This window comes from Lygodium microphyllum, chromosome 10 (assembly GCF_053477565.2).
Source record: "Lygodium microphyllum isolate KBCC chromosome 10, Lygodium_microphyllum_v1.1.10, whole genome shotgun sequence".
In the NCBI taxonomy this organism is placed as follows: Eukaryota; Viridiplantae; Streptophyta; class Polypodiopsida; order Schizaeales; family Lygodiaceae; genus Lygodium; species Lygodium microphyllum.
In genome coordinates, this window is record NC_141144.1 from 147,810,722 (window position 1) to 147,882,810 (window position 72,089).

General features: G+C 39.9%; 1 protein-coding gene across 2 annotated transcripts; it reads left to right on the forward strand.

The window, feature by feature from the left end:
• Positions 1 to 21,778: 21,778 nt before the first annotated feature.
• Positions 21,779 to 56,521, forward strand: LOC148030672 (ABC transporter B family member 20-like). 2 transcript variants are annotated; one of them, XM_087687023.1, is made up of 11 exons: positions 21,779 to 23,035; positions 23,925 to 23,979; positions 24,062 to 24,237; positions 24,389 to 24,589; positions 24,727 to 24,986; positions 25,141 to 25,451; positions 25,550 to 25,770; positions 25,860 to 26,200; positions 26,319 to 27,142; positions 27,241 to 27,482; positions 55,119 to 56,521. In XM_087687023.1, the coding sequence occupies exons 1-11, from the start codon at positions 22,664 to 22,666 to the stop codon at positions 56,346 to 56,348; spliced, it is 4,233 nt and encodes a 1,410-aa protein (XP_087543149.1). In that variant the 5' UTR covers positions 21,779 to 22,663; the 3' UTR covers positions 56,349 to 56,521. The 2 variants fall into 2 exon arrangements, with proteins under 2 accessions (XP_087543149.1, XP_087543150.1); XM_087687024.1 differs by having other exon boundaries at positions 22,933 to 23,035; positions 23,953 to 23,979.
• Positions 56,522 to 72,089: the final 15,568 nt, after the last annotated feature.

Consider the following 72,089-nt stretch of genomic DNA (forward strand, 5'->3'; position numbering starts at 1 on the left):
GGCTTCCTTTCATGTTACCCTACATAGAGATTGGTTTCAATCCTATTGTAATATGACAAGTTCTATAAGACTATAGAAAATGACTTTGCATGGGATATTATTGGCATTGGGGATGTATGGCTATAATTTCCTTTAAGCAACTCTTTTACTTTGCATAATGTATGACAGGTACTGGAATTGACCAAAAGCCTTCTATTTGTTGGATAGTTGGATCATGCAAGATATTATGTATCTTTTGGTGATTGTGCATGGAAAATTACTAGTGGGAATCTTGTTTTTGCTCGAGGTGCCAAGACTGGCAATCTTTATCCTTTATTTGCATCTAGATCCCTTGACCATGTTTTGGTTGTTGCTAATATACCACACATATCTTTATGGCATTTTCACTATGGGCACATGTCCTTAAAGGGAATGAAAATGTTTACCCGTTTGCAATATCTTTTGCCTCTCTTGATAACAAATGTTTTGATTCCTGTGACCCTTGTCCTTATGGTTGGTAAGTGTAGTTATTATAAGAAGTCTAGTATTACGCGCACGGGTGAGCTTTTGGCTCTTGTGTATTCTAATGTATGTGGTCCCATGCCCTGCCAATCATTGGGTGACACAAAGTACTTTGTGTATTCTAATGTATGTGGTCCCATGCCCTACCGATCATTGGGTGACACAAAGTACTTTGTTATGTTCATTGATGATTATTTGCATAAGGTCTAGGCATGTCCTATTAACCAAAAATCAATGTCTTATCTACATTTCAACACTGGCTTACTCTGTTGAGAATCAGTCTGGGCATAGGTTAAAATGTCTAAGGTCTAATAATGGGGGCGAGTATGTCTCTAAAGCATCTAAATGGATTTGTAATAAGAGAGATATTAAGCATTTGTTGACCATTCCATATGCCCCACCCTAGAATGGTGTTATCAAGCATATGAACAAGACCACTCAAGAAAGAGTCCAAAGTATACTTATTCAGGCAAGCTTACCATTGAATATTTGGGCTAAGGCTATTACTTATTACCATACATTTGATAAACATGTCCCCATGCATTAATATTGGTTGTCAAGTTGTAGAGGAGATATAGTCTAGAAAACTTCCCTCGTATGCATATCATAGAGTCTTTGAATGTGAGGCTTTCTGCCATGTATCTAAGGGCAAACACAATAAGTTGAATCCTAAGTCAGTGAAATGCATCTTTCTTGGTTATGGGGATGTAGATGAGATGGGTTATTGTCTATGGAATCTAAAGGCTTGAATGTCATATGTAACCATGATGTTATCTTGCATGAGGAGAAGATACATAAGTAGCCTGATAATGTACTTTGAGATACACTGGGTTATCTTTCAAGAGGAGCCTCCTATATTCATACAACCAACTAGATAGCCTACAACAGCTAATGCTCCAATGGCCCATGACCATGATGTTAGACAAGATATACATGCCCTACACTCTATTTTGGGATAGTTTACTAGAGATAAACGTCAACCTAATCAATTTGCATCCTCCATGGATTATGTTATAGTGATAGATTTTGGTGAGCCTCTTATTTATGAGGAGGCCATGCCTAGAGGTTATAGTCACTCTTGAGAGATGGGCCATGTAGTCAAGTTTCATTCACTGCAAAAAAACAATACATGGGATTTGGTTCATTTGCTTAGTGGGAAAAATGCATTGCTATGGAAGTGGGTATACAAGTTGAAGAGTACCTCTGGATGCCCCAAGCTAGCATACAAGGCTAGATTGGTTACTAAGGGTTTTAAGAGCAGCATGGACTTTGATGAAGCCTTTTCTTTTGTAGTCAAGATAACTACTCTACAATTAGTTTTGGTCTTGGTTGTGCAATTGGATCTGGACCTTTATCAAATGGGTGTGAAAACAACTTTTCTGCATGGGAACTTGCATGAGGATATCTACATGTAGTAACCTAAGGGTTTTATAGAAAAGGGTAGGGAACACCTAGTGTGCAAGTTGAGAAAGAACCTTTATGGCCTTAAGTACCTACCTAGGCAATGGTACCATAAGTTTGATGCTTTCATGCATTCATACAGGATATACTCACAATGGATCCATGTCTTTATATAAAAAATGCTTGCGATGGCAGCCTTATCATCTTGATACTTTATGTTGATGATATGTCGATTTCTAGGAGAGCTTGTGAGCTAGATTCTTTTAAGGCTCGACTCAATAAGAGCTCTAAGATGAAAGACATGGGGCAGGCCTTAAATATTCTTGGTATGCACATCCACATGATCACTCTAAGGGGCTCCTTTAGTTGTCACAACATGCGTACATATAGAAAGTGCTTGAGTGATTTTATATGGAGGATGCTAAGCCTATTAACTATCCTTTACCTTCCCATGTGAAGGTCAGTTAGGCTAATTGTCCCTAGTCAGATGAGTAGAAGTCTGAGATAGCCAAGCTCCCTTATGTATTTGCAGTGGGTAGTTTTATGTATGCCATGATAGCCACTCACCCTGACATAACATTTGTAGTGGAAGTTGTGACACACTATATGGCTACACCTAGTCGATGACATTGAGATGCCATGAAGGGTATCATAAGTTGCCTAAAAGGCACTGCAAATATGTGCATCTACTATGGTGGCTAAGATACTATAAACATGGGTTACATAGGCTCCAACTATGCGGGACATGCAAATAGTAATTGAAAGTCCACCTCTCTAGATATGTCTTCACTTTTACTTGACATACTATTTCTTGGATGTCCAAGGTACAGAAATTCATGGCCTTATCTATCACTGAGACAGAGTATATTACAACCATTGAGGCTTGCAAAGAGGCCCTATGGTTAGACCATCTACTGGCAAGCCTTGGTATTATTGTTACTCCTACACTACATTTGGATTCTATAAGTGCTATTTAATTGGTCAAGAATCTTGTCTTCCGTCAAAGACAAAGCACATTGAGGTACACTATCACTTCACGATGGAGGTGGTAGAGGATAAGTCTATTGAGCTCATTAAGATCTTGATTGATGAGAATCCTACAGATATGCTCACCAAAAGTCTCTTAACGGAACGTTTTGTCTCCCTGAGGAAGATTATGGACATGGGATGATTCCTTGTCCTATTGTATTTTATGTATATTTGTACTTTGTCACTTTTTTATTCTTCTCTCCTCACTAGAGGCACATTTGCCTTTAAGTAGGAGGTTGTTGGGGGGTAAAGGTGCTTGTGCATACACTGCCTTGTATTTACTGCATACACTGTGATTGCACACCTCTACATTGTAGGTGGTGAGTGCTCATCAATGTCACTTTATTCTTTATGCTTTTACTGACTATTGAATAAGGGAAGGCCAATCACATATTGTGTCTATTGGAGTCTTTGTCTCTTGCTCTCTTGCTCCATCCTCCATAGCTCACATCTCTCTTGCTTTTACTTACTCGTGCTTCTACTTGAGCTTCTCCCTTCAACATCAATCTTCCCCTTCCCCCAAACTAGAAGGAAACTGATGAAATTGTATCATACGTTTTCTATGGACTTCCCTTTATGCTCAGTTTATGCTTGGAGAAGAAGGCTGAAGGGGGTTTGGTTCGCTATGTTAGCTCATGGGATCAATGTTTCTATATGGAGGATCCTTTTTAACAAACTACCCACTAAGCAAAGGCCAATTACACTCAAGCCTCTTTTTCCACCAAATAAAGCAAGGTAACTTTTTTTTATGTTTCGGAAGGCAGTTGGGTTTGAACACTGCTAGTTATGTGCTCTTATTTCTTTTTAGGTTGTCACGATGAGCTGTAGAAATATCTAATCATCTACTTTGGGGCCTTTAAGACACTTTAGTAAAAGCTGAAATTCCTACTTGAGAAAGTTATCCTTCTTAATGCATTTGATACGAGATATCACTATGAGATAGAGATAAATTGAACGGAGAGACAATTAGAGCTTGGAATATTGCTAGATCTATCTTCTTGAACAAGATATGAACTCTTGGTAAGGCACCAAATAAGGTTCATTGATATCTCCCTCTTCTTCATATAACTTTCAAGGAAATCACACACACACACACACACACACACACACACACACACACACACACACACACACACACATATTTAAATGAAAGGGCATTAGTATTGAAAATGTCTAATTATGTCATGCCTCACTTGAAGATATCATGCATTTTTTAAATTAAAACACCTTTTTTAAAACTAGAAGACAATTGCTAGATATTAAGTAAAAAAATTGTTTAGTTTTTATGTGAGCTTGGTCTATCTTTATTTTCTTTCCTTTAATTTAGAAGTACATGTTTAATCATTGGGTCACCACTCAAGCAATAGTTCCCACATAATTTGTGGATTTACTAGCCTACTATATGAGAGACAACTATTAGTGCCATTGTACTAAAGAGAAGTGTGGATGTTGGATAAGGTGAAAACAAACTTCAATGTAGCGTACATGGCGCAAATCTGTTAGAAGTTTGGGTAATAGAGATGTCCACTATCTAGGTCAAGGTGTTGTAACATGCATCCAAGTTAAGATTTATGTGAAAAGTCATGGTCTTTAAAAGAGGAAGAGACAAACATATGATCATTGTACCATATGACACCTTCTATTCAAAAGGTGACCCAAATAGTAATAGGTGAACATGCACATATGACAAGAAAAGTGGCTTATGAGCTCTTCCATCAAATATGTATCGGTCCCAATAGATAGTTAAGGGCCATGCAAATTAATTCCTTCTAGACAAAGAAAAGGAAGTAATAGTTGGAAGTTTTGACCTAGCCAATCCAACTTTTCTAGGGAATGGTATTCTATTAGTTAGTTTATGTTTTCGAGTCAAAAGAAGAAACAACAATGATTAAGAGAAGAGGGTGCCTAGCATCATAATGGTGGGGTCATAAACAAAACATAAGCTATCCTCAATGTTCATAACATTGTCATGTTTGATGGGACAATTTGTAGTAGATGTAGAACATTGAGATATGTGCGACATATGAGAGAGAGAGAGAGAGAGAGAGAGAGAGAGAGAGAGAGAGAGAGAGAGAGAGAGAGATTCATGGTTGAGGTTAAATGCAAGTTCATGGATTGCTTCTTTGTAGTTGCTCCTTAGGTTTCCACAATGCCAACCATCCTAAGCACTTGAGTACTTGGAGTTAATTATGACACTTGTGATGAGGATGCTTCAATCTCCCTTTTGTGGTAGATTTTATCTAGAAATTTGAAAGATGGAAGTTTACATTATCATTCTTGACTCAAATAACATGGTTAAACATATTGTGCGCAAATGACAAAACATCACGATTTCTAAAATCCATGTATTAACTTCTTTTGCTCATTAAATCATAATTGCATCTTCATCATTTTTAGCAAAGCTCATTCCATCATACTCATATCATCCTCATTTCTAGCAAAGCTTTAAAAGCTCTATTACTTATTAACTCGTAGTGAAACAGCTCTCTTGAATGTGAATGTGGCTTTTGCTCAACATAATAAAAAGATGCTCTCTTTAAAGTACACAATCCATGTGGAATTTTTATGGGTGCACATGCATAGTTCCCATGTGTGGTCATCATGGAAATGCCACTTCGAGTTTCCCCTAAGCGATGAATAGAGATAAATATGTTTGCATTGTTTAGCCTTTTGGAAATGACTTCAAATTGGGAAAAGGTTGGTTATATTGTTGGTAGCAATCCTTGGTTGATAAAAGCAACAAAATGCATGGGCTCTCATATTGTATTGTTGGTAGTAATCCTCTACTTTATGAAAACAACAAAATCTATGGACTTTCATATTCTATGGCCCCTAAATGTGAAAGGGTATTCATTTCAAAGAAAAAGGTTGGTTTTATCATTGGGAGCAATCCTCTAGTAAAACTTATTTATTTAAGTGGAATATAAAACCTTCACATGCATAAACTACAAACAATTCTCTAGTTTTTACCCTTGAAGCAACAGCCTAATTGGTGGATACATTGCGGGCATTGGATATCTCTAAATTGATATGTGGTTGGGTGCTTGTTTGGGTGGGGGGGCGGGGGGACTTGTTTGTCAACGTGGAAAGAACTTGCCAGTGATGGGTGCAAAGATAGAATAAGGCCTATCAAATATCATAAGAAAATATCACATTTTAAAAAAAAAATTCTCTAGTTTTCAAAAACAAGAAGAGTATATGAAAGGGTACTAAACTCATCCTGATGCTCTTTGAAGCTTAAGAGGACTAACATACATGGGTAAGTGCATATGTACACATGTATTTTGTGTGAATCCACTTTCTAATCTTCAAAGAAGTGAGAGAAGGGATTTGAGGGGTCCTTGATGAACACTTGAGACTCAAAAATAGGTGACATAATCATTAGTGGTTGCATGTTAACTTTTTGGAGTTAGCATTTGCTCAATTTATCATGGGGGGAATAATTGTGCCAACCCATGCACATTTGCATTAACTATATTTGTTTAGTTAGATGAAACATTTTGCAAGGGTCCTAAAAGATACTTAGAAACTTGGAAGTCCTTCAATTATGCTTATGCACAAAAACATAGTGACCAAATACTACACTTTGCAAATGATAATGTATTTAGGATGATGTTGTCACTAAGGCACAAAATTACTTGTTATCACTATATTCAAGGGTGCATGTCATGTCTAAAGCCAGTGTTGTACCTTTAATACCATGTGAGAATGCCTATGGAAGAAGGGGAACATGTGAATAAAAGATAGAAATGCTGAAGAGCAATGATGAAGGTGAAGAACTTAGGTCGATGATGCAATAAGGTGCATATGAGGGAAGCCCTTGCATGCGCTACTATATGTAGTCATAGGCTTTGATGAGAGAGAGGAACAGACCCACCAATGGTAATAAAGATGTAATACCCCCCTGGTACGAACACCCCCCTTAAAATTAATCAAAAAAATCCACCTTGTCATCACCAACGACAGGTGGGTGTTGGGGCGGGGGGAGGGAAAGGATGAAGGCGAGATAGCATGTCAATGTGGAGGGGGAAGTCGCTGATGAAAACAAGGAAGGAGGGGAGGAAGCAGGCAACATCAACGAGGGGGAGACCGTGGGCCTACCACCCCTCCCTAGCCAGCACGCCCAATCCGCAGCCACTCGGGAGGTGCAAGAACTCCCTGCCATCATGCAAACAGCCGGGTGGTGGCACTCCTTCACCTCCTATCCACATTTTCTCTTCCCCCCCCCCCCCAATCATAAGGAGGCATAGAGATACCACCTCTTGCCCCTTTTTTTCTGTCATGAGAGAGAGAGAGAGAGAGAGAGTGAGAGAGAGAGAGAGAGAGAAGAGAGGTGAGAAGAAGAAGAGGGAGAGAGAGAGAGGAGGAGGAAGAAGAGACGTAAGAAGAGAGAAGAGGAGAGAGAGAGAGAGAGAGAGAGAGAGAGAGAGAGGAAGAAGAGAGTAAGAATAGAGAAGAAGAAGGAGAAGAAGAAGAAGAAAAAGAGGGAGAGAGAGAGGCAGAGAGAGAGGGAGTGACATAGAGAAAGATAGAGAACCCCCTAAAAAGGTTCTCCTTCTTTTTCCCTCCTTAAAGGGTGATCACACACGGTGTTCTTTTTCCCCTCTCCCTCATTCCGCTTGGTTATCTACAGCCAAACTTCCCCCCTCCAATTAGCCCCGTTATTCAAGAAAGAGGTAGTTGAAGTCTTGCGGGATCACGTTTAAAGCAAAGAAGACCGGGAAATGGCCCCCAAGCAAAGAACGTCGAATGCAAGCGAAAATCCCATAATCCACAACAAAACCTCAGGTGAGGACATCACCGCCAATCCAATTGTAGCGTTGGTTGGAAGTAACGTATTTTCTGGTTAATGAATGCTTGCTTTGATTCACGCATAAGATGCGATAGACCCGCGCGACAATGGTTTATTGAAAAGGACAAATTCATCACAAACATTCGAAAGGTGGAGTTTGCAAAGTGCTTGCATCAAGAGAAGCAAATCGCATCTAGTCGCTATGCAACAAATTCATACATAGCATAAATAGCATATAAGACTCCAAGGTATTGTCGTCTCTCCTTTTCTGGAAAATAATAGATAAGTATTTTACCACACTGAAAGTATATTGGGCTTGCACGCTTGACAGATCACATGGTAAGTAATCTATCAGGAAATTCAATCTCGAAACTCTAGTGTGTAGTTAACACAAATAATGATCATAAGGATGAAAATTAAGATGCCGTGAGATCTGTCCAATAGCTACTATGTTTATCAATCATATTCGAGGTTGGGCTAGATGCAACAACAACTCCAAGGCTAATGAAGAGCTCAAGGAATTAGGAAACCCTAAGTCAAAGGAAAGACCGATGCTTTTGTACTTGTTGGCAAGAAGAGGGCTAGGTTATTGATCAATGTAAGCGGCTACTAGGACTTATGCCTTAGTCGAAAGAAGGGTGTGTTAAGTAAAATTTCAATAAAACAGCTCCTGATCCCAAGGGGGAGAGGAAATGGAAAGGTTATCGTGACTATTCCTGCAATGTTTGGAAAATGATACCATTATTTTTGTTGATTGATCAAATAACATCCTCAATGCTTTTGCATTAAATTGATTGTTGGAATGTGATCTGGATGATTATTCCAAGTGCTTGTGCTTGATGGTAAATGCATGGCAGGGGTTTGTGATGACAAGTTGCCATGGGAATAAAGGAATGTTCTCTTGGAAGATGACATTAGGTTGATTGCCTTGATTGTGCTTGATTCTTAATTGGATTAATTAAGAAAGGATATTTTGCGCATGTGGATCATCTCCAAGGTCATGCCACATTTCAACTCGAGAGGACACTACTCGATTCACGGGCCGAAGGTCGAGTGGTGAAAAACCACAGAAGTTGTGTCTCACTCCTAGGTCGCTTGGGGTTAGCGGAGCTCTGGACACCCCTTGCCTAGTCCAAAATGGAGTTATAGACTGCTGTGAGCCCAACGTCTAGGGCATTGGAAGATCCTATTCTAGATAAAGGATAGAAATTATGGTGTCATCTAATTTGGACCAGGTATTTCTGTTGGACAGAAGGGATACATAATTCTCCTGTATGGGTAGGAGACAAAGATTAACTAGAAAATAAGTTAAGGAACTTGTTTATCAAAAGGATTGTGTGCTCTGTATTCGTGTTTGTGCTATAAATTACGCAAACGAACCCTGTTCCCTAAAAGGCTTAATTAAGGAAGCTGATTTTAAATGTCACACATAAATGTGAGAGGTCCTAATTAGGAAACTAAAGCTATCAAGGGAAGCAGGTGGGTGGAACCCGCAACGGGTCTGTCCTATGGTATGGTGGTCCCAAAGAACCTCAATTCATGCCATTTTAGGGGACTGGTGTGGGACTATGCTCTATGGGCAAAGAGGTTGAGCAACGCATCCCTCTCGTTTCCCATTCTTTTTTAACCAGGTGCGGCATGGGTTAGCTTCGGCTTGGGTATCTTCGCATAAAGTAGGATGTCTAGGTCCCAACGCTAGAACGTTGACAAGAGACCTTGGCTATTAGAAACCCATATTTTAGGTCAATCCTAGCAGGTTCGAATGCGAGCACTCCGTTGCAAGGTGGACTTGGGAAACCCTAGGCACGGCAAACCCCAGAATATTCCATGGGAGTGATGAGCAGCGACACTTAGATTCGTTTCTCGATGGGTTGCTAAAACGTGCCTGGATAGCCGATAGGCGGGCACGTTACAGTTGGTATCATACCGAAACTTCGTAATGATATAAGATTGATTAATGTATGGTTCATAGGCATATCCTAAACAGAATAACCTAAATGGTATGGCTCAATTGTCAGGCACCTTTTGCACCCACGAATACTGACGTGCAATATAAGAAATTCCTTCTCAAGCAAATTAAGACACTCGAGTTTGATGGAGAAGGGATAGATGTCACAACAGAGGCAAAGATATGGATTGAGTTGATGGATTAAGTTAGTTGGCCAGGCTCGAATATGGTGGAAGCAATGATGCAAAGATCAAGGTATTTCTAAAGCCGCTGTAACTTGGGCTCAATTGAAAGATGTTGTATGCGGACGATACCTTCCGCAGACCTACCAAACTTTGAGGATGAATGAATTTTTCAAGCTCAAGCAGTTGGAATTAACCTTGGAAGCCTGCTACTCGAAGTTTGTGACCCTGCTAAAATACACACCCCCTATGTATATTGCGCAACAAGTATCCAAGTTTTGCCATGGCTTGAACACTCCTCTGAATTACCGTCTTGAAGCAATGCATCCAACAGATTTGCAAGATGCATTACTTCCAGCAAAGCCAATTGTCCAAGAACTTGATTTGGACAATTATGACAAAGATCATTCCCGAGATCAGGACAAGAGATGCTACACATGCGAATAGATAGGACACAGCTGTAGGAGATGTCCCTACCATCAATGCTTCCATTGCAATGAGCTAGGGCATATCCAAGTAGACTATCATAATTTAAGTCCAAAAGACATTAAGCTTCTAAGGAAACGAAGCTACACAAGCACATCCTATGGATATATAGAGGAATCTGATAAAGACGAAGACTTAGAACCCATTACACCTTATCATGATGACTAGAAATCCTAGAAGTTCTATCGACATGTAACACAACTTATATTAGGAATAAATCCTACTCTCGTATCTACGGTTAATTGCAATAATATGAGTTGCACTACTTGAGTCATTAAGCGTAGTGCAGTGGATGCATGGTAGGTCCTAACCCACATGCCTTAAGCCCCATTAATGCTTGTGTTCCCTAGTTCTTCTGAGATGAGGACGTCTTAAGTTCTCTAAGGGGGAGAGAATGTAATACCCCCCTATACGAACACCCCCCTTAAAATTAATCGAAAAATTTCCCCCCATGTCACTGATGATAGGTGGCGAGGGAAAGGATGAAGACAAGACAAAGTGTCGACATGGAGGGGAAAGTCGCTGATGAAAACGAGGAAGGAGGGGAGGAAGTAGGCGACATCAACAAGGGGGAGGCCGCGGGCCTACCACCCCTTCCTAGCCAGCACGCCCAGTCTTGTGCACAGATCGGATGATGTATGCACATGTATTGAGCGTCAGAAGGTCCCCAAGAACAAAAGAACTCTACTTTTTGCACAAAAAACAAGAGAGAAGACTTGCACAACATGAAGCAATAGACTAATTGGGTACAATCTCCCCCCATGCCTTGTGTGAGCGCTCCACAAAGCATGTATTTGATATATTATTCATCTCCAAGCTCAAAAAATAGCCCAATTTACAATTAGCACGCTTTAGCTTTTGTGTTTGCTTTTGTCCCACTAAAGAATTAAAGCTATTGGGCACCCAAAGAGTCGAGCTGTGCCCAAATACAATGTCCAATAACAAATATTTAAATTGTGCATCTATGCACATACAAAATAATAAATAAATATCAAGCGCTTCAATAAATAAGCGCATCAAAATAAATATTGGCGCCACGCCTAAGATGCGCGCCCATAAAAAATGATAATTTCTTCTAAATAACTTGAATACACGCTATCACCCAGTGCTTCCCAACGCCACCACTGCCTGCTCTACACATCAACTAAAGCATTCACAATTGTTAGAAAATAATACAATTAAACCGACAAAAGTGAATACCTAGCAGTCTTCAGCTACAAAATAAATAAATTGGTTATAACTCAATCCTAACCTTAATTTATTACGAGTGCGCACTCTAAACTCATAAACGTCTATTAATTTAAATATGTATTTTGCGGAATCACCCGCTACAGAATCACCCATGTGCACATTAAATTAACAAGACGCCCAAAAAGGACAGGCATCCCCATCAACTTTTCACACAAGGAATCCACCTTGTGTATGAGCCCCGGCAATAAATATAATTTTATGGAATCCATCACAAAACCTCACAGAATCAAGCCTGGAAATCCACCTTGTGTATGAGCCCTGGCAATAAATATAATATTATAGAATCCACCGCAAAACCTCACGGAATCCACCGTGGAATATGCCTCCTGGCATCATACCCCCGGGGTGGGATAGCAATTGTTCTCAATTGCTATTAGCTCAATTTGGAGCCAGCAGTGAGGAGTAAGCACTTAGATCTCGAGCGTGCATCCATTGGGCCTCTTCAACAGGATGATTTTTAAACTTAATTAAATATCTAGAATATCTACGGCTAGTTCTAGTGGTCATAAAGTCAATATCTAGAATAGTTTCAGGCTGAAGGATTTCAGTTTTTTCTTCTAGTAAAGGAGGGTTTTCATAGGCAGGGTGTACATGTAATTGGCCTCTAAAAGGTCGTAATAAACTGATATGAAAAGTGTTGTGGATTTTCCAATGTTGTGGTAATTCTAGTTTAAATGCATTGTCATTGATTTTGTGAATGATCTTGAAAGGTCCATAAAATCTAAGAGCTAACCTTACAATAGGGTGTTTGTCAACACTTTGTAATCTTCGCTTTTCAATACGTAACCAAACATAATCATCAACTTTGAAACTCATAGCTTTTCTTTTCTCGTTGGCTTGTTTTATATATGATTATTGGGCTTTCGCAATCATATCTTTAACTTCATAAAAAATAGTAGCATGCATGTTAGCAATATCATCAGCAGCTAGAACTTTGTTTGACAATGATGTAACATGTGTAGGTAATCTATATCCATAAATAATTTCAAATGGTGCTTTCTCTGTAGTTGTATGTGGTATGTTATTGGATGCAAACTGAAGTAAATGTAAATGTGCATCCCATGTTTGTGGTTTTGAAATTATGTATGCACACAAAAGATCTAAAATGGTACTGTTAGTAGCTTCTGTTTGCCCATTTGTTTTAGGATGAAATACAGATGAAAAATCAATCTTTGTTCCTAAATTAGCAAACAAAGTAATCCAAAAATTATTGCAGAATCTAGAATCACGGTCAGAAATAATAACTTTTGGCAAACCATGATTAGTGAAAACAGTTTTCAAGAACAATTGAGCAGCTTGAGATGCAGCTAATGTTTTCTTGCATGGAATGAAATATGCTTGTTTGCTAAACCTATCGACAATAGTCCAAATCATGTCATGATTAGCTCTAGTGTTAGGCAAACCAATGATAAAATCCATTGAGGTCTATTCCCATGGTCATTCTGGAATTGGTAAAGGCATTAATAAACCATATTGTTTACCATGGTGTCATTTAACTCTTTGGCAAATTAAGCATTCAGATACAAAGTTAGATACATCAGATTCCATGTGTGGCCAATAAAAATCTTCAATCAGTGTACGCAAAGTAGAAATAATTCCTCTATGGCCTTGGTATGGGGGATAATGAATTTCATGCAAAACAAATGATCGAAATGGAACAGTTACACATAATCTTTTTTCATAGAACATAAATCCATCAGTGTAAGACAATGAATCAATGGGAATCCAATTATTTGCAACTAATTTATTCCAATCAGCTTGAAAACTAGGGTCTTGGTCGTAGGTATCTTTCATAGGGAGAAGAGAGTCAAAAGATATCACATAAATATTATGGATAGTCGGTCTTCTACTTAAAGCATCGACAACAACATTCTCTTTTCCGGTTGATATTGTATGAGTGGATGAAAACTTTGAATAAAAGCAGCCCATTTAATGTGTCGGTCAGATATTTGTGGTTGACTAAGGAGATGTTTAATGCTTTGTTAGTCAGTTTTGATCATGAATTCAGATCCCATTAAATAGTGTTTTCATTGACGTAAAGCTTGTACTACAGCTAGCAATTCCTTATCATAGGTAGAATACTTAAGTTCAGAGGGTTTAAGTTTGCAGTTAGAGTAGGCTATGGGATGAGAATCTTGCATAAGGACTACTCATATTCTAGATCCACTAGCATCAGTGACTACTAGGAAAAATGGTCTATTGAAGTCAAGTAATTGTAATATATTAGCATGAGTAAAAGCATGTTTCAGTACATCAATGGACTTTTGTTGATTGTCAAACCAATGATACACAATGCCTTTCTTTAATAATTTTGTCAAAGGTAATGCAAGCAATGAAAAATTTCTCACAAATTTTCTGTAAAAGCTAGCAAGACCTAAGAAATAATGTAATTCGTGCACATTTTTAGGTATCAGCCACTTCAAAATTGCTTCTATCTTTTTAGGTTCAACTTTAATACCTTCAGATGAAACATTATGTCCTAGGTATTCTATTTGTGTTTGGAAAAATTCACACTTTTCCAAATTAGCATATAATTGATTCTCTTTCAAAAATTTGAAAACCAAAGATAAATGTTCATAATGCTTGTTCTCATTCTTATTGAAAACCAATATGTCATCAAAGAAAACAATGACACAATGTTGATGCTTCAAAAATATGCAATTTATCATACGACTGAATGTGGCTGGTACATTAGTTAAACCAAAAGGCATAACAAGGAATTCATCATGTCCAAATTGTGTTCTAAATGCAGTTTTGAATATATCAGATGTGTCCAATCTTACTTGATGGTATCCAAATTTAAGATCTATCTTGCTAAATATTGCAGATCCTTGTAGTTTGTCCATAAGATCATCTATCCTAGGAATGGGATATCTATTCTTAACAATGATCTTATATAGGGCACGATAATCAATGCACATCTTATAGGTATTGTTTTTCTTCTTCATTAATAGGACAGGTGCACCAAATGGAGAACTACTAGGTCTAATGAGTCCTCGGTTTAACAATTTTTCAACTTGGGCTTGAATTTCTTTCTGTTCAATTGGGTTATGTCTATATGGTGCTTTACATGGTAGTTGTGATCCAGGAATTAGGTCTATTTTGTGATCTTCGAGACGTATAGGTGGCAAGCTAGGTAGTAAGTCAGCAGTAAAACAATCTTGAAATTGTGAAAGAAATTGTGCGTGCCTAGGATGCATCTGATTTTCTTTAGCTTCAATTTCATTCACCCATATTAAATAGGATTTGATACCTTTTTGTAATGCACGTTTAGCCTGTGTATGACTAAGCAATGGAAAATTATCAAAAGTGTGCATACCATGCAATGTGATTTGTTTCCCATTAGAATGAATCTTCATTGAATGTGTGGAATAATCTATATTAGGATTGTATAATTACCAACTAAGAATGTGTGGAATAATGCAAAGGCACAACTAAGAAATTTCTATGTTCAATATAATTACCAATTGTAATTTCCAAGTCATGCACTTCTTGTGTTCCATTGTATCTAGTGCCTAGGAATGCAGCCTTGATGCGATAATGTGTAGAAACAGTATGTAAATTCAAATTTTTGACCAATTTTGTAGAAATAAAGTCGTGTGTGCTCCCATCATAATGTAAAACAGTCTTTTCTTTACCATGCACAAGACATTTCATTGTTAATAAAGAATGAGGATTTGGCATACCTGGTAAAGTATCTGAAGTAGTACCGATGTCGTCATCGTCTTCCATGAAATCAGGCATTTCTTCATGTTCTTCATCTTTTGTTGCTCCCAAATAATTGATATGAACAATTGCCTTTTTGGTTTGACAATTCGCCGCTAGATGTCCAGGTTAATGACATTTGTAACAGACTATGGGTTTGACTTTAGATACATTATTAGTGATAGCGAAAAGTTTAGGAATGTTGGGATTTTGTTGGAAAGATGGCTTAGGGTTTGGATTTGTGTTTGATGGTAAAGCAAGTGGTCATGTCCAAGGTTTATGGAATGAAGATGAAAGGAAACGGTTTTGATTGAATCTTCGAAAAAATTTGAATTGAATCATTTTAAACCAAAGTTACCATTAGTTTGAAATTGTTGTGGTCGCTTCTCTCGTCCTCAAATTTTGTCTTCGGTGTCATGGGCCAAGGAAATTGCATATTCGAGAGTCATTGGCTTGAACATGTTGACCTTCGTATAAAAATGTCCAAGTAAGCTAGACATAAACTTGTGTTTATGGGTTGCCTCAGGTACATCTTCGAGCATTCGTAGTTGTAATAAAGCATTCCAAAAATGCTCGTTATATTGTGAAATAGGCTCACGATCCCTTTGTTACAGAAGATCCCATTGTTTGATTGCTTTTTCGTGGAATTGGGGTGGAAGGAAATTCTGTAAATTTTTCTTTTAGAAAGTCTCCCAAGTAGTAGAACAATCAATGCTCTTGTGGACAACAATTCACCATAGGGATGGTTTGTCCACTAGATGATTAGTGACCCACTTAATTTTGTCTTTCTCAGCATACTGTTCTTCATGGAAATAATCATCAAATTGATTGATAAAAGCAAGTACAATCTTTCCATTGCGTGACCCATTGAAAGTACGGAATTTAAATTTTATTTTACTTATCTTTGTTTCTTTCCGAATAGATTGCACTTCAAATGTTACATCGATCGTACGTCGTATAAGATCTTCAGATTGTGGTTCATCTTGGTCGGCAGTAGATCGTTGTAGATTGGCCAATTGAGCTTGCAAAGTTTGACGTGCTCTTCGTTCCTCTTGAAGCTGCATCATAATCAAATCCAATTTTTGCTCCATCGTTGGTTCGGGTAGGTCACCTTCAACCATAAAATCTTCCATGATCGGACATCCTGTAAAATTCCAAAAGACCTCACACACTTGAAAATTTGTTAGCAGGATGAGCGTAGCTCAAAGTCGGGTTTACAAGGCTTGTTTTTTTTTAAATGGCTTTTTGTAGTATTTCTTCTTTGCGAATGCGAAATTTGATGTCACGGTCTTCTTCCAAGAGGATATTCGTGTGTGTAGACTACGTATAGCAATCTGTTTGCTGGAATTTGGCTCTGTCAGTCCACAGGTGTGCACAGGGGTTTCGATGAAAGTCAAAACCCGTCCAGGACTAACTGTATATGAACAGTCACTATGGGAGAGGTTGAGTCTTGAGATTTTAACCTTTGTGACTTAGTAGACTTGAAGCTTTAGTAAGCTTAAAGCTTAAAGCTTTAACTTTTTTTAAAAAGAAGCTTAATCGAATTATATGATTTGCCCCGGGACGAGAGTATGTTGACGTCGACGTCGCCAGGGAGTACACACTTCCGCCATGGAGACAGAAAAATTATGGCCCTTAAGCATTTTATTAAGCTTAATAAGCTTTATAATCTCAATCGAATAAAAGTTACTTATCTCCTTTTCTTTGAGAAAAAACGTTTTGCAAAGGAACTTCCCGAGTGGTCCTCCGCGTATAGAGGCCGGTCCTTCGTGATCCAACAGCGTAGCAGGGGGTTCTTCACTGCCAGGAACACGCTGGTATTGATGGATTGCCACGAGACTGACTGTAGAGCTTGATCGTTCTAGGAGTTCCACCTTCGCGCGAGATGGTAAGCGATTGAAAGCCCTTGATCTCAGCTTCGCTTTGATACCACTGGTGCATAGATCAGATGCTGTATGCGTGCGTAGTGAGCGCTAGAAGGTCCCCAAGAATAAAAGAACTCTACTTTTTGCACAAAAAACAAGAGATAAGACTTGCACGACATGAAGCAAAAAACTAATTGGGTACAATCTCCCCCCATGCCTTGTGTGACGCTCCACAAAGCATGTATTTGATATATTATTCATCTCCAAGCTCAAAAAATAGCCCAATTTACAATTAACACGCTTTAGCTTTTGTATTTGCTTTTGTCCCTCTAAAGAATTAAAGCCATTGGGCGCCCAAAGAGTCGGGCTGTGCCCAAATACAATGTTCAATAACAAATATTTAAATTGTACGCCTATGTGCATACAAAATAATAAATAAATGTCAGGCGTTTCAATAAATAAGCGCGTCAAAATAAATATTGACGCCACGCCTAAGATGCGTGTCCATAAAAAATAATAATTTCTTCTAAATAACTTGAATACACACTATCGCCTAGTGCTTCCCAATGCCACCACTACCTGCTCTACACATCAACTGAAGCATTCACAATTGTTAGAAAATAATAAAATTAAACCGACAAAAGTGAATACCTAGCAGTCTTCAGCTACAAAATAAATAAATTGGTTAGAACTCAATCATAACCTTAATTTATTACGAGTGCACACTCTAAACTCATAAACATCTATTAATTTAAATATGTATTTTGCGGAATCGCCCACTTGCACATTACATTAACAAGATGCCCGAAAAGGACAGGCGTCCCCATCGACTTTTCGCACAAGGAATCCACCTTGTGTATGAGCCCTGGTAATAAATATAATTTTATGGAATCCACTGCAAAACCTCATGGAATCCACCATGGAATATGCCCCTTGGCATCACAATCCGCAGCCACTCGGGAGGTGTAGAACTCCCTGCCATCATGCAAATGGCCGGGTGGTGGCACCCCTTCATCTCTTGTCCACGTTTTCTCCCCCCTCCTTCCCATCATAAGGAGGCACAAGGATACCACCTCTTGCTTCTTATTTTTCTGCCGAGAGAGAGAGAGAGAGAGAGAGAGAGAGAGAGAGAGAGAGAGAGAGAGAGAGAGAGAGAGAGAGAGAGAGAGAGAGAGAGAGAGAGAGAGAGAGAGAGAGAAGGAGAAGAAGAAGGGGGGGAGAGAGAGGGAGTGACAGAGAGAAAGAGAGAGAACCCCCCCAAGAAGGTTCTCCTTTTCCCCTCCTTAGAGGGTGATCGCACACAGTGTTTTTCTTTCCTCCCCTCCAAATTGGCCCCGCTATTCGAGGAAGAGGCAGTTGAAGTCTTGTGGGATTGCATGTAAAGTGAAGAAGACTAGGAAATGGCCCCCAAGCAAAGAACATCGAATGCATGCGGAAATCCCATAATTCGCAACAAAACCTCAAGAGAGGACATCACCACCAATCCAATTGCGGCACCGATCGTAAGTAACGTATTTTTTGGTTTGATGAATGCTTGCTTTGATTCACGCATAAGATATAGTAGACCCGCACGACAATGGATTATTGAAAATGACAAATTCATCGCAAATATTTGAAAGGTGGAGTTTGCGAAGTGCTTGCATCAAGAGAAGCAAATCACATCTAGTTTCTATGCGATAAATTCGTACATAGCATAAATAGCATATAAGACTCCAAGGTATTGTCATCTCTCCTTTTCTATAAAATAATAGATAAGTATTTTACCACACTGAAAGTATGTTGGGCTTGCACGCTTGATAGATCACATGGTAAGTAATCTATCTTAGAGGAAATTCAATGTCAAAACTCTAGTGTGTAGTTAACACAAATATGATCATAAGGATTAAAAGTAAGATGCCGTAAGATCTATTCAATAGCTACTATGTTTATCAATCATATTCGGGGTTGGGCTAGATGCAACAACAACTCCAAGGCTAATAAAGAGCTTAAGGAATTAGGAAACCCTAAGTTGAAGGAAAGACCGATGCTTTTATACTTGTTCGGAAGAGAGTTGGGTTATCGATCAATGTAAGCGGCTACAAGGACTTATGTCTTGTACAATGTTTGAAATCTTAGCATATGCCTTAGTCGAAAGAAGGGTGTGTTAAGTAAAATTTCAATAAAATCACTCCTGATCCCAAGGGGGAGAGCAAATACGCAATGGAAAGGCTATCGTGACTATTCCTGCAATGTTTGGAAAATGATACCATTGTTTTTGTTGATTGATCAAATAACGTCCTAAATGCTTTTGCATTAAACAGATTGTTGGAATGTGATCTGGATGATTATTCCAAGTGCTTGTGCTTGATGGTAAATGCATGGTAGGGGTTTGTGATGACAAGTTGCCATGGGAATAAATGAATGTTCTCTTGGAAGATGATATTAGGTTGATTGTGCTTGATTCTTAATTGGATTAATTAAGAAAGAATATTTTGAGCGTGTGGATCATCTCCAAGGGCACTGCTCGATTCACGGGTCGAAGGTCGAGTGGTGAAAAACCACGGAAGTTGTGTCTCACTCCTAGGTTGCTAGGGATTAGTGGAGCTCTGGACACCCCTTGCCTAGTGGAGTTGTAGACTGCTATGAGCCTAACGTCTAGGGCGTCGGAAGATCCTATTTTAGGTAAATGATAGAAATTATAGTGCCATGTGATTTGGACGGGGTATTTCTGTTGGACAGAAGGGATACATAATTCTCTTATATGGGAAGGAGACAAAGATTAACTGGAAAATAAGTTAAGGAACTTGTTTGTCAAAAGGTTTGCATGCTCTGTATTCGTATTTGTGCTATAAATTATGCAAACAAACCCTGTTTCCTAAAAGGCTTAATTAAGGAAGCTGATTTTAAAATATCATATGTAAATGTGAGAGGACCTAATTAGGAAACTAAAGCTATCAAGGAAAGCAGGTGGGTGGAACTCGCAATGGGTTTGTCTTACGGTAGGGTGTTCCCAAAGAACTGGGAGGCCTCTCACAAGGTTTTTATCGACGATCGACCATTAGAAATTGTTAGAACCCCGATTCATGTTGTTTTAAGGGATCGGTGTGGGACTATGCCCTACGGGCAGAGAGGTTGAGTAGCGCATCCCTCTTGTTTCCCATTCTCTTTGAACCAAGTGCGGCATGGGTCAGCTTAGGCTTGGGTATCTTTACATAAAGTAAGATATCTAGGTCCCGATGCTAGAATGCTGACAAGAGACCTTAGCTACTAGGAACCCAGATTTCACGTTGATCCTAGTGGGTTCGACCGCGAACATTCTATTTGCGAGGTGGACTTAGGAAACCCTAGGTGATAAACCTCAGAAGATTCCATGGGAGTGTCGGGTAGCGACGCTTAGATTCATTTCTCAATGGGCTGCTAAAACATGCCTAGGATAGCCGATAGTAGACGGGCACATTACAAAAGAAGAACATAATTAAGTATTTGACAACAAAGCAACTGGTGAGAATAAAGAGTGAGACCCACATTTTAAAAGATGATAGGTTAAAGTAAGTGTCCATAAAAGGGACTCTATTAGGAATAAAAAAGCTATCCAACTTGTCCAAATGTTAAATAATGAGCCTCCATAGGTCCAGTAGGAAGTAAACTAGGTTTTTGTAGCTCACTTATCAATAGTCATGATGGATGATGTAAATATTTAGTCATATATGCCTTCGAGTGCATTCACCATCAGTGAAAGTGATTATACCCAACCATCCATGTCACTATGATGTTTGAGAATGATTTGAGAATATTGGGGCACCTTAGCTCAAGAGTGAATTCAAAAACAACCACATGCAAAGCTTGAATTCCATTACAACGACATGGTGGGGCATGCAATTCTTACCTTCATCAATTGGACTTAAAATCTTGAATATGCAAAGATGTTAGCTCACTCCAACACCCATGGCCTTATATACTTAGGGTTAATAGGCACGATAAAATGGTAATCCTTTGCACCTCTCTCGAACAGACATCATGCAAAACAACATAATTAGTACACATGATCTTAGCCAAAAGGCCAATGGGGTTGTAGCCTAATGGTTCGAGTGTGGGTTGAGTATTGTAGCTAGTAGCCTAGTGGTTCGAGCGTGGGTTGAGTATTGCGGCTGCATGAGTTCAATCTGTGGGTTTTGCATCCCCAATGGCACAAATCTATTCATGTTGAAAACAACACCTCTATTGTACTTTACTGATTGAAAACTAGAAAAGCACTTCTTATTTTGTCATGCTCTTCACATAAGCATGTATATACGGTACATTTGAAATACAAATGACACTTGGAATTGCATATTACTTTGCAAGTTTGACCCCTAGCTTTGGTTGGTTGAGAGAAGATTTTTTCTCAAGATGATCAATCCAAAAAGCTCAATGATGTCATTTTTCAAATGCTTATGATGGAGAACTTAGGTGGAGAGAGAGTCTAGAGAGGCCAAGTTGGCTGAACTAACGGTGGCACACGTGTGAAGCGTGTTGCATTTGGATTTGGACAAAGGCCGTTCGTTGTTGTGGTTGATTTTGATCATGCGTGCAAGTGGATCTTTTGCTTAGTCAAAGCATGGGGAAGACACAGAAGACCAGAGAGAGGAGGGGGGGGGCGGGCGGGGGCAGCTACATACAAACTAGAATAATGGAATAAGGAAAAGAGAAACATTTTGGCAGCAACAAGAACGGCAAGCTCGGCTATGCCGATGAGAAGCCCTTTCCTTCCTCGCGAGCCACACGGCCTCCTTGCATTAGCACAGGGCGTTCTTCTGCCTTCCTCTCCCTCTCCCTCTCCCTGTCTCTCCCTTTCGAAGGACCCGAGGTGAGCTGCCTCAGCTCGCAGGCCTGCGCCCGGACGAGCCCCGTGTCCCGGCGACAGCTGCGGGTGGTGCGTTTCGGACCAAACCCTAGCCTTCTCAGATCACGCGCCTCCCGAAGAGTCGCCGCGCTGTTCTCCGAACAGACCGTGGTTCACATCTGCGCTTGTGCAAGCCAATTTCGAAGCATTACGACTTATTTCGAGGGACAATTTTGCAAGTGACACTCGTATCGATGAGGTTGTGCTTTGCTGTGGAAGTTGCGAGTGTGTTCCTTAACGAGCCAACGAGTGGAAAATTAAGCAGTTCTACAGCTCATTGCGATCAATTTGGAATGCCTGTGCTGTAAGGGTTCCAGTATTACAAATTAAGACTCGACAGAGTAAAATCAGTTTCTCCTGTTCGAGATCATCTTCTGGCAAGACATCTTATCATGACAACTTTCTCAATACTCATCATGAAGCCTCCCCCAAGGTAGACCAAAAGTTAGAGTAGCAGAATTATTTGCGAAGGGAGTATTTAGGCGACAGGTTTTGAGCAGAAAGCATACGCTGGTTTCAAGTTCTTGGAATATGCTTGACACTCTTTTCAGATCAAGGTAGATCTTGCAGCCGTGCAGTGCTGTTCACTATAAGCTATGGTGCTTTGGTGTTTGTGGCTGAAGTGAGGGACTTCCTTGGAGAATGATGCTGCCAAGGAGTCTCTTTGGCTGGTCTCCACCTCATGTACAGCCATTGACACCTGTGTCTGAGGTTTCTGAACCACCGGAATCTCCTTCACCATACTTGGATGTTGGTGCTGATGCCATCCCTGTGGACGAAGATGGACCCCAGGAAGAAACGGAAGAAACAGAGCCACCACCTGCAGCTGTACCTTTCTTCAGGCTTTTTGCTTATGCCACTTCATTCGACTGGTTTTTGATGGTAATTGCTGCCATAGCAGCTGCAGCACATGGAGCAGCCTTGCCAATATATTTGCACTTTTTCGGACAGATTATCAACATGTTCAGCTTGCAAGACAGCTCGACCTCTCAACAGTTCCAGGAGTTTACTACGGTAAGTCTTTATGCACACGTTGATGTCTAAGCTCTGAACTGGTTCAAGCATTGTAAGTCTGTGTGTGCCTTTTCCCGAATTCCATATTTCAGCTATGGAAAGGACAATGCTATATTTGTATTATAGTCAAATCACCAAGAGAATCCCAGTAATAATTTCAAGAACAAGGATAGGAGAAGGCCAGAAGAAGTTTATTAATTCATGGGCATCAGATCTATTAGGGTTCAGGGGGTATCCAACAGAAGTTAAAATTGAGGATGCCGAAAGTATGTAGGTGTTGCATTTATGTATCCACTTCACTCTTTTGGTCATGAAAATTGTATGGAAAGAGCTGATAGCAGGCACGGCTATTGTCATTTGTAGGTGGAACAGCTAGTGACACATTCCCTTTTTAGAGGAACTTTGTTTAACTGAGAGATGTCTTCAGTAGTGGAGTATATTGTCTTCTCTGAAGACTTTTTACCTTCTGTTGTTGGTGCATACTTGATGTGCAGAGGAAAGACTGGGATCGTTTGTGTAACATCCAGGCTTCTAAGATTGTTGTCTAGACTCTAGATTCCAGGTTATGGTGGTAACATTTATGTTATACCAAAGATTGTGTGTTTAGAAGTGCTTAAGTATAGCACAAGCAAGTTGTTTCTTGCTCTACGGATGTAGTTTCTAATGCAATTCTCAATAAAGTGGCAGGAAATTCTGAATTGTAATATTTGCCAGAATCTCGTGACCTTTAATTCTGAGTTTAGAGAGAGACTTTGGCTAGATTATGGTCCATAAGTATCCATATTACTGAATGACAATCAACCTCTCAATGATTGGAGAATGTTCTTACCTCAACTTCATTATTTAGCCTTTTATTGTGTGAATTGAGATCTAAAGTGATGTTTTGCAGCATGCGCTTTCCATTGTGTATGTGGCAGCGAGTGCATTGGTCGCAGGCTGGATTGGTAAGCGTTTCTACTTTTCTTTTGTGACATGTCTATTGTTAAATCTAGCAGAGGCTTTACAAAGGGCTGCTTTTTTGGACAGAGGTGTCATGTTGGATCTACACCGGAGAACGGCAGACAGCAAGGATTCGCTTGAGCTATGTGCAAGTCTTGCTCAATCAGGATATGGGATTTTTTGATACCTATGGAAACAATGGAGATATTGTTAGCCAAGTTCTGAATGATGTAGTTCTCATCCAATTCACATTGAGCGAAAAGGTATTTTGTCTTCTGAATAAGGTGAACTTTTGCATGTTTCCTTTGGAATCAGAAGGCACTGGTGATTCTGACTGTTTCAGTCAAGTTGCAAGTATGTTGTTTCTTGCATAATGGCCTGGACAGTGCAGATAGTTGATTGTGCTTGTTACAGGTGGGAAATTACATCCATAACATGGCGACTTTTCTGGGAGGCCTAGTTGTGGGATTTCTCGGCAGTTGGCAAGTTGCTCTTGTTACCTTAGCCACTGGACCCTTCATAGTTGCAGCTGGAGGTATTTCAAACATCTTTCTACACAAACTTGCTGAAGACATCCAGGATGCCTATGCTGAAGCAGCCACAATAGCTGAGCAGGTAAGGCACAGAGAGAATGTGGTTTGATACTGAGTGTTTATATCGGAAATGCTGTTTCATATAACAAAAGTTCCTTTGTATCTTTTTTACCTCACTTTTTCATTTTGTTTCTTTTTTTTTGGGGGGGGGATTTTCAGGCTATTGCTTACATCCGGACCCTGTATGCATTTGCCAATGAGACACTTGCAAAGTACTCCTATGCCAATGCACTCCAAGCAACTCTTCGTTATGGCGTTCAAATCAGCTTGGTGCAAGGGCTAGGCTTGGGGTTTACATACGGACTTGCCATCTGCTCATGTGCCCTGCAGTTGTGGTTTGGACGATATCTTGTGACTCGGGGATTGGCAAACGGGGGTGATGTTGTGACTGCTTTGTTCTCCATAATTTTAAGTGGCCTGTGAGTCAACATTCTGTTTATCTTCTTTCACTAGGATTTAGCACTCAAAGATCAATGGTGAAAGCATTCAGCAGTGTGTGAAGGGAGAAGTCACATCATACTTGCAAACACACTGTTTCTAACATCTGTAGTTTCATTGCCCGTTGTATCACAGGGGTTTGAACCAGGCTGCAACAAATTTTTATGCCTTTGAGCAAGGAAGAATTGCAGCACACAGGCTTTTTGACATGATTAGCAGGTCATCTTTTGGTGGTGGTGAAGATGGGAAGGTTTTGAGTAATGTTCAGGGGAACCTTGAGTTCCGAAATGTGTACTTCAGCTATCCATCTCGTCCTGATATACCTATATTAAGTGGTTTTTTTCTCAACGTGCCTGCAAGAAAAACAGTTGCATTGGTTGGAAGGCATGGTTCTGGCAAGAGCAGCATCATTCCTCTGATAGAGCGGTTTTATGATCCCACATTAGGTTTGCCATGTTTTGCATAAGTTTTTTGAATTGAGTTTTTGTCTGCAGCATCACACACTTGCTTTCAATGTTCCAACTTGTGAGATGTGGCATTCCAGGTGAAGTGCTGCTAGATGGGGAGAACATTAAAAGTTTAAGGGTCGAATGGCTGAGAAGTCAGATTGGTTTGGTGAGCCAGGAACCTGCCTTGTTCACATCTAGCATCAAAGAGAACATACTTTATGGGCGAACTGCGAGCATGGATGAAATTGAAGAGGCAGCAAAAATTGCACATGCCCATACTTTTATCAGCTCTCTTCCGAAGGGATACAACACACAGGTCTAGAGATATTAGCACTATGCAGCATAGACATTAGATTAATGAAGGGTCTGTTGCTCAATGTTTAAGTACAAACGTATTGTTTGCAGGTTGGTGGAGCTGCCATCACCTTGTCCGAGGATCAGAAGCTCAAACTAGCAATAGCCCGAGCTGTACTGAAGAATCCTTGTATACTTTTATTAGATGAGGCGACAGGTGCTCTTGATGTTGAGGCTGAAAGAGTTGTGCAGGAAGCTCTAGATTTATTGATGCTGGGCCGTTCTACTGTTGTAATTGCACGGCGTCTTTCTGTTGTACGGAGTGCTGATATAATTGCTGTTTTGGAAGAAGGCCAGCTTGTTGAGCTTGGAACACATGAGGACCTATTGGCAGCTAATGGTTTGTACACAGATCTTATCCGACACGAAGAGGCTGCAAAGCCACCAAAGCGGTAACATCACCTCAGCTCTTGATTATTTGGGTTGTGCACTTCCTTTTAGATATTCTCAAATAGAACCTACCTATTTTATTTTGAGGCACATGTTCATCACATTCACCTAAATTTTCAGGGTTGTAACGAGGCCTGTGAGGGAGCTTACAGTTTCACAATCTTTGAAAGATCAGGGAGTTACTCCTTTGTACCGGGAGGCTCCAATTTTACCGGTGCATCAAGAACCACATGCGGTGCAGCTACTTAAGTCTCCTTCACTTCAGCGGCAGCATGGAAGTCATGGAATGCAGATGTTTGAACACAGTGTTCATGATTCACCCAAGTTGCATAGCCCTCCTCTGGAGCAGAAACATGACATTAACATGCCATTTGATGTGCAGGAAAAGGTATCATCTGGCAACAAGCACCAGGATAGTTTTGAAATTTGCCTGCCTCCTCTGCCAAAACTGGATGTTGCTATTCAAAGACTTTCCTCGAGTCATTCAGATCCTGAATCCCCTGTATCTCCACTTCTGACCTCTGATCCAAAAAATGAAAGATCCCACTCCAAAACATTCAGTAGAGTTAATATTCATCATTTAGATATAGGACCGGATCTTAACACTTTAGAGCTAACAGACAAGGTGATTAGTCGACCGCCATCATTCTGGCGCCTTGCGAAGTTGAGCTCTCCAGAGTGGTTATATGCCATCCTTGGAAGTCTCGGTGCTGCTCTTTTTGGTTCCTTCAATCCTCTTCTAGCATTTGTGCTTGTACAGGTGGTACAGAACTACTATAAAATGCCTTTGAATGAAAGGCATGCAAAGTATGAAATAAACAAGTGGTGCCTGCTAGTTGTAGGGATGGGTTTTGTCACAGTTATAGCTAATTTTGTGCAGCATTTCTATTTTGGTATTATGGGTGAGAAGATGACAGAACGAGTGCGAAGAATGATGTTTTCAGGTATGGATGCAAGTGTGTACTTTCATCTTTTTTTCTAGTGCAGAGAGCTCAGTTCTGGGGTGATTTTAAACCAAAGTTGATTTTGTCTTTGATTGCAGCTATTTTAAGGAATGAAGTTGGTTGGTTTGATGAGGAAGAAAACTGCACAGATGCTCTTAATATGCACCTTGCTAACGATGCTACTTTTGTTCGAGCTGCATTCAGTAATCGCTTGTCAATCCTCATTCAAGATTTGACAGCTATGCTTGTAGCCTTTGCAGTGGGTATTGCATTACAATGGCGCGTTGCACTGGTTGCTCTTGCCACAGTTCCTCTCTTGACAATATCAGCTGTAGCTCAGGTCAGTGTGGGCATTCTGAAAATTAAGTTCCATTGCTCAGAAGTTTGAACTTAGCATGCATGTTTAATATTGCTATGGTGTGAAATTATTTGGTCATTTACAGGACTAGGAATGTATTTAAAACAAAAAATCACTTTGTTAAAATAAGAATTTCCAGTCTGTTCATTTAGGTGTAATGAAAACAGAGATTCATAGTGCTTTCTGGGCCTCTGAGTTTGTTGGCATAACTGGACCACCCAGAATGCCTTCATTTTTGGTTCCCTTTCTGGTGTGCAAATTAATATTGCTCGCCTGAGGGGTCTTCACTGGCAGCTTGATATTGTGCAGCGTGTGGATGTTCTCCCCAGGGATGATTTGGTCTCATAGCATATTGCAGTTTCTTCAGTTCCTCTGCTGTCCATTTAGTCCATTCTTGTACTTTTCCAGTAATTCAGTAATTAATACAATTATCCTTTACGGGAAAACACTATTTCAAGCCATATGTGATGATGGTCATTAGTCTTGAGTTTCTATTATTTACTTTATCCTTGAAGACTGGGGACTTGTGCATTGGCAATACTAAAATTCAGGGTTCATGGTGGCACATACTCAACATTGGCTCCTAGCTTTTGATTTTGATAGGGTCTTTGGTAAGGCAAAATATTCCACTCTCAAACAACTACGTATGAAGTTTGTAATTTCATTTTCTTAGATTTTGGGGCTGTTGGTACAACTAGGTCACTTGAACCACCTTCATCTTTGATTCCACCTTAGCGATTCAAAGTCACATTGCTAAGTGAGAGCCCCTTGTTGCACGAGGAGGGGGGAAGAGGTGCTTTTTTGCACCAATGTATCAGTTGAGAAAAGAATTGCTTGATCATGTAGCCACTTCTATGGGGAGTAAACGTGCCAAGGGGACACCAAACATAGCAAGGGATCCAACATCATGGATACCATGGCCAGTAGGACATTGTGCTTCATGCAAAAGATCACTAGGATTATGGGCTATGTAGCCTCCTCATGGGCCATTGATGACAGTTGTGGTATTAGATAAAGTTCATTGTATGGTTTATGGGAACCAAGGAAAAAAGAGCAAATATATGTGGTAGTGGCACACTTTTTCTACCATGACCATATTGCATTCAAATTAGTGAGGCCACCATATTTTTCAAATATGGTGACAAAGATTGCAGAGGATGGGCCCATATATAGGCTCCCTTCATCAGAAACTATCGGGATTGCATTGCTTCAAAAGGAGAAAGCAGCCATAGAAATTGCTATAGCAAATATTCGCAATCAATGGGCAAGAAATGGAGTTACATTGATAGCAAATGGGTGGAGTTATGCATGCCATAGGTCCATACATGGCATTGTTGCATATTCTTGTGGAGATTCACACTTTATTGGTAGTCATGATACTTCAGAGAGGCGGGAGGAGTACAAGTATGTCGACATCTGAGTGGCCCGAGGTAGTGCAGGCTCTTGCGGTAGAAAATGTAGTGCAATCTGTGGTTGATGGTGAACCTACAAACATGGTAGTAGGAAATATTTTAATGGCAATGTATCCACATATCACTTTCAATCTAAGCATGACACATTGCTTGAATAACTCGTTGAAAGATATTGGAGACTTGCCTTGAATTATATCTCTTGTTGCAAAAGACAACATGATATTTTAATGGCAATGTATCCACATATCACTTTCAGTCTAAGCTTGACACATTGCTTGAATAACTCGTTGAAAGATATCGGAGACTTACCTTGAATTACATCTCTTGTTGCAAAAGGCAACAAGATTGTTACAAGTGTATGCAATCATTAGTACTTCTATGCTGATTGTCTCAAGAGAAGTAATAGAGATATGCTCAAATACTCAAAAATATAGTTTGCTTATGATTTTCTTATGTGTAGTCAATTGCACTATTGCAACGGTGCAATTAGAGAGCTATTTGCCAGTGATAAGTATGAAAATTGGACCGGGGCTGTCATTCTATTTATGTGTTATGTAATGCATATGTTTCTAATAGAGAGTTTTGGGACAAGGTGAATCACACCAATCAAATGGTTGATCCTATCATGCATATATGTTGAGGCTTGCAGATGGTATGGAGCCATGCATCGGAGAGATTTATGAAGGTGTGGATTGCATGATTGAGAAGTTGGAGAGTTTGAAGCCAAATGCTGATAGGTATGAGTAGATTAAACAGTTATGCATCAATAGATGGAATGAGTGTGACTCTTCTATGCATGCTGCAACATATGTGCTTGATCCCAAGTTTGCAAGAAAGAGTCCTTGAGGTAGTCAACGCTTGGAACAAACTGCATGCAAGGCTTTATTCTACTAGCCGTGAGATGCAACATAAAAGAAAAAAGTGGCTCTTTGTATATTGATAGATATTAGGAATGTTTGGTACGGAGGATGCACTAGAATAAGACACATATTGGAGCTACTTTATGGTGGAAAGATTATGAAGATAGAAGCTCTAGAGTTGTAAAGCTTGGCAATTCATATTCTTAGCAAAATAGTTTACTCTTCTTGTTTAGAGCAACTATGGAGTTCATCCAATCATATCCACTCGAAGAAAAGAAATCTTCTTGATGCAAGGAAGACAAATGGCTTGGTTTATATGAGCTCCGATCTTCGCTTGCTAGCTTGTACATTGGTTGCAAAAGACTAATTCTTTTGTGTAGTGGCAAAAGATTATTATGATGATGGTGATGATGAGGTTGTTGTTTTGTGGGATGAGCATTCATCTTTAGTGCACATTTTGTGACTTTTTAGTGTATATCTTTTGGATTCATGGTAGATTATTACTTATGTACTATTGTTGATTATAATGTTTTGAATCTTGATCATAGCTGATTATAAGCTCTCTAATTTCATGGAGTATGGCTGATTTTGGAATAGATTCTTAAAAAAATGATGCGTGTATGTGCCATATGGACGATTTTGGGATTAAAATACTTAGTTCTAATAGATTTAGACTCTCTTAATAATTGATACATGGCTGATCAATGATTTCTGTGTGTTTCCAATTTTTCATATCTCTAGGTTTCAAGTGTGACTAAATTCTCTCTCTCTTTCTACAAACACAGCCCCCCCCGCCTTTCCCCCCCCCCCCCCCCCCAAAAAAAACCCCTAACCTTGGTGTTCCCCTTGTTCCGAGCCTTTGGGGGGGGGGGGGGGGGATGTTCCCTATTCCTAGGAAATATGATGAATGTTGCTGTCTGCCCTTGCCAGTGTGAACTAATTGATAGTGTGAATACACTAAACCTGAAATGCAAGGGCTGTTAGAGCTGCAATGTCTCCATTATAATTTGGTAGAGTTCACAACCAGGAGATGACTAGCATAAAATACATGAGATGCCAACATGTTTGCATGTATCACAAGCAATCTCTTTCCTCTCTTGTGCAGTTTGCATTGATAAAAAGGTCGTTCTCTCTCTCTCTCTCTCTCATTTTTCTAGATCTATCTAAGAGAGCATTGAGTAATCTTAATTAAATACCGAAACTGCACAAGATAAAAAGGTCGTTCTCTCTCTCTCTCTCTCATTTTTGTAGATCTATCTAAGAGAGCATTGAGTAATCTTAATTAAATACCGTAGGAAGCTCTGAGCTTGGGGGTCAATCTCTCTTTGTTTCCTTAAGTAGGACCATTCTAGCTCCCCCTTTGGTAAGTGCTCTCCTAATTAAGGTTTAGATTACCACCCTTTGGGTTTTCTAAAGACCAACTTCAAAGAATTGCATACCTTGTCTCCCCTTAAATAGATTTGGGTTGATAGTTTGAATGCCCCGTGAGCATGTTGTGGAGACATGCTAGGGTTTGCAAAAAAAAAAAACAAACACCAAGTGTATGACCATGATTGAAACACAAAGAACTCAAACACAAATGCAAAGCACAAAAGCACAAATAGAGAAGAAAGGGAACTCAGAAATGAAATGAAGAACAATTGATGGCTCTCGAGGGAGCGGGTTGCGGGAGGGGTTGATGTGTGTTGTCCATTGGAGATGGATCTGGAGTGCTTTAAGTATCAGTTGGAGTAGAGCCTAATGAAGAAAAGTGCTGAAAATGCAAAATGACGTACTGTAGATGCAAATGCAAAACAGGCCAATGCTGGAAAGTGCTCTAGACCACAAACAATAACAAGGCAGCTTGTAGGGATGAAAATGCAGCAGTCCAACAGGTCCTAATGAGCAAGGCAGCAGATGGGAACACTCAAACAGGGGTTGCAGTAGTCGAATAGAGGGCTAGAATGATGGTGATAGCATTTGGAATAAAAAAACAGGTGTGGGCAACCTTTAGATGATCATGGCAGCAATTGGAGATGATGAGGAATGAGTGGGCAGCAATGGGTGGAGGAGATGGGAGCAACAGTCCAACAGGTCCTAATGAGCAGGGCAGCAGATGGGAACACTCAAACAGGGGTTGCAGTAGTCGAATAAAGGGCTAGAATGATGGTGATAGCATTTGGAATAAAAAAGCAGGTGTGGGCAACCTTTAGATGATCATGGCAGCAATTGGAGATGATGAGGAATGAGTGGGCAGCAAGGGTGGAGGAGATGGGAGCCACGTGATGATGAACTAGGGATAACTTGCAAAGCAAGGGATGAGATTGAGTGGTGGGCAGCTTGTCTGTTTATAGACGAGTGGATCCTCCTAAATTAGGGTTTGGCTTATGGAGACATACTCTCTAGGATCGCCTTTCTTTTAAATGAGAGTTTGCTAAGATTTAAATTTTGGGGCTGTAATTAAGAGCTAATTAGTTTATTTATAATGCTATTTTTAGCTCAACACTCCTCCTCAAGCCCAAAATTGAAACTAGAAGGAGATTGTAAACATAACGCAAGCCCATTTTTTATATTTATCCCAAGCCATTCCACCCTTAAGCAGTGAAGAAAACAAAGGGTGTATTATTTGCTCGGTGGCCTAGCAAGACTACAAAGGCGATAGTAACCTTCCCAAGGGAGCCTAAAGGGTCACCCTAGAGAGGCCAAGTCATCTGACAAAGGGTGTTTATTAGTTGCCTAGTGGCCTATTGGGATTTGCAAAGTGGATGGAACCATTTTGAATCTTTTTTTTTGGATTTTATCGGTGGTTTTGGTCCTTTCAAGTACTTGTGCCCCGTGGGAAAGGATAGGAAAAACAAATAAACTATTGCAACCACTCGTGGGTGTTGGTGATGAAGTATAAAATGAAAATAATGAAGAGGAAAAGGAGGTATGGTGATATAAGAACTGCTGGTGGAAACAATTTAGTAATAAATGACAGTGGTTTGGGGGATTGTTTTAACTAGGCAACATCATATTTCGGGTGTTCCATCAGTGGGGACAACTTTCACTATTGTCTAGATAGGGCAACAACTGATTTTATCCATTTTCTCAAGATAGAATTCTGATTTTTTCCCCCCTTTTCATCATTCTTTTTCATCCTCTAGCCCTAATTGACAGCAAAAATCAGGGTTTGACAGTTGCTTTAGGATGCATGCTTAGAATTGAGGGCCTAGGACTTGAATTCCAACAATTGAAATTGAAGAATTTCAGGGAGATTCAAGAGGCTAGCCAACCAAGATATAAATTGGGGCTAAATTTGTCTCACAAGGAGCAGGGCAAAGGCCAATTCTTGAAGCAAACCAAGGTGCAAATTGGTTTGAAGGCTTGAAAGTCATTAATGACACAAGTAACACTTGGATTGTGGAAGAGATCAGTTGTACTCCACCCATTTGTAATAAAAGATAAAGAAATACTGAAAGGGGCACTAGTCTTGGGGACAAGAGGCCATTCATTGTGCAAGAATTAAGAGGTAAAGTGTGCATTTCAATTTATGTAAATTAATTACTTGCTGTAATTATTGTTAGATCAGGTTATTATCACCCTATCTGAGGAGAAAAGTTGGTTTCATGGTTCCATTTGCTGAGAGACTATCAAATCTCTTGACTTGGTGGGCCCGACGCACCTAATTGAAGGTTCGAAGTTTTTGCTCTAGTATTGAAATTGTTTTCAACTGAGCATTTACAGCAAGTATGTCATCTTATAGTGAGATGGGAAGGAGTAGTGATGATGCATCTCATTCTAAAAATGCACATAATGAAGGGGAAGGGAAAACTGCAATACCTAATCTTGCAATAGGCTTATAGCATGGATGGCAAGGAGAAAATGTGGTTGTTGACCAAGAAGCGAGTCATTCAAGGCCACAAGATGCTAATGATCAGTAAGGAGGTGAAAAATACGAGTCATCAAAGGTGGAGATTTTGATTAATCTTTGTTATAAACCCTAATTTAGAGTAAAAATTAAGGTTTGACACTTGCCTTAGGATGGTGCTTAGAATTGAGGACCTAGGACTTGAATTCCAATACTTGATAATTGAAGAATTTTAGGGAGATTCAAGAGCCCAATTATTAGCCAATATCAAAATCGGGGCTAAATTTGTTTCACAATTAGGGCGAAGGCCAATTTCCCAAGGAAACCAAGAGGCAAATTGGTTTGAAGGCTTGTTGGTTATGAATGACAACAAGTAGCACTTGGATTAGCGAAGGAGATCAATTATACTCCATCCATTTGCCATAAAAGACAACGAAACATCGAAAGGAGCACTGGTTTTGGAGCCAAAAGGTTGTCCATTGTTCTAGAATTAAGAGATAAAGTATGCATTTTAATTTATGTGAATTCATTACTTGATGTGATTACTGTTAGATTAGGTTATTACCACCTTATTTGAGGAGGAAGGCTGGTTTTAGATGCCATGAGGCATTGATTGAGGTGGAGATCGAAGATCCATTGCAGTAGTGGCCAACGGTTGATGAACATAGATACTAGAGGATAGAGAAATTGCGTAATCTCCTAATTTAATGGTTGTATAATACTGAAAAATGGGTTTAAAGGCCACAATGTAGCACAAATATTCATGCAAACTAAGAAAAACGTTCTTGCGCCTGGTTTGAGCCATTTAGTGGATTTTCAGCCTAAGGGAAAAAATAAGAAGCTGCTGATCAGAACTTGTTGTCGTGGGGACATTCAAGAGGTTGCCAAGATTGCCAATTGCTGCAGAAGACCCTGGTGATGCCGTGATAACATTTATGATGCCTACAAGTAGACATCCATCAATTTCAGCCATTTTTCTCATGGAATATTAATTTGGGCTGATCAGAGCAGGTAGTAGTCAATTTGAGCCATTTCATGCTTGGAAAATTAGGAATTTCTCTCTCTTTTGCATCCTCTCACCTTCTCTAGCCCATTCTCAGGTTATTGTAGTAGCAAATCTCAGCTACTTGGAAAAGATCACAACCAGATTTGGTGGACAGTAAGAGAAATTCTATTGTAAATCCTAATTTATAGCAATAATTAGGGTTTAAAATCCACCTCGGGACTTGTGTCATCGATAAAAGGCATTGTACAATGAAATCAGCATCTGAAATTCGTGGAATGTTAGGGTTTTGAGATGCTAGCCCATCCATTGTGAACTTGGGTAGCATTTGGCCAGTTGGGGTTCTATTAGAGGAAGACTTGAGTGAAACTCAAGGGGTAATTGGCCTAAATTGTTCAAGCTGTCCATGCTTTAAGCCTATTCCAATATTAGGCATTGCATTTTTTCCAATACTTTTTGAATTGCCAGATTAAGAGGCATTATCCGTGTTTGATCCCATCTCACTATTCGAAGACATTTTTCGTGTAATGCTCAGCTGATTACAATTTCAGCACTAGAGCAAACTTGTGACCTTCAATTAGGTGCCTTGGGCCCATAAATTCAAGGGAGTTGATGGTATCTCGAAGATGGAATCTTGAAACCAGCCTTCCTTCTCGAAGAGGGTGGTAATGATTTGATTTAACAGTTATTACAGCAAGCATAAATTCACATAAATTGAAAATGCAAATGTTACCACTTTAATTTGGATAATGGACAGCTTGTTGGCCCTAAAATTGGCACCCCTTGCGGTATTTCTTTAACTTTTATTGTGAATGGATGGAGTACAGCCGAGACCCTCTAACCTTCTCCACTTCTCCAAGTGCCACTTGCTGTCAAAGTTGATCGGCAAGCCTCCAAACTAATATGCCCCTTGGTTTGCTCAGGGATTGGCATTCATAGTGCTCTTTGAAAGACATAGCCTTCTAATCCCATTTTCTAGCATTATCAAGCTTCTTATATTAATTTTCAGAATATTAATTTTGAAACTTAATTTAATAGTTATTCTAGTACTCACAAAAATAATTCAACCAACCAATAATTAAATTGGCTAGGCTAATTTGTTTTCCAAGTATCTTTGAGTAGTTATTGATCCTTAGATTGATATTGATTAATTTATTAATGCATAGTCTCTAATGCCACCACTAACATTAGTGGCTAATAAATTGGTCTAGGTCCAAACCTGACACCAGGTACCACCTAGTGCTTGCCAGGTATAACTTATTACAACTTTTGTGTTTGGCACTAGCTGATACTTTAAGGTCCTAGGTCTCATACTATGAAATAATTAACTTGCACCTTACGTATGCAAGTCACATTAGCACATTTGATTAACTTTTAATCAAATGCTAAGCAAAGCAATAAAATTTCATGTCCTCGTGATAACATCCATGTGATGATGAACTAGGGATGACATGCAAAACAAGGGAGGAGGTTGAGTGGTAGGCAGCTTGTCTATTGATAGATAAGTGGATTCAAATTAGGGTTTGTATGTTGGGACACACACAACACTCTCTAAGATCACGTTTCTTTTTAATGAAAGTGTGGTAACATTTGAATTTTAGGGCTGTAATAAAAAGCTAATCAGTTTATGATGCTATTTTCAGCTCAATACAAGTCCTTACATATGCAAGGTTTTTCACTTGGAAGGCCGTCTAATTGGATTTTCAACAAGCCAGTGTCTAAGTCACAAAACATGATGCTATGCAAAGGGTTTCTCTTTAGAAACCCCCTTAATGGGGTTTACTTGTCCTCTACATTAGATATGAATGGATTATCAAAGTACAAATAGAAAGAGATAATGATGCTTAAGTGTGCTCTACATAGAATATGAATGGATCATCAAAGTATAAATAGGAAGAGATGATGATGCGGAAGACTAATAGAAGACAAACAAGGTTGTGAATGTACATGAGGGAAAGTAACCTTCCCTTTCACTAGCAAGTAGATATGAAAGGTGAAAGAGGACCTAGCACCCCTACTCCTTATCATGTCAATGTTGAATGAGAAGGAGCATGCTCCCCCTCCTCCCTACGTGCCAATGGCAAAGGCAAAGCAAGGATGTCAATTGTGGTGATTAGTGTGCCAAGTACTAGATGAAGAATTGACTCCACTTGAAACTTGTGATTTTGTGAAGAGAAGTGGTCTCCATGGTTGTATCAAAGTGTATACGAAACTTGATCTCGTGAGAGGAAGTAACAACAATCACCTACTTCATGATGGTCCAAGAAAGTGTGGCTTGAGCACGGGGGACAATATGGGGCCCCCATGATAGTACTTAATGTCCATGTGTCTAGCCCAATCAAAGTCAATAGATCCCTATAATATTAGCTCATAACTGAAAATTCAAGGTTAATATGCTAGTACCAAAGATAGAAGTTACAGCTTGCATATCTTTGCTTCCTTGAGATTTTTTTGGTGCAAGGCTACGAACAAAGTAAACCTAAAGAGAGTGCAATATTATTGTTAAGGATCTACTACAGATACCAACCTGAAAGATTTTGTTGAATGACTACCCTAATGTGTCCAACTAGGTGATTAGCCTAAAGGTGCTAATGGATGACTGGCTTAATTAGGTCCTATTGGATAACCAATCTAACTAGGCTAATGGTTAGGCCATCTCTAACCCCTCCTGTACATCTTGGTGAGTGGAAGATGTCTTGAATGGGTATCTCTTGATGGACCAAGGACTCATCATGACTTTCATAAGGGACACAAGATGCGCTTGAAGGTCGGGGTGGTGAAATTGTTAGTAGTCTAGCTAGCTCATTAGTGAGTTTGGGCACGTGCCTTAGTAAGACAAGCATTTTTGATTATTTTAGGTATTTTTTAGATTGTCATTATGATGTTGATTTTGGCATTTATTGCTGCCGACCAGCATTAAATGCGGTTGACTTGATTGATGGCATATTTATGGTCCCTCCTCCATAGTCTGGTCGTTCATCACTTGCAAATTCTAGTGTAAACTTGGGTATCCATGGTCCTATTCTGGTGGTCATTGTTGTATGGACTATGATGAGTCAATATCATTATATCATTGTATTGTATCAGATCACCTATGATCTGAGAGAGAGTGTTAATAGTCTAGTCAGCTCATGAGTGAGTCTGGGCATGTACCTTAGTGAGACAAGCATAACTAAATATTTTAGGCATTTTTTGTTGTCATTATGATTGTAATTTTGGCATTTATAGCTGGCTGACCAACATTAAATTTTTACTAACTTGATCACATTGATGGTATATTTTTGGTCTATTTATTTGGCTTCCTTCTTGACAATTTGGTCATTCATCACATCAAAATTCTAGTGTAGACCTTGTTGGAGAGAGGGAGTTGGTGCTTGTGTCTATGCAGCGAGTGTCTCATTGTTGTACGTTATTGTCTCGTGTTTGGTATATGGATTCCTTTTCTTGAGCATATCTCTTAGTTCTCCCTTTGCAGTGTTCTTTTGTTTTCTTCTATTTTCTGTTTTCTCTCTTGTTTTGCAACCTATACAACAGTCTTCTACACTCCCATTGCACCCACTTTTGACAAAAAGATGCTAATTAAGGGGATTGTCCATATACTAAATTACTAGTGGGTCTTTATTGATAGGTGTGGGTACCAATGAGGGAGGTATGGTGGGATATGTTACACTTAACGTATTCCTCTGATTGTTTTGGTGTGAACACTCCCTATACACACAATCACTTTTTACCTTCTTGCTAGAGAATATTTTTTCCCATGTGAACACCGCTTAGGGTGTGGTACAATAGCATCTTAGGGTTCTAATGTCATTCCATCATTTGCACATTAGTGGATGTGAAATTCTAGCACTCTCTTTTTCTTGTTGTTCACTTTTTACTAGGAGTGTGCGTGCGTGTAGTTTGGCATTGATCCATCAATGGTACTAAAGCTATCTTCTTTGCCGGCATCTAGCTCGTATTGCCATCATCGTCGTTGAGACAGCCCGACTTCCCCTTGATTTTTCAACTTGGCCACCATTGCCATTGAGTTGTCACCCCAATCCAACTTTCTGGTCACCAACTCTAGTAGCTTGCTCAGTTTCACCTACTTGCAATGGGTCTCTCTGTCTCAAAAGCACCTTTGTTAGTGTTGCCTAGGCTGCTAACTTTGCCCAATGCACCTACTTTGTGAGCAAGGCCTTCAACACTTCCTATCGATTAGTTATCTCTAGTTGCTTTGTGAGTTGTACTTGTGCAGTGGTGCACGCTTGCAACTTGCCATCTCTACAATGTCGCCTCTTTTTCCAATCAGGTAGCACCCCCTTGTAGGTGTTGTCTTTGTCCCTTGTTGCATTGCGTGAGTGCTTGGCCTTCTTGCACTAGCTGCAAACTTGTAACCAACTCCTCCCAAGTTTGCTAGTGCTTTGCCCTATCCACCGTTAGAAGTCTATCCAAGTTGTCAAAGTCTACAAGCTGCTCACTCTTATCCCCACGATTGAACTCCACCTCCAAAGATCTTGCATCACCTCTTGATGCTATAGAACACTGGCAACACTAGTGAAACCCGAAATTCTATGTCAATTCGTTAGAAAACCTTGGGGCTTTTTCATTTTAAGCAAAATTTCTTAACATTTCTTTATCAAACATTGGGGCTTTCACAAATCTTGTTGAGATTCATTAAAATTGAGAGAACTTGGCATTTTGGTTGGCATTGGCAACATCTTCCTAGACGTTCAGCCCCATTTTTTGCAACTCAATTGATAATAGTAAGTTTTGAGTTTTGCATTCCATTTTGCTCGTGCTCTTTCTACATAGATTCTTGGATTGTAGCTTGTGACACTTATCGTGTACCTTTGTTGTTTTGGTATGAATGCTCCCTTATCCATGGCCCACAAGTACTTTTTACTGTCTAGGTGGAGAAGGGGCTTTTTTGCGTGTGAGCATCCACTTTGGGTGTGGTACTATAGTAACTTAGGGATTGTGCTTTCATGCTATCATTCTCAAATTAGTGGATGTGACATTCCAACAATCTCTTCTTTACTCTTGTTGTTAATTGTTCATTTTGAGTGTATGTGTGGGTGTAATTGAGCATTGACCCAATAGTGGTATTAGAGCCACCTTCTTCACGGCTAGTTAGCTCATGAGCTGTTGCTGCCACAGCTGCCATTGAGCCATAGCTTGATTCCTCTCATCTTAGCTTAGCTGCATCTTTTGTCTTTGACCTTGCTAGTGTTGCCTCTAGTCGTTGCCAACTAGTCAGGGTGATTGTGAAATGTTTCACTCCCGAAATGCCGTGTTTCAACATGAAAAGTTTCACCCTTGGATAGGTCCAAAGTGAAACATCAAAGTAAACAAAATAATTACTCATTTAGAGTGCATGTATTCAACAAGTCCAAAATAGAATTGGATTATTTTCCTTGGAATGAAATAGGGAGGTGAAATGTTGCATAGTAGAATATTTTGTTAGTGAAGCTTCACCTTTCAATCTTGTTGAAACGCGTTTCATGGTTACTATGTTGCTAGTGGACATTTGCAGCACCACCAATGCCTTCATATTAGTGGATGTGACATTCTAGCAATCTCTTCTTCTTGTTAGCAGTCATGTGTGTCTTGTGTGGTCATCTCTTGCTTGTGAGCCTCAGTTTGAGTCAAACAAGGACATTAGGAGCTTTGACATTGTATTTATGTATCATTTTATGTGTTTTAGACACTTTAGATGGAGGGCACATAAGTGCATTTCTTTTTGGGCACTTTTGGCCATTTTTAGGGTGGTTCATCCTATTTAGGGTTTTACCATTTTTTGCCTATATATAGGCGGCTTGCCCTCCCACTCTCATTTGTCCATCATTGATCCTTCACGATCAACCAACCCTTCTCATTTTCTCATCTCAGTGCTACCACTTGGTGCACAAATTGACAAGTAGAGTTGCATGTTGGGGCTGGTTGTTGCAGCCTTGTACCTTCAGCCATTGCACTCACATTGTTCCTTCTCTCTCTCTCTCTCGTATTCTCTTTGTCTTCTCTCCATGTTCACTTTTCTCTTTCCATTATGCACTCTCTCACAGTATTAGAACCATGTGTGGGAGTCAGAGATTTCAAGAAGCAACTTGCTGTCCATGATGAAACTTGCCAGGCATCATCCCTTCCTGTTGCAAACAACTATGATTGTCTTGTCTTTTGAGCAGCCTTGGCTCCTTGATGGTGGTGCATCGAGTCATGACTCCTTGAGGTGGTTTGTTGCAGGATTCTCATCCATCAAAGGGTACTGCCATCTCTTTGATGCCTATTAGTGGTGTTGGTACCTTGCCTCTATTATCTGACTGTCCATCAAGTTCCCTTTCTGAGGCCTTATATGTTTCGAACTTGGGCTTTCCTCTTCTCTTAGTTTCTGGCCTTTCTAGCCTCGAGACTTGTGTTGTCTTCATTGAGCTAGCCATCTTTGTTGATAATTCTTTTCCAAGAGCCACTTTTGTGATAGGTTGGCAGGAGCAAGGGCTATCTATGCTCCATTCCCCTTCCGTTGTGCATGGCTCTCTAAGGTAGCTTGTGTAGGGACCGGTTAGGCACGGAGATCGAGACAGCCAATCATTGCGTGTAGTGAGAGATAGAGAGAGTGAGGGAGAGCAGAGTAGAGAGTGAGTACGTTTGTAGGTACAATGACAAGAGTGTACCTTCAGGTTTTTAGATAGATATATATGTGTAAGTACAAGTACTTAGGGTGTGTTTACACCTGAGCACATTTAAAAGGCAAGAGGCCTTTATTCCCAACAACCTCCTACCTAAAGGCAATGTGCCTTAAGAGGAGAAAATAATCAACCTAGGTATGTACAAAGCTGAAATACATATATCTATCCAACTCCCATCATCTGTCAGCAATGAGTAAACCACTCTGCTAGAAGATCCTTCGTGAGAAGGTTTGCAGGGTTATTATCTGTATGCACTTTAACAAGCTCAATGCTATTGTTGTCAAGTACATCTCTAATGAAGTGGTACTTCACCTGTATGTGCTTTGTCTTTGCACGAAAGGCGGGATTCCGTGCTAGCATGATAGCACTCTGACTACCACAATGGAGAATAGGTCAACTCTGTGATGCCAAGCTCTCCCACGAGACGTGAAATCCATATATGCCTCAGTGGCAGCCACATACTCTACCTTTGTAGTAGACAATGCAAACATTTTTGTAGCGTGGATATCCAAGAGATTGCTCCTCCTGTGAAAGTAAACACATACCTAGAAGTGGACTTCCTGCAGTCCGCATGACTAGCATAGTCTGCATCCGTAAAGCCAACAACAGATGCCTTCTGCTTTTCAAAGCAGATGCACAACTCCTTTGTGCCTTTGAGGTATCTCATAGTACCTTTCATTGCATCCTAATACTTCTTGCCAGGGGTTGCTATGTATTTGTCAACCACTTCCACTACAAAGGCAATGTCAGGATGTGTAGCAACCATAGCATATATCAAACTGCCAACAGCTGAAGCATATGGTATCTTGGCCATTTCAGCCTTCTCATCATCAGATGTAGGGCTGTCCTCTGCACTAAGTTTCACATATGGAGGCAATGAGACCCCAATTGTTTCCCTCCCCTCCAAATTGAAACACTACAAAACCTTGGAGATATACTCCTGTTGAGATAGATAGAGTAAGCCTTTTGATCTGTCTCTGAGTATTCACATGTCAAGAATGTGATTTGCATCACCAAGATCCTTCATGTCAAAGCTACCATGAAGACTTTGCTTCAATGAATCCAAGGCATGAGTATCCCTGGTGGCAATCAACATGTCATCAACATACAAAACCAAGATAATCAGGCTGCCATCTGCTGCCTTCTTGGTGCACAAGCAGTGATCCACTTGACTTCTATGAAAGCCTTGGGACTACATGAATGTATCAAACTTATGATACCATTCTCTTGGTACTTGTTTCAACCCATACAAACTCCTTTTGAGTTTACATACAATTTTTTCTTTCCCTTGTTCAATAAACCCTTTAGGTTGCTGCATATATATATCTTCATGCAAATCACCATGTAAAAACGTAGCCTTTACATCCATCTGTTTGAGCTCCATATCCTCAATTGCAACCGAGCCCAAAATGGTTCTCAATGTAGTCATCTTGACTACAGGAGAAAATCTCATCAAAGTCAATTCCATGCTTCTGCTTGTATCCCTTTGCAACCAATCTTGCTTTGTACTTTGGTGAGAAACCAGAAGTGACCTTCATCTTGTAAACCCATTATACCATTTCTTGCTGTCCTGTCTGTCCATTGCTTCCTTGAAGCAAGATGGTTCACCACAGTTTGTCAACATGACACAATCAGCCACATCATTTGCACCAAGACCAAATGTGTCAGGTTGTCTAGAAGCCCTAGACGATCTCCTAACCCAATGGTCATTGTTTGCTGGCTGTTCCTGCAAATTTTCATTTTTAGCATGCTGTCTTGGCATTTCAGCCTGCAAATCAGCATTAACAGCTTGCTGTCTTGGCTGTTCTTGCACATATAATGGCTCATTTTCATGGGCAATAGCTGGTTGATCATTTTCAGCTTTATTTCTGCATTTACAAGTTCATTTACAGTAAGTATTTGCTGTTGTATAGCGGGCACATTTTGCTGTCCAAAAGGTATTTCTTCTTGGAATACAACCCTACGGACCTCCTTAGTCTTTTCGGGCTGCTTGTGCATGCGATCTTCCTGGAACATAACATCATTGCTGCGTACTACTTTTCTTTTCTCGGGATTCCACAATCTATACCCCATTTCACCCTTGTTACCATATCCTAGGAAAATGCATTTACAGGACTTTGGCTCAAGTTTGTTGCGTTTTTCTTTACGAATGTGCACAAAAGCCTCACAGCCAAACACTTTTAGATGATCATATGAAGGTGGCTTGCCCGACCACGCTTCTTGGGGAAACCCCCCCCTGCGCCCCCCCCCCCCCCCCCCCCTCCCTCCCTCCCTCCCTCCCTCCAAAAGACCTATAGGTGACCAATTAATTAAGTGAACGACTGTTATAACAGCCTCTGCCAAAAAACCATGGGGTAATGCAGTATGAGACAACATCGTATGGACCTTATCTTGTATGGTCCGATTCATACGCTCTGCAACTCCATTTTGGGGCGGATTATGAGAGGTAGTGAGCTCCCTCTTTATCCCTTTACTGTTACAAAATGCTTGAAAGGCCTTGGACACATATTCCCCACCATTGTCAGAGTGAAGATAGTTAAGTGTCTTATCTATTTGATTTTCAGCCAATGCCAAGAATTTTTTAAACTTGTCAAGTACTTTATCCTTGCTACGAATAGGATAAACCTATACTTTCCGTGTAGCATCATCGACAAAGGTGATAAATTATTTCTTTCCCCCTAAAGATAATCTTGGCATTTGACATACATCTGAATGTACTAACTCTAGAGGAGGAGATTTCAAAGAAAGAGACTTTTTGTGAGACGTCTGTGCATGTTTGTCATAAATACAATGATCACAATGCTCAAAATCAGTATAACGAAGACAAGGCAAGTAACCCAAACGAGAGAGCACTTTCATTCCTATTTGACTCATGTGTCCCAACCGGCCATGCCATAAAGAAACGCTTGGCTGCTCGGTCACTGCAACAACATGGTCACGCACACTAGATACATGAAGTGGATATAAAGTATCACTCTTGCAATCTCTGGCAATTACTCTTGATCCCTTACAGATCTTCCATTTTCCATCACCAAAGGTGGTATGAAAACCATCATCATCTAGCTGCCCTGTGCTAATCAAGCTCTTTTTGAGTTGAGGTACATGCCGTACATGCTGAAGTGTAAAGATAGAGCCATGCTGAAACTGTAACTGCACAGTGCTAATACTTGCAATCTCACATGCATAGTGATCCCCAAGATGGACAACACCATGTCGATCCCCTGTATAGGCGGAGAACCACTCATGATGAGGGGTGACATGAAAGGAAGCACCTGAATCGAGAATCCAGGTATGCATGTGTACCAAAGTGTGAAGAGACAAAGAGTACGTCACTCCCACTGTTATTGTCATAAGTGACTATATTCATCTCTTCAATTTTTACACTGCTTTTCTTAGGTTGACTGTCCTTCTTCTCTTTCTTGCTATCATCTGTCTTCTTGCCTTTTCCTTTCTCTTTCTTCCATTTGTAGCAGTCACGTTTAAAGTGACCCTTCTTGCCACAATGATGACATTCAACATCTTTGCCACGTGATTTACTGCGTCCCTTGCCATCATATTTTCCTTTTTGCTATGATCTACCCCTAGTATGCAAAGCACTGGAAGACTTACTGGATGCATTGTTCTGCTGATTCATCTCTTCCATAAGTAGAGCACTCTCTATATCAGCATACAAAAGGATTACATTAGAATTGCTCATAGCAGTCCTGAATGTATCCCAACTCTTTGATAGAGTGCAAAGTAAGAAAGTAGCCTTAAATTCCTCATCAATCATGAACTTCAAGGCAATCAGCTGGCTGAAAATGGAGTTAAACTCACTCAAGTGAGTAGACATTGCTGTACCCTCTTTCATACGCAAATCCATAAGCTTTTTCAGCCAATACACTTTGCTTGCAGCACTCTTTTGTGCATATAGTTTTTCTAGTCTAGTCCATATAGCATATGCAGAATCCAAACCTTCAATGTTGAATAGCAAGGCATCAGAAATCGATAGCTCTATGGTTGAGTGTGCAAGCTTATTTAACACTCATCCCAATCGTCCTATTCCATGTATGCGGGCTTTGCCCCTTTGATTTTGATCGGCTTTGCTTGCTTCTTTTGCAACAGGATATTGTAGCACTGCTTTTGCCAAACTGCAAATTTATGTGCGCCTTCAAGCTTCTTTATGTGCATCAGATTACTGTTGTCATTGCTGCCAACCATGATTTTCAACCCAAATGTGACAAAGAAACTAGCAAATGCAGGCCCAAACTGTCACCCAAGTGACCAAGGTACAAACAAGTACCAATCAGCAATAAATGACCACGTAGAAGCACAGATTTCAGATCTGTAATTAAATTTTCAGAAGCACCAAACCATGTGCTACAGCATTATTCAACTGATTACAGCTATTCCAAGGGCATATGCATTACATTACATGAGGAATCCCAAAATTTCAGCTGCAATTTCTGTCGTATATGTACCCACGGGCATAAAATTTGACACGAATGGTCAAAAGCCCCAAAATTTTGTGCTCAAAGCATCAAACACACATCTGCATTTTCTTTGTCATGTATAGAACATGCCAATTTTGCCAAAATAGGGAAATTTCAGCAAAACCCCCAAATTTTACCAAGTGTTGATGTCCAAATTGCGTGGAATTCAACCTGCATGTACATAAAATGACCAAATGCTGCACAGATTTTACCCAAATTGCAAAAGCCCCAAATTGCACGAGGTCCAATGTGCCTCAATGTCGAGAAATTGGGTTAATTTCAGCCCAATTTGTGCATGTACATGAAAAGCCCCAAATCTCGGGGACAAAATGTCACAAATTCTTGCAATTTTCGAGATAGATTTGCTTGTCCTGCATCAAATTCCCCAAATCTGGGAAAAGCCCCAAATTTTTGGGCTTGGATTGCATGAAAATTGGAAGTTGTGCCTCCATGCGTGAACGCTCGTCAGTGGGTAAAAGAAATTTCAAAAGAAAAAGATTGATTTTTATAGAAAATTCTGACGGGTCCGTTGACTCGCTAGGTGTCGCGTGACGCTAACGATGCTTGCTCGCGACAACGTTGCCCGCCTGCTTGCGATTGTTGCCAGTCGCCCAGTCGTCACGCGACGACGCCTGCTCATGCTTCAATTGTTGTCCGTTGTGCACCTGGTCCATGTCAACTTTAGCTGTGTGCTCTAGTCGATTGCTGCTCCCGCTACCCACACGTCACGTCTGTTGGAGTCGCCTGTTAGCTGGTCGCCAGTCCGCCACGTTCCGATACTACAGGCTTGCACTTGTTGATTGTCTCTCCAACACACGAGCCTGCCTGCGACTCTCTTGCTCGCCTTTGAGCTGTCTTGTCACCACGTTGGTCTTCTGCCTCAGTCTGACGATCATCTGCAGCACCTTATGCTTTGATACCAATTAGTAGGGACCGGTTAGGCACGTAGATCGAGACAAACAGTCGTTGCGCGTAGTGAGAGACAGGGAGAGTGAGGGAGAGCAGAGTAGAGAGTGAGCACGTTTGTAGGTACAATGACGAGAGTGTACCTTTAGGTTTTTATAGATATATATGTGTAAGTACAAGTGCTAAGGGTGTGTTCACACCCGAGCACATTTAAAAGGCACGAGGCCTTTATTCCCAAGAGCTTGGCAGCTTTATACAACTGTATCTATTTTTGATTGTGCACCATTTATCCCACAAGTTCCATCCCATCCCCCACCTTCTCCTCTGGTGGTTCCCTCATACTGCCCATCACTTTTAGAGGGGAACGATATTGATGATGTGGTTGTGGAATTCTTGGCCCTTTTTCAAAGGGGGCTTTCCATGATCGTGAGGAGTTTCTTTAGGGTTTCCACTCTACTTTGGGCCTTTTATTTCTGCGGCTACCTCTTTTCTTCATCATCGAGGCACCATCCTCGTGCCGCTTGGCCCTTGGTCTTTGTTGTTAGTAGAATAGTTAGTTCATGGTTGAGTCTGTACATGTGGTACAGCAGACTGGGCACAGCGATATTTTAGGCATTTTATTTGCTAGCATTTTTTGTGTTTTGGCATTATTTGTAGCCATTCGGCCAACATTTAATGTTGGCCAACCAGCCATATTTTTGGCATTTATTTGGCCTATATATTCTTAGACTCCCTCCTCCACATTCATTCATCACCTGATAGTTCTTGGGGAGGGGTAGCATGTGCCAGTGCCTCCATAGCCGGTGACTCACATTGCTTTTGTACTGTCTCATGTCTTGGTATATGGATTCCATTTCTCGAGCATACATCTGAGTTTTCATCTGTATCATGTTCTTTCTTTCCCTTTCTCTTTTGTCTTGTGTTTCAGTAGTTTATTGCAGCTTATGTTTGCTGCACCACTTCTGACAGTTGTTTCTATGTAGCTTATGGCACCTTCGATAGTGCCTCACTATCATCTCCTAGTTGGGTTTGAGGCTTGGCTCACCCTTCTGTGAATGGAGTTTTCAGGAGTGATCTGTTCGAGGTCTTTTCATTTCCATTGCCCCATGGTGGCCTTCCGTTATCATATTTTTCTATAGAGAGAGGGTTTTGCTCCTTGGTTGGGATTCTTCATCGATGGGCTTCATCGCCATTGACACTCCTTTTGCCACCCTCAGATCCATATCTCCTTTGGCCTTCCACCACATCTAGGATTTGAGAGGGAGTATTAGCAATCATGTGTGTCTTGTGTGGTCTTCTGCTTGTGAGCCGGAGTCTGAATCAAATGAGGACATTAGGAGCTCTGGCATTGTGTTTGTCTATCATTTTATGTGTTTCAGGCAATACATTCCTTTTTGGGCACTTTTGGCCATTTTAAGGGTTTTGTAAATTTTTTGCCTATATATAGGCGGCCTGACCTCCGACTCTCATTTATCCATCATTGATCCTTTGTAGTTAGTCAATCCTCCTCATTCTCTCATCCCTTGCTATTGTTTGGAGCCCACATAGATGCATAGAGCTGCATGTTGGGGCCGATTGCTGCAGTCTTGTAGTCACATTGTTCCTTCTCTCTCCTGTGTTCTCTTTTTGTCTCCTTCTCTTTGTGTTCACTTTCCTCTTTCCATTGTGCACTCTCATACTTCTCTCTTCCTATTATTTGCTCATTCTTAGTGTATGTGTGTGTGCAATTGAGTGTTGACCCAACAATGGTATTAGAGTCACCTTCTCTATGACTAGTTAGCTCATGAGCTGTTGCTGCGACAATTGCCATTGAGTGAGAACTCGGCGCCCCTCATCTTAGCTTAGTTGCGTCTTTTGTCTTTGAGCTCGCTAGTGTTGTCTCTAGTCGTTGCTCGCTAGTCAAGGTGAATGTGAAACGTTTCACCCCTAAAATGCTGTGTTTCAACATGAAAAGTTTCACCCTAGGACAGGTTCAAAGTGAAACATCAAAGTAAACGACAGAATTACTCATTTAGAATGCATGTATTCAACAAGTTCAAAATACAATTGGATTATTTTCCTTGGAATGAAGATAGTGTGGTAACTAGCTTGATTAATCAATAATTATAGCAAGCAATAAATTTATAAAAACTGAAATTAACACTTCACGACTTAATAGGAGACGATTGATACATGGTTGACCCCACAACCAGTGCCCTTTATGGTATTTCCTTAAGTTTTATTCCATTAATCTTGTAGTACACTCGAGAACTAGCCACAATCCCTGAGAAGTGTTAGGCCTTGCCATAAACTTGAAAGGTACATCTCAAATCCTCACTTTCTCTATTGTTTTTGCTATCACAAGGTTGAGAAAAGAAGGCTGAATACAACGGGGACTGATCAGTCTACATGCAGACCAAGGCATTAGTGAGGGTACTAGAAGGTCTGAATAATGATGACAGCACCTTTGATGAAGACGGAGACGGTGATGAAGACGGAGAGTGTGCAGCCTGCGATCCAAGACACAGAAAGAGAGGACTGCAGCTGCTTGACGGAGCACCTGTGTGACAGAAAGTGAATAACTGCCCCAACCAAACTGGTCAGCTATAATACAAGCTGGCAGACCAGCTTTGCCAAAATGGTCAACCTGAACTGGCTGATTGCATTTAATGCAGTCGGCAGCAATAAAATAATGCATAAATGTAGATGTGCCACTTTGGGAAAATCACAGCATGATGGAAAAAATCACTGACTGGCAGACACAAGAAAAGTGCATTAATTTGAAAGAGAACATTGTCAGAGCTTCAAATGTTCATGTCAGGTTCTATGTAGGGCTCACAACTAGGAGATGACAGATTGACAAAATAAGGTACGCTAACAAATGGCATGTGCGGTGACAAAGAATAACTTCACATTGCCTTCTCCAAGAGTACATACAGGCTTTAGGGAAAGAATTGAGACAAATGCGCTAGCCCTAAATGGACTGTGCAATTGCTCACCCCATAAAGTACAAATTGTGTGAGTGCGCAACAGTAGAAGAATAGAACATAAAGAGAGAAGGGAAGAGAGAGACTACAAAGAAAGAAGAGAATGAAAGAATAAAATTTGCATTGAACTCCAAAAGAATGTTCAATACAATGTGGATTGATTAGTCCTTGCAGCCCAAAGCATCAGTGAGGGCTTTGGATCAGGCTGATGATGGAAGGTAGCATTGGATGATGGAGGAGAGTCTCGAATGTCAATGTGCTGAACCTTCAAAGAAGTGCTATAAATAGCAAAAATATGCCAAATTTGGTAACTATTGCTTGTAGAGGGCCAAAATGTTGGATTGATGAGGAGTGAGATGCAATCCTTGGACAATAGGATGTTGAAGAAGACATTGGACAGATGTGAGTTGCAAGGCAATGGAGCAAAAGGGTCCTTTAGATCAACATGGTGTCAAAGACCCTTAGATTTGTAGTTGTTTTTCCTCAGATTTGGATGATGGAGAGTGACTCTTTTTACTTCATAGATGATGGTAGATACATCATGATTCGTAAGAGATGGATGGTGTGATAATTTGGCCTAGAACATTTGATTAGTCATAAGTGTCAATAGTGACACTAGGGAATTGGCATTAATTAATTGAGTAATACCAGTTTTAAGGCTAATGAGTGCTCAAGATTACACGAGTGATAAATTGGCCTAGCCAATTTAATTGTTGGCCAATTAGATTATTTATTAGAGCCATAAATACTCATGTAATTAAATTTCAGAATTAATATCAAAAAAGTATTTTAATAAAGTTGGATAATGCTAGAAATTGAATTAAGATTGAAGATTGAAGAGTGTATGTGTGCTAAGTGGGGGAGGGGGAGGGGGTGGCTATAAATAGCCATAAATGCCCAAGTTTGGGCGACTTGCACCAAGAGAGGCCACAAATGCTGGCCAACCAGTAATAAATGCTGGTCATTGAAGAATAAAATGCCAGAAAAATAGGGGTGACCATGAAAAAATTCCAAATGACAATTACTATATTAAGTAGGTGGAGGCAGACTGTGGAAAGCAGTAATCATGCTAGGAATGCACACAGGAAGCTGACAAATAAAGAAAATGCACCAAAACTGCAAGAGCTTCTATTTCTCTGTCAGATTTTGATAGGAGCTCACAACCAAGAGATGACAGAGTGATAGAACTAACATAGGCAGGCTAACAATGAGGATGGGGCAGCAATAGATTTCACCTCTCCCAAGTGAAGAAAATCAGAATTTTCTCTCCTTAGCATTCTCTTTACCCCCTTGCATATTCTCATTCTTCCTCAACAATTTCCAGCAAATTGAACCATTGGAGGTGGAGGTTTTGATGAGTCTCTATTATAAACCCTAATTTGTAATAGAAATTAGGGTTTGATAGCTTCCTCCGAAAGTGTGCTTAGTATTTGGAGCCTAGAGACTTGAATTTTAGTCACTAGAATTGGGGATCTAAGGAGATTCAAGTGGCCATGCAATTCATAGACATTTGGGTTGAATTTGTCGCCCAAGGAGCATGATTAAAAGCCAATCCTTGAGCAAACTAAGGGGCAAATTGGTTTGAAGGTTTGCTGGTCAAGTAAAAAGCACTTGGATCAGCTAGGAGATAAAAAACCGCAGTGTACTCCAACCATTTGCAATAAAATATAAAGAAATACTGCGAGGGGTATAGTTTGAGCCAACAGGTTGTCTATTACTAGGATTACGTGGTAAATCATGCATCTTAGTTGATGTGTTTTAATTACTCGTCGTAATTATTTATTAATCAAGTTATTACAACCTCTTCGAGGGAGAGGGCTGGTTTTAGAATCCTAAAACTCTTGAAAGGACGGTTGTTGGGGAATTGAAGGAAGAGGAAATGTTTGCTAAGAATATTGAAGGTATTTGGGACCGGGGCTGCTATGAAACAAGAGCAATAGGCACTAGAGGTGGCCTTCTGTCACAACACAAGTGAAAAGAAAACTTGTATCCTTTTTAATTTGTATAGTCATTACATATTTAATTTGTTTTCTCTATAATTAATAGATATCTACAAAAGTACATTAAAGCTAGCCATTGATGAGTAATCATAGGTTATGTTGGACCCAAGCAGTGGGTTAGAAGAAAGATGTTATACACTTTTTATCTATATGTTTTGATTGGGTATCTATGCCATGGAACTAAAGCATATTAGGGTCAAACTACATAGAAAGGATTAATGCCTTGAAGTGTGGGCCTAGATCCACCAGAATAGACAGTTACAATAAGCAAGATGGTATGTTCATGAAAAGTTTGTACTATGTGTATATATAAATTGAAAGCTAGATTTTAGAAGTATTTTTGCAATGTATAGAAAATAGCATTTATATAATACCCATATTGGTGCATCCCAAATTTTAGGGGGTCTCTAAATTAGGATCCTCAAATTGGCCCAAAGATGTTAATCCTAAAAAATAGTTATAATATTCTAAAAATAGGAAGTTTGTGTTTTGACAGTTCTTACTAAATTTGATTGTTTTTATTTCTTGACAATTCTTAGTCCAAAATGGACAATAAATAAGAGACCAGTATCAAGATACTCGTCTCTTAGGCTTTCAAGTGTTCCCCCACTTATCTCACTTCATGACATGTGGTTTGATATTTATTTGTGTTGCTTTATTCCCTCTCTGCACTAAGTCCTCAAATTTGGTCACAACCATCTTCATCACTATCGTCCACTTTTCCATAATAAAATCTTTGAACTTTTCTCTCACTACTGTCTTATAGGACAAGAAGCTTGTAAATTCATAATAACCCCCCTTTTTGAAGCTGTTCTTCTACTTCAAGGTTACATGCCAATGTACAACTTATCGATTTTGAAGAAAGGCCAGTTTTCCTTCTCTTTCTACTCAATTTCTAAACAAATCAATTGTTTTATTACAATGTAGGTATATGCATGTGATGCATGTGTGCATAATCATCTGAAGTTAAAGAGGTACTTCTCCTCACTATTTGTTTGATTGTAACTGAGCTTATCCCTAAGGCAGTTGGGTTGAGCAAGAATAAATTCCTTCCCAGGCCCCTAGGTGTCTGCCCATCTTCGCCTGGGTGTTTGCCCATCTTCAACCCTCCACTCGTTTCTATTTCCTTTATGTGGCCATGGCTATAATTTGCTAAATAATTTTATATTCAGCTTCAAGTATTCAGTCTTTCCATTTTCTTAAAATGTGAAATCTTGTGGATACTATAAACGAGCATGCTACATTGTTTGGGCGTTTAGAGTGGTATCATAGTTTTGGCTCGTCCCAACACTAATAATGCTTAAACTTATAAGTTTGCGTCCCTTGCATTTAGTGCTTGAGCATACTTTTCTTAGAGTTGTAGTGGAATAGTTGAGTGCTATTCTTCAAGCTACTCAAAGCCTTAGAGAGGAAAGTAAACATATCATTGAACAACTTCTCAAACTAGAAAGAGTTGAGGAGTCTAAAGAATCCAAGGAAAGATGCCCATCTCTTGCTAGAAGGCAAAGCCATAGCAATGAAAGGAGGTGATCCAAAATCCCAACTACTTGGAGGAGATGAAGTGGAAAAGATAAAAGGATCCATTCTACTTTAAGACATTGACAATGTGGGCCATATGCACACCGCATAGTCTCCAAGGTTTGAATATTTCTTTTGGTCTATCCATTAGTCTCTAGTGTTCCAAGGATGAATTGAAGTACATTTGCTCAAAATGGCCATCGAACTTAGAAGTAATAATTACTAATTATTTCATTGGGCAAACTAAGGAGATAATAATTATGTTGGATTTACACTTGATTTACATTTGGATATTTGGTTTAACTTGTGCCTCTTGTAAGTCGTTTGTAAGAATGTGTGGGCAAGGTGAATTGATTGTCTTCATCGAGGAAATGTCTACTTGAAGGATGCAACATGCCATTGAATCCAACCATAGATTAGAAGTTTAAGTGATCATGCCAAATTGTTTATTCCAAGTATTTAGTTAGGTGGAAGGACCACCTTAAGAGGTTATGTATATGCTAGGGTCACTTGGTTAACCTCAAAGTTCATCCCTAAGACTATTGACAATTGTTGAAGATAATGATCATCCGTAAGAGGGCCAATGTTACATGCAATGTCCTTGATGGGTGTCTAGAACATCGGCCATTGATCATTGACCAATGGTCACTAGATGTGGACACATTCTAATGCTAGGGTTGTTTGGAGGTTATGTAGCGGTAGCCTGCCCAAAAGGCTACGGTGGATAAGGAGTCATATAAAGATGAGATAGGGACTCGTTTGTGCCACATCCAGTGTGATGACCACACTTGGACTCAAGACCCCTAGCTCTATCCACACATTTGGATGGCGTGGGTTGATGGTATGGGACATTGGACCTTGTGTTAGGATATTGGCGTGCCATGTTGCGGGTCTGAGGCTCAGGAATGAGCCCATATTAGCTCTATGGCTAGGAGGTGAGTTTGATCTCCATCCTCTATGTTTCTTTTTGTGCTTGTTGGCTTGTTTCATGTCATCTATGTAGGTTGGATCTATGTGGGCGTTTCAATGTGCATTATGAACATGATCTTGTGAACTTGTGATGCTGTTCTCACACTTTGTTGCTATCAGGGCCATAGGCTGTGCTTTGATGCCATGATAGATACAATGGAAGAGAGGAAGCAAGCGACATGGAGAGTAGAAACATGAATGGTGTATGTGTAGAGAAGGACTGAAATGCATAATGAAGTAACGAGTAAATGATGAGAGTGTGATATGGGTGTTCTACAAATAGCACAAAAGTGGGACACCTCTCTGTAATTGAAGAAGAATATTCTTAGCCAGAGTGAGAGCATGAACAATTATGTCTGAGAAGCTGGACAGGCATTGTAAGTCTTGACAGTCTTGCCAGCATATCAAAAAATTGAGTTGGCCCATGGCTTCTGCCACATTTTCTGCTGCCTATTCTGCCAGTGTGAACGAGTGCTCCACCCACTTGCGTGGTTGTCATCTTAGACCTAATGGTTACAGTTTTATGCTCTTGACCATGTGAGCCATCTTTCTATGCTCAGAATGTGTCTTATAAACTGTTGTACATTGATAAGGTGGGTCATATGCTTATTACCTGTTCAAGCTTTCCGCTCCTTATTTGCTCTTGCAGGCTATTCTTTGCTGCCAACAGTCAAGTACCTCATTGTTTTTCTAGTCATCTGTGTTTTTCCCTACTTACATTTTGGCCCTCGATTTAGTTTTGGTACTTTGCATGTGCCTCTGCTTGATTTTTTGTTTATGAGAAGTATTGGAAGATTTTGTTCTTTCAAGGTTTCCTGTCATACTCCCTAGGTGAGAGTTAGTGTAGTAGTGGGGGAGGTAAAATGAAAAAGTTTCTGCTAATTAGAGGGAACATGATAGAGCTGGTTGTGAGAAATCTCAACATCTTTGGTTGAAGTAATTGGATTTGATTGGTTCTAGTAATTTGCTGGAAATGCTAGATTTTAAATATGTAAGCTAATTTTGGTGTGTTTTGCAGAAAATGTGGCTTGAAGGTTTTGCTGGAGACATACAGGAGGTGCACAAAAAGTCTTGTATGGTCTTGGAAAATGCAGTGAGGAATATATACACTGTGGTTGCATTTTCTGCCGAGAAAAAAGTTATGGCAGTGTACAATGACCACCTTTCTAGGATTTTGATGCATAGTTTCCTTAATGGGCAATTTAGAGGTCTGGCATTTGGGTTCTCTCAGTTTCTCCTTTTTGCATGCAATGCAGCCCTTCTTTGGTATGCAGCTGTTGTTGTGAAAAGGTCAGAAGCAGGGCTATCAACTGTTTTGAAACAGTTCATTGTCTTCTCATTTGCAACTTTTGCCTTGGTGGAACCATTTGGTCTAGCTCCTTATATCCTGAAGCGCCGGAGGTCTTTGGTGTCAGTCTTTGGAATAATTGATCGAAAACCTAAGATTGATCCCGATGATTCATCAGGTCTAAGACTGCCCAATGTCTATGGCACGATTGAACTTAGAAATGTCGATTTCAAATATCCCACTCGACCAGAAGTGATGGTTCTAAGTAGCTTCAGTTTGAAGGTGACAGGGGGTCAGACTGTAGCAATTGTTGGTGCTTCTGGATCTGGCAAAAGTACTGTGATTGCTCTGATCGAAAGGTTTTATGATCCGATTGCTGGACAGGTTCTACTTGATGGAAAAGATATCAAAACCTTGAACTTGAGATGGCTGCGGAATCACATGGGTCTAGTCCAGCAAGAACCTGTTCTCTTTTCAACTTCTATCAGAGAGAACATTATATATGCACGTCATAATGCCACAGAAGCAGAGATGAAGGAGGCAGCGCGTATAGCAAATGCTCACCATTTCATCAGCAACTTGCCTCATGGTTATGACACACATGTTGGCATGAGAGGCTTGGAGCTTACTCCTGGTCAAAAGCAACGCATTGCAATCGCCCGAGTTGTTTTGAAGAATGCCCCAATTCTTCTTCTTGATGAGGCTAGTTCTGCAATTGAATCAGAGTCCAGTAGGGTGGTACAAGAGGCACTGGAAACTCTCATAATGGGAAACAAAACTACGATATTGATTGCACATCGACTTGCCATGATGCGCCATGTAGACATGATTGTTGTGCTCAATGAAGGGCAGATTGTTGAAGAAGGAAGCCATGATGCACTGATGGCGAAAAATGGGCTGTATGCCAGACTGATACAGCCTCACTTCAAGTCCTCGTTACGGCAACAACGAATTGCTTAGGTATTCAGAGTGGCCACTATGTGCAGTTCGGTCACATAGCTGAGATAGCCTCTTTGTTTTTCACAGGCAAGAGTTTCTCCCTTATTGTGAATCACTGGCTTCACTACTGAAGCTTGTGCTTGTATTATCCCATGTGCTTGATGAAAATGCACTTTGTAGAAAAGCTTTTAGGACTACAAGAATTCCAGATGATCTCTGACTTACATGTTTGTACACAAGACAGCAGAGTGTTGGTTATAACTAACAGAATATTGTGGTTAAACGGCCCCTATGAAGGCAAGTAGAGGAGGGGTACATTGAACTTGGGTTTGGCTTCTGATTGTATGTACAAGTTTATTTTGTACATATGCAGGAATACTGTGACAAGGGTCCATTGGCCCTGATTGTAGCTCATCTAACATTTCAATATGCAGTGACTAACGTATGATTTGAGGTTCACTAAGCTCTTGTTACAAGATCTGACTTCCATCTCTTCATAACTAAATTGTATTTGTTTCAGCTTGAGTGTCTCTGATGTCTCTGATGAATCTGATATATCAGCCTGTTGCAAAAGATGCACCATCTTCAAATATTATACGTTTTTGAAGTTTACAAGAATAAAGCTTCAGATGCAAAAGATGCACCATTTTCGAATAATATACCTTTTTGAAGTTTACAAGAATAAAGCTTCAGAAGTGTTTTGTCATATTTGTAGGAGAGACTCTAAAAGAATCTGACTAAACAGCGCTACGAGATGATGCATGGTGGTTTTAAACACTTCTAATTCTATATTTCGGGACATGTTACTTTGTTCCTATCTGCATGTTCCATTCTGTGGTTTGACATATATTCCAACATGTTTCGTCTTTGGCAACATAATTGGTAGGATTAGGGAAAAAAATGAACTCTATTTTGGACCTTTTAGCCCCCCTCCTCTCCTTAAAACAAGGAAAAGTAGAGAGAATAATAGTAAAATAATCCTATTTTCTCCACTCCTCTCCTTAAAACAAGGAAAATAACCTTTATTTTTGGGCCTTTTAGTCCCCCTCCTTAAAACAAGGAAAAGTAGAGAGAGGAATAGTAAAATAATCCTATTCTCTCTCCACTTGTTAAATCTTGTTTTGCATTTTGGAAATTATCCACTTCGCCTTACCACAACTATTCCATTTTCAAGAACATACTTTTCCCGAGCTGGGGCTCCTCTGTCCCCTTTCTCTCCAGTCTCTCTCTCTGATCGTCATGGTATGCTACTCCTATAATAGTACTCTCATTCCCCTCATTTCTTTGGTGGGCGAATCTACAATGATGCTATCACGCTCGAAGCCACGATCTCACAAAAGGTCATATAGCGGCAATTCCCATAGGGCGCCAAGAAAGAAAGTGTGAATCTATTCATTCTACTTTTACATCTATGTGTTTGTGTGCCTCTACCTTATAACATAAAACCTCCTATTTCCATTAACATTTGTGTGCCTCTCAACTCTACATTATAGACATAAAACCCCCTATTTCCAGTAACATTTGTGTGTCTATCTATGTCTATTCAATCTTCCTCCATAGACTCAAGTGCCTTAACATGTTAACATCTCTTTGTGTCTTATCTGTGTTTCTCGAGTCTACTTCCATAGACATTAAAAACTCTACTTTTATTGATATCTCTATGTATTTATTTCTCTCTCTCTAGTCTATCTCCATGTATTCAACTATCTTATTTTCATCTCTTTGTGTCCATCTATGTCTCTGGAGTCTTCTTCCATAGACATTAAACTCTCTACTTTTATTAATATCTCTTTGTATCTATTTGTATCTCTCTAGTCTACCTCCATGTATTCAACTATCTTATTTTCATTAACATCTCTTTGTGTCAATTTGTGCCTTTCCAAGCTTATATTTATAGACATCTAACCTTTTATTTTCATTAATATCTCTGTGTGTCTATCTAGGGTATCTTGACACACTAACATATATTCAACTAAGTTGTATGAGCAATTCATACACCTTCAACTTGAACTTTGTTTCTTGCTACCATAGTGCAAAAATTGCAAAGGATTGACACCATAAAAGTGTGTTTGGAAAGCAATCAATAAGAAAAATGAATATAGGCAAGGAGCTGTACATTGAGACATGGCTTCATTGTAATTCTTTATTCAAGAGGTGGAAGAACTTCTCCCCATAGATGAAGAAGGCATCACTCATTATATCCCTGAGGCAATCATTGGGCAACAGCGAGATAAGCACTTGCAGTCTCGATCCATTAAAGAATACCTCATCAAATGGCCAGGCCTACCCCTGGAAGAAGCCTCTTGGCGCCCAACAACCATTTTCAATGAATTTCCCTACCTCTAAGAGGCCACACGTGTTGGGGTAAAAGGCCTTTGGGCCTGCCCGTGTACATTATGATCGCCCATTCTTTATTTATATATAATATGATAGTGCAATAAGATTGTCAATTCAGTTGGAGTTTCCGTTTGTGTCTCTCTCTCTCTTCTTGCTCTTGCTCTCTGCCATAGCTCACTTCCAAGCAAGCTTTGATCCTTCTCACCTTTCAACAGGTATTAGAGCTTTGGATTAGAGCTTGATAATGGAGCTTGGCCTAGCATTACTTCAGCCCGGATTGAAGACCTAGAGCTTGGAGCTTCAATGCCAGCCATGGCTTCTTCCCCCGAGGTAAGATTTCATCTCCCACCTCTCCCCGGCCCTCATAAGCTCTTTGTAGGTGTTACTTGGCTTCATTGGGCACCTTGTATACCCCCATTTGCCCCCTTATCCTCAGTATAACCAGCATGCCCCACAATCAGCTCACGTTTTTTTTGCGCTTGTTTCAAAATCTGGCTCAAAAATCCATTTTTTTTCTCATATCTCAGGCATCCAAAACCCGATTTAGGTAAGGTAAGAGTCTAACTTCGGGTTTTTGTACACTCCGGATGCAATGGTGATATTAGTTCTGCCAAATTTTGATCACATAATTTTTTGTAACAAATCTGAGTTGATTTATAGCAAGAAAATGTCATGCTCTTAGCTTATGTGATGCTCTCGAGGCTTGGTATTTGATGCCCAAATGCTTTAGGGATGTTTGCCCAATGTTTTGAGATGCTTTGGGACTTGGTTTGAGCTTCCATAGCTCGATTTATGTAGGGATTTACTATTGTACATTGTTTGGGTAGCAAGGTTTTATCAAGGATGGCTTATGCATAATGCTCTTTGTTGACATCCGGGTGTCCTGTTGGATGTATTGATGCTTGGTCATCATGGTTTATGCCTGGATATGCTATTTGAGAGCTATTGAGCCTTGATTTGGATACAAACACTTCGTTGTTGGTTGGGATTTATGCTACCTTGATTGACAGGTTATTTTACCTCCAATTTGGTTATGCCTATGGTCTACAGGTGCTCCCGACTACTCGAGATGATATGTTGATGTATTTGGATGATGCCACTTTGATGTTTATGCTCCCAAATTCTTCTTGAGCAAAGAGTAGATCTCAATTCTTGGTTCAATGTCATTTTCTTTGCAGCTGACATTTCACTTGACAAGGTTTATGCCCCGTGCTACCCATTATGGGACTGATGTTTGATGTGGATGCTTTTGGGTTCGATGGCAGATGTTTGGGCTTGAATTGACTTGCATTTGAGAATTTTGTGGAGCAGTTTGCATTTGATTGGGTTATCACTTATGCAGCTTGGATGCTATTTGGCCCTTAATGCCCTGATTATGGATCTTGGGTTTGCTTGGATGCATATACATGTTTGATCAGTGCTTGCTCCATTGTCTTGGCAGTTGGTTATTGATCTTTCATTGCTCATTGATACTTGGTTCTTTGCAGGTTACTCCTTGATCAGTGGACTTTTTGATAGTGCTTGGGTTTAGCAGTTATGGCTTTGTTACTTCTGTGTTGACTAGCTTCTATGCTAGTTGGGTTGCTTTTGCCCATACAGGTCAGAGAGCAGTTGCTCTTGATGCTTACCCGGCTATGCACTTTGTCTACTATCATGTACTTTACAGAGCCACTTATTTGGATGTTGTTGTACATATACTTGGGCTTCTCCTAGAGCTTGACCATTGCAGGATCTTATGCCACTTACCGATCTTGCATTGACTTGGATACTACTATGTGGTTTGATGTACTATAGAGTCATGTTTGCCATTATGGTTATGGGCTGGTTTCATTGCTGAATACCGTATGCTCTTTTGACAAATGTCTTGGCATTTACACTATTGTGGTTGGTTATGGCATGCACTTAGCTACGAGTCTTTTTCATGTGGGAGCTTCTACATCCCTAGTTGATGCTTCTGTGCTTCCCTCTCCCGTGAGGATGGAAGAGTACTTGCAGCAGCATGCTTCTACCACTTGTGCTTCTATTAATAGTTGACTTAATGAGCAGGTTCCCTATGTTGGGATAGCCCTCGACTCCTTGAGCTCCGTGGATGCTATGTATAGCCCTATTCATGATGACTTGGATTCCTTGTCGTCTTCTACATATTCTTCTTCTACAGATGTATGCTTCCATTGTGGGAAGCTTGGACATGTTAAAAGAAAATGTTTCAGATGGATTAGAGAGCATCAGAGACAGAGACAGACTCAACATGAGTAAAGAGTCAGAGATACAAGAGATGCAGTGTGCGTTACCACTATTACTAGTGGTGAGGTACATGTTGTTACCCATGATGATGTGATGACACCAAAAGAAGCATAAAAACAAGGCACAAAAATGTCCATGCACATATAACAATTTTATCTTTTGTAAAGGGTCCACATCCACCATCATAAATAAATGATATACACAAAAGTGTTACGTGCATGTATTGGTGAAGGGTAGGAATACTCAAAATTAAAGGCCAAAGGTCTTATAATATCAAATGCATCAAAGTCAAAGAAATAATAAAAATATGGAGAGGTGTGCTTTTTGGGTGAAAGGGTGGATTGAGGACACGAGTGGTTGCGTGTCTCTTTCTCTCCCTCTCTTTCCTGAGAACACACATTCTCTTCTCGTGGGTGTGCAAAATATTTGTATTTGGCTCGGCTCCTCTTTCTCTTTCTCTTTCTTTCTCTCTTCATTCTTTATTTCTAAAAGCTATGGAAGATAATAATGAAAGTGATGAAGATGATAGTGTTGTTTATATCATTATGTATATGGTTTCTTTTAAGAGATATGTTTGCAGTTTTGGGATCATGGGCTCAGCCTACTCATAGAATTTGAAGGTTCTTTTTCCCTGGTTTGTGTTTTATATTATAGCCGTGGCAGGGTCCTCCATTTTTGGTGCACTGGCCGGGAAAGAACTGATCTTTGGAGCTGCAAATAGAGGGGCTTGAAGGAAAGGTGGAAGAGGAACCACTGTGCAGAGAGAATGTACCTTCACTCATTCGAAGAGAAATAGAGAACGAGAGAAGAGGAAGAGATCTTCGGAGCCTAAGCAGAAGAAGCCACGCCTTTTGGCTGTGAAGAAGGAGGCAAAGGCCAAAGGCCAGAAACGCCAGAAAAGCCCGAAGGATCCCAATAGGCCTAAAAGACCACTCTCTGCTTACTTCCTATTTATGGAAGACTTTAGAGAGACCTTCAAACAAGAGAACCCTACTGCTAAGGGTACAGTAACAGTAATGTCTGTTGCTGCTGGAGGTGCTGGATGGAGATATATGAACGAACAGGAGAAATCTCCTTATGCGGCAAGATATAAAACACTTAAGGAAGACTATGACAGGGCTATGACTGCCTACAACCACTCAAAGAAGAGTGGAGGAGGTTCTCGGAAGCATCATGAGCACCTTGGGAGCTCTGCACGTAGCCGCAGCGACAGCCCCTCGGCGTCTCTGGTAGTGCACTGTGGGAGCCCCTCGCGCAGCCCCATTAACCTATTATCGCACATAGACAGGCAGAGAGAGAGAGAGATAGAGAGAGAGAGAGAGAGCATGAGCATAACTGAATGGAGATAGTTTGAGTAGCCATGAGAAATGAAATATGTGGCACATGGTTTGTTTGCTAGACACAATAGTGCTTGAAAGTGAAGGGGGTGGCAAGGAAGTAGTGATAAAACTTCTCAACTACATATACCATTCCCAATCCTTCTCTTTATTAAACAATTCATCTATGTGTTAGTGAGTTGTCTATTGGCAAAGCTAACTAGCAAGTCAATGTTGTGCTTGCTAGGTTGGCACAATGATGCTCCAATAGAAATTTTGGATGCATTGATTATATATACATGGAATATTATTGTCTAATATGGAGCTCACAATATGGGTGATGTTGTTAGAGCCTTATTTAGTGCTCCATAGGGAGTTTGGAATTCCTCAATCCAATCCTATATTATAAAAATCTTGTAGAGGGTATCATTGTCAAGGGTTACTTTCTATAATACATTGTATTCCCTAGGAAACATTAGATCTCCTTTGGGTGAGTTAATGGTGATAGGACATTATTAATTGAACCTTTGTTGTATTAGTTGGAGTTCCAATTATTTTAATATCCCATAAGCTTTGGATCTTTCCTTTTTGTTTTGCTTTAGTGTTTATGCTTTTGCAAGAAAAATCATACTTGCCCACCAGCCACCCCTCCCCCCTAAACAAACTATTTAAGGGAAACCCTTGAACCCCTAGCACAACACATTATTTTCCTATTCTTTGTTAGTACTATGATAATAAATCATGTCTAATCTATATGCTCAATTTCATAGATGAATGTTGCTTTGAGGTGCTTATCTTGAACCGGATCCATATACCAGGGATTCATTAGGTCATTGCTAGATTGGCTTGGCATTAAGGCAAGTTGGAATTATATGAGTTAGCACATGGGGTGCGATTCCCTTGTGATTGATGTAGTTCTAGGTGAACGTCTCAAAACTCCTCAAACAATTTGATGAGATCATGCTCATTTTCCTTTGTGACGTCCTTTGTAATGACTTGGTGTCTTTTCTTCGTGTATGAGGTTTACTTCCTTTACTTTAGGTGGTACTCTATGGGATCATTGGATTCACCTTGTCTCTTTGTGCCAAGCATCATAATTACATGACCCCTTTCTCGATTATTGTGAAGTGCTTAGCAAGATATTGATGTTTTTTTGAATTCTTGTGTCATGGTTTGTGTCCTTCAAGCACTCTTCAACCACATACTTTGTAGGTGGACAAGGATATCTCTCTCTATTTATTGCTTGTTAGCTTGTTGGGGATATCAAGCTCATTGTATGCATTACATTTTGACTCTAAGATTTAATTATTTGGCTTGATTAGGGAGTCAGGGTTTGAGTTTTCTATTGTTTCAGAGTTTCAAGGACTTTGCAAGTTGCAATAAGGTATACAGGCTTGTATCTTAAATATTCATGATCAAAGGCCTCTAACTGTTCCAATCATTTTGATTATGATTTTATTCAAACCATGCTAGCATCAACAAGCATACATTCAAATTTTGAGGGTCTTGGGTTTTGGGTTTATCATGCTCCATAGCTTGAAATTTTAAGGGTCTTGGGTCTACAATGTTCTATGGTCCTCTCTTCTATGTTGTAGCCCATGGACTTGTTATTTAAGTTAGCACACTCATAATTTGACAATCCTTCACATAAGGGATTCTCCTCCTGCTGGCATGCTTCCTAAGGCTAGCGCTCGAGCTGCTTGGTCGATGGTCTTGCACACGTAGCCGTTCCAATCGACTTCGTGTAGGGTATGGGCCACTACATTTTCTAGTATTGGTATGCTGATCCGGTGCATTAACGCGTTGTAGCAGTGGCTGGAAAAGAGCGCATGTGTGAGTTTTTCCTGTAACCTGGCCTTTGCATTGGGGATGTCCCCTGATGACCTCCCAACACAATTCCACGCAGAGGTAGTGGTCTGGGAACGGTAGGAAATTGAAAAGGACCCTTTCTCATCTTTTGATTTATTGTCTTCTTTAGAATGAGAGTCTTCAGTCTATATTAGGAACACTGGTAGGGTATTATGGCAATCAAATAGCAAATGATGCAACTTTTTCTATTGTGCCAATTAGATTGCTCTAAGAGCTCTTCAAAAAATTAGTAGCTTAGCTTCGGGGTTATCCTTCAAGCACCAACACCATTGCATGAGTATCTTCCAAAGCTCAAGTTTTTTAGAGGTTGTGTAAAACCCTTTCATTTTGGATGAATGCAATGGTTTGGGATTTCTCGTGAGCACTAGTATTGAGATTGTGTAAGGTTCAATCATATACATAGTGGTCTCTTCTATCCCCTTGTGATCCATTCTCTCCTAAGCCTCTTGGTACTCTCCCTCTTCCATGAATGCCAAGTCTAGCATTGCGAGGATATGCACTCATTATTACTAATCCTCAAGTCAAAGGATGTACTTACTAAGATGTTCTAGTACTTAAAGTTTTTCTTTAGAATACATAAAGGTAGATGATGTAAATGGGAGGTTTTTAGAGGAGATTTGCATGGTCCTTGATATTCTTGACTTCATATCAAAGAAATACTTATTGTAAGAGGCTATGATTATCAACCTCTTTTCTTCATATAATCATCGGCCCATGTCTTAAGAGATGACCTTGGGTTGGAGAAATATTGGAACCAAGCCTAGGTATATTTACTTGACCTAAAATTTGAAATAATTTTTATATTAGACACAATCATGTTTTTAAAACATTCTCATGGATGACAATTTGTATTGTCCTTGAGATTAAATATTTTGAACTTGAGAAAGACCTAACTCTAAGGTCTTTGATTGCCAAAGTCCTCTTATATAAAGTATTAATCACTATATTGAGAGATGACTATTCAACTGGAATTAGATCTATTGTCATGACCCAAACTCAAGTATTATTTTGCTAGATTTAAGATTTTTCTTCAAGCTTGGTCAATTGGTCTTGAAAAAGCTTAGGAAATTTGAGCTTGAATTAAATTGAATGAGAACTTGATGTTTAAGTTGATGAGATAAGGGGGTGTTCCCTAGCAAAAAGGATGCTTGTAGTAAAATAATCACTAGGTGTTTATATGTAAAACATCCAATCCTCAATTTGTGATTTGTCTTATGCTTTTTGGGATGCAACTTGGTTTGAGTGTTTTGTAGTGACAAGTGAAGATGATGGTTTGTTGCTACATTTGACAATTCACTATATTAAGCAATAATAATTTACAATGTTGTTTTGTTTATGTATTTTTAAATATTTTTAATTCACTTGATCCTTGTGCTTCTTCATCACTCTTTTTTGTCTTTGAACCACATTTAATTTTTTTAAAAGCTAGTTATAAGTGGTGCGCTACAACTCTTCTATGTATTTGAACCAACACTTCATTGTATACACCACCCTTTCTTGTCTCTAAACTAATTTTTCATTTTGATGAAGCTAGATAGAAGTAGTGTGCTACAACTCATAGGTGGTTGCCATGACTAATACTACCATGCTACCACCAAGAAGAGATGTGTAACCAATTACAAGTGATGCTCTGCCACTTACAAATGCTAGTCTCCCAATAATGTGTTTTGTGCTTCATTTATAGTCACTTATTACAACCACTTCACTATAGTGTGCTACTTGTTACAAGTTATGTGTTTTCCATTGCAAAAGATTTGCTACATTGTGTAAGTGGTGTTACCACTTAACATGGTGCATTATCACTTATACGTTGTTGTCATTATGACTTGCAATCAGAACACTAACCCTTAAAAGTGGGAAACCATCATTTATAAGTGGTGTGCAACCCCATACAAGTGGTCTAATACCACTCAAAACTATTGCATAAGACTTTCAAGTAGTCTCTTATCACTTTCTAAATGCCAATATTGCCACCAAGCAATGTGCCACTTGTAAACATTTCCTTAGAAACCATGTGAAAGTGGTCCCTTACCACTTACAACTACTCCCCTAAAATTTAAAACTAGTGTCCACCACTTTAAGTGGTCCCCTACCACTTGTAGTTGCTCCTCTAGCACTTGTAAGTGGTGTGCTACTACTTCCAAGTATCCCCATTAAACTTGTAACTAGAATAGTGTCTCTTTGATGTGGTGGGCTACCATTCCTAACTAGTTTATTTTGCCTTACAAGTAGTCCCCTACCACTTAAATGTGGTGCATGCCATGTGCAAGTGGTTCTCTACCACTTACAAAAAGGTTTGTCACACCACTTTCAAGTACTCTACTACTACTTACAAAAGCTTTATGCCTACCATACAAGTGTCTATATGGTTAAATTGACGCTTCAAAACAAAAATTTGCTCCTTATTGACACCCAATATTTTTATATCATTGTGAAGTGGTCTTCATATAGTTTAACTAGTTTGTGAATACTAAAAAGTAGTATTGAAGATTAAAATGTACTAATTCATAAGCACTCTGCCACTCTTAGATCCTCTTAGACCACAATTTTTGAACATCAGTCTCCCTAGTGTTTCTTCACCTTTGGAAGTGTTACCTATCTCTTTGTATTGCCAGTATCACTTTCCAGTACTGTAATATTGTTTAATGTTGTCACATTACTCTCTTGTGGTGTTGAGTCACTCTCAGTAGTGGTACTATGATACTTTTTAGTGGTGCTTCCTTACTTTCTAAGTTATGTTGGTTTTTACAAATAGGTGTAATAAATGAAGCTGAGAGGAGAAGAGTTGAGGAGAGAGAAAGAGAGCAAGAAGAGGAGAAAAGGAGACTAGAAGAGGAGAGAGAAAGACAAAAAAGAGGAGAAAAGGAAGGAGGAAGCCATGGAAGCTAGAGATGAAGGTGAAGAGTATGTTCTTGATAATAACTAGTTGTCCTAATCTGGGGCTCTTACACCTTATATACCTCGGTCAGTGTGACTGGGTGTCTAACCCCTAGTCGATGTGTATCCTGCTTGTTACAATCCATCCCCACTTTGAAGGTTTTTCCCCTCAAAAAGAAGGATAACTAGAGGGGAGTGAAGGGTGGGCTAAGGGAGGGTTGCAAAGTACTACACTCAGCCCTTTTACAATGAAAAATGGGTGGGTAAAGACTAGGGACAGCATGTTGTCCAGGACCCCCGGTCTACTGAAGTAAATGGGTCATAACTTTTGATGGGCTGCTCCAAATAGGGCATACCACATGTCAAATAGAGCTTATGACAAGTACTTTCAGCCTATGTAGGATGCACATGCTTGAGATTTGAATAAGTACAAAACTATTCTAAAACAGTGTGTAGTCTGCATGCAAAGGGTGGTCAAATGGGGCATGACCGACTAGTCTTCAAGCTGTGTTGAAAGGTGAGAAGGATCAAAGCTTGCTTGGAAGTGAGCTATGGCGGAGAGCAAGAGCAAGAAGAGAGATGAATAAAGAATGGGTAGTCACAGTGTACATGGGCATGCCCATAGGCTTTTTACCCCAACAACCTCCCATTAAAAGGCCAATGTGGCTCGGGAGTGAAAAAAAAGAAAATTAAAAAAAAAGATAAGGTGAGGAATCATGATGTCTGACCCAAAGGCCAATCAAAAAGCGAGCTATGCAAGAACTTTCGGGAACCTCTACAGAAGAAGAGTCAAGCATCCCTGAGTCCGTGACATCTAGGAGATAAGCGATCCCACAGCTCCATACAATGGAGCAATCCAAGAATGCTTCTCATGAAGCAAGCACAACTCATCAGTGCATGGCTGTAAAGCATCAGAGTCACGCATAGCATCACCGTGGCACATACAAGACAACAAAGAGCAGTCAAAATCTCCAGAGTCAATCACTGAAAGAGAGCCAACATCCCGGACACTCATCCAACGGGGTCTCAAGACTACATGTGGCCTTAGCGAAGCGGAAGACTGACATATGGCTGGCTTTCTAGCCTGCAAAACTACAAGAAAACGGCTCTCATGAGCCTGTAAGGGGTCTAGCAATTGACCACCAACATCTTGACCCTGACTGCTATGCATAGCTACATCGTCTGGGCCACTAAGTGCCTCATTTTCAGCATAAACAACTTGTTGTAATGGCAATGTAGCTACTATAAAATTAGCCATAAAGCATACTGAACGCTCATCAAGAGGCCTAAGAGGTGTCTGCATCTCATAGAAGACAACATGAGCTGCGTATGACTTGCTGGGCATCCAAATCCCATAATCTGTAGGCCTTAAAGTCACCATCTCCATAACCAAGGAGGATACATCTACGTGACATAGGCTCATGTGGCATACGTACAGATGCCTGCTGGTAGCCAAACATCCTCAATTAATCATAGGAGGGCTGCATGCCACTCCATGCCTCATGGGGTGTAATACAATCCAAGGTCAAGCACAGCATCCTATTAACCAAATAGACTGCTCTCATAAGGGCCTCAGCCCAAAAACCATAAGACAACCCAACTATGGTAAGCATAGAAGCAACCTTTGCCTGTAAGGGGAGCCACATGCCATGAGCAATCCCATAATACTGTGGGCACAAGAAATCAATACCATACTACTGACAAGAGGTCTAAAAGCTGGGAGAGAGAGCATGACTCTCATAATCCATCTGCAAGCACCTAGGCCTGCTACTAGTAGAATCCATAAACCTGTCAAGCATAACTGTAGCATCCTCAATCTACACCAAGGGAAAAGCCCAAACACGGTGGGTAGCATGATCAACAAAGGTCACAAAGTACGATGCTCCACCAAGTGACTGGGAAGGCATAGGTCCATATACTAAACAATGGACAAGATCTAGAGGAGCATGCCTCGTACGATCGCCATAAGCCAAGGGGGCTCTGCAAGGACCAAGAGTACAATCAGGGCAAGCATCAAGATCTGTAAGTGACATAAGAGGCAACAATGAGTCTGAATGAAACAAAATCCATTAGGAGAAATATGGACTCTCTTTTTTGCCCCTTAAGGAGTGAATAAACAAATATAGGCCTAACCAATGAGAGAGCTGGGATTCCAGATTCATGTAACATGAATCTTCTAGCCATATCTTGGCCAAATCTTCCCTTAGCAATAAAATAAGGGGAATTGTGGGGACTACAATGCTGTCACTTCCTGGAAGTTTGTGCCTCGAATTTTCATTTTCTTATTTTTTATGTTTGACTTTTCTTTTCTCCCCTTTTCAGTTTCCCCCTCTTTCTTAGGCGGAACTCAAATTTGTCATATCTCTTTTCCCGCTTCTTCTTTCCTGACGAAATTTTACAGCCTCACTGTTGCTTGCCCTATCTGTAACCCTGTAAAATTTCATTTGCTCTACATAAGCACAGAGAGAGTTTCACGTGTTTTATGAGAGCAGAGCTTGTTTTACCAAAGCCCTAAGATTCTCTTCACAAAACTCTACAGGTATATTTTTCTCTTTCATGGATGTTCTATGGTAAAGTTTTATCTCATTTGGAGAAAACCTGTGCAAGTTATGTGCATTCTCTGACATGTAATTTCTTTTGTTTTGATGCTCTAGGAGTCTCTTACAGTCAAGAACAATGATATTTTGAACACTCAACTTCTTCTTCAACATCTTAGGATTTCTCTGTAAACAAAGTTACAGGTATATTGTCTTGTTTTTTTGTTGCTCCACTATTAAATTTTATCTTGTTTGGACAAAATGTATACAAGTTATATGCATACTGAGCTTTCCTTTGTTGTTGTACTCCAAGAATCTCAGAGGGTGAAGAACAATGATTTTTTAAGAACTCAACTTCTACAACATCTTTGGGCTTTTTTGCAGAGAAAGCCACAGGTATATTGCCATTTTTTATTGCTGTTCCATGGTTAAATTTCAATGCATTTGGACAAAGCCTATATAAGTTATATGTAAGCTTTGACCCAAGATTTCTTTTGTTTTTGTACTGCAGGAATCTGTCAGTGAAGGAACAATGGTCTTGCTATAAGTCAACTTCTTGTTCAACATATCTGGGGATCTTTGTGAAAGAAATTACAGGTACAATGTTTCTTTTTTAAATTGATCCATTTAAATTTAATTTCTTTTGGAGAGAACATTTGCAAATTATACACATGTTGATAGGTAACTTTTGTATTTGATTGTTACAGATGTCTTCACGGAGGAAAAACATCAGTAGCATACTTGTAGTGGAGGTCTTCAACAGGAAAGATAATGGCGGTAATTGGATTTGTGATAAGTATTATAAGTTGGATTGGATTTTGATGCACCCAAGTAATCGAGGGAGTTTCAAGGTCAAGCGTAAGGATATTGCAAACCCTAGCAAACATTGGAAAGGCAGAATTCTAGAGTTCAGAAAAGTGTTTAATGGCACAAGTGCAGTAACAGAAGTGTTGATTCAACATGTTTATACGCACAAACAAATCTGTGTACACGACGAGAACAACATTGCAAATGATAAACAAAACAGTAAGTTGTTAAATTTTATCATTGATTATTCTTTTGTATTAGAGTTGTTTTTAAAAGTCTTTGCAGTATTCTAATTGGTCTTGTTTGATTGACAGCTCTATATCCATCGACTTTGCATGAATGGCAGAATGTGGAATGTTTAAGCGGCAAGATACATGTTTGGCATGAAGAGATAGGTTCTTTGATCTATGATAATAACTCTGCAAGTCAACTTGCCACTCAAAATATATTTTTTTATAATTCATTGTATGTGGTAGAAAGCCAGAGATTGTAGCATGTCCCATTGCCGCCACTGTCTAGTGGTGAATGGTTGATTGGTAGCTTGGAGTTGTCAGGAGCTTGCAAGTCGAAGATAAAATCTAACATCAATCGTGCTATGAAACCCACCATAGGCTCCAAAGATGTGCATCTTAGTTGGTTTATTCCATTCTCATTGTTTGCACATTTGTTTGGTTCATGTGATGTTTTGAAGAAAACAAAGATTGCTTATCAATGCAAGTGTCCATCCGAGGAATGGATGAGTCAGCTATTGGGTGAGTCTTGGCAAGTCAAAAGAACACATTTTGATGAGATGATTGAGTGCAAGGTCAACCAATATGATCTTACATTCACGTAAATTTTTTTTACTACTTTGCATACCTTGATTTAATTGACATAGGTCTCGCTTAGATAAATTGTTGTGTTAGTCGCATTCACTTACCATTATTTTTGTTTTTATTACAGGTATTTCATTGCTAGACAAACTCTGTGCGTTCGCTTTTGATATAGAAGATGGCGACTTTTGCGAGGGGAGTGGATCATCTTGGATCAAGATACCCGAGATGAGACACATACATCACTCATAGATGTGGTAATCTTGTGGAGTGGTCATAATCCTTTCGTAGTCAGCGCAGAGAGTCATTGGCCCATTTATTTTCTGAGACAAGAAATCCAATTAATGTCCAATGAGCCCCTCTACAACTTCTATTTCAAGTTAGATAATAGAAAAGTCAGGTCTCGTAGTGAGCAATCCATGACATGTAAACAATGTGCTTCTCCACATATCCTTGAGATAGTGGAATCCTTGTAAAAAAACTTTATAAAGAGCGAATACATACCTTTTTTGAATTTCTGAGTACTTTAAATTTTAGTTTACTCTGATCCAAGCATGCGATAATACATACTGTAATTACTCAATCGTGCAAGTAAAAATCATAATTAAATTGCAGGCTAGAGGTCTATAATCTATAGAATATTGTCTTTGGAGAATGATATATTGTAGCGCATCTCTGCTGCTCGTTTCTTAAATTTTAATATTAAATTGGATCCAAAGGGATTTTGAAGGTCTTTTAGATTTATTTTCTTTAAAAAAGTATATATTTTCTCTCGTTAGACTTGAATATACTCAGCGATCCAAACATATTCGAGGATATAATAATGTAGAATGAAGAGTTTGTCTGTATGAGTAATTTTAACAAAGCTACACACAGATGGGATTTAAGCATGCGGACATGGGGGTTGATGGAAGGATCTATCTAATTAATCATCTAACCAATAAATCTCTTATTTTCTTTGGA

Coding starts and splice junctions, on each gene's coding strand:
- LOC148030672 (XM_087687023.1), top strand. CDS start 22,664: ATGATGCTGCCAAGGAGTCTCTTTGGCTGGTCTCCACCTCATGTACAG. Junction 26,201..26,318: donor GCTGCAAAGCCACCAAAGCG/GTAACATCACCT, acceptor CTAAATTTTCAG/GGTTGTAACGAGGCCTGTGA. Junction 27,143..27,240: donor GCGAAGAATGATGTTTTCAG/GTATGGATGCAA, acceptor CTTTGATTGCAG/CTATTTTAAGGAATGAAGTT.